We start from the raw sequence: 61,840 nt of genomic DNA on the forward strand, positions 1-61,840 counted from the left end.
TGTATGAATCTGACAAGCGGATAAGTACAGAAATAATTCTGTGAAGTTCGATATCCGACTCAAGTATCAGATTGAGAGAGCAAGCTAGAGAACTCCCGTGTGCAGATTATCTTTGAAGCGAACTAATACTGTTTTTTCCTGTATTGCGATTGTATTGTATCCAGTAACAGTCAGAATCAATATTATTGACTATTCAACTGCATATATACACAGTTAATTACTGCAGTAATCACCAGTTTTTACACACGTCCCGGCGTGTGTAGGAGAGACATTTATATACTCATCTATCTCGCAAATGGAGCGCGATTCTAAACGCGTGTAGTCACCGGTGATCAAGTGGCCATCCGATCGAATGATACTAAGCATACGCTTAACGAAAACCTGGGTAATTTACACTCCTGCAGTGTCTCATAAATTGATTATTTTTTAGATAGGTTTATTTATTCGCACTTTCATGTTCTACTTATTACTCTGACAGCGCAAGAGATCTCCGTAAAATGTACCTTCATATTTAGATAGTTCTGTCGTAATAAGCGGCATAAGATTTTTCGTTAGCAGTGTACTCTAAATTAAACTGCCGAACTGACAGCAAGTGACATAAAGACATCGAGAAGTATGGTTTCATACGATTACCCGCATCTGCCACGTATACACATTTAGTTTGCTTCATGAAAGTTTGGAATAACAGACAACTTACGGCAGAAGTTATACACCGTGAACCCACTTACAATATGATGGACTGAGCTGTTCAATGTCATCCGTACGTAATTGACTTAGCTTCAGATTCATAAAGCCCGAAGAACTTACTTTAGAAGAACCTATCCTCTTCAATTGCGACAAAATCATTTAATGAAGAAGTAGGTTGTACATCGAAATGCCCTTAAGTTCTCGCTGAGCAGAAATGTCTCTGTTAGGAGGTACACTAGCCGATTCCGTCTTCTCAGATTCTATTGCACAACACGTCTGGCGTCTAATATAGGTAGCTTTCTGAAGCGATTTGAAAACCTTTTTAGAAGTCTTAAAGGAGGTGGAGACGGTTTGAATGAGAAATATCGAATTTGTGATATGGGAGTCCCGCAGAAAGCTTTTCCCATAAAAGATATGAACGCGTCTTAACAGTCTAGCCAGGAAATCCCAATATGACTAACATCAGACAAGTTTTGTCTAATGATTCCATCGAAGCTTTTTGTTTTGGTATGCGAACATCTGTTTACCAATGTACCAAATTAGCTATCCCGTGTAAGGGCATGGTGCTCCCTAACACGAACACTATTTGAAATTGACTGTGCCCTGGAGAAGTAGTATAATTGTTATAGCTTTCGTTGAACGCCAAGAGTTGGTTCAGCAGAAAAACTAAGAACAATTAGATTTTTCTGCCTATCATCACCATGTAAGGAATTGGTAAGCAAACTGAAAGCCACGAGCAAATTTACTTAGAACGGAAATATGCAAAACGAATCCGCCCGTAGTATGTAAATTTGCTAGGAGTCATATTTTCATATTTTTAAGGACATTTTTCCAATGAAGGATGATTTATATAAAAAAAAAATTGTATCACTAAAGGACGCCGTTCGTTAAAAGAAAGCCTTAAAAAGAACAACGTTCGATTCTTTCTTATGAATGGGCAAATGTATTCTACAACATTAATGTTTATGTAACGAAGTAAAATATTTGAAGTAGAATTAGGTGAGATAAATGCATTGACTTAATCAATTAGCAAAAATATTCATTGTGTAAAACGGCAATAGGCAACGGGATTTTCACTACGAATTCGATTCGCGATTTCATTGATATGATTTTTTCAGACAACTTAACTTAGATATGCAAGCATAACTTAGATATGCAAGCATATCTAAATCCATTAGCTTTTCCAGGTACGAAAGAAGTTGCACTTACTACTTTTTTAAAAAAAAGGTATATATATATATATATATAGCAAGTGAACCGATTAACGTTTACGAAGTTCTTTCTTTTTATTATATAATGCTTAATAAACGTAACGATTAGATATAATCAGGCTAATAATAACCCTTGTGTTTTATTCGTGCTTGACTATACAATTGTACATTACTGGAACAGAACGCTATGTAAAATCAACGGGTTTTTCTTGTGGAAACTACATAGATAACAGCATAAACGGCCAGTGCAAAGACATAGTCCTACAAAGGAACTAAATATAATAACAGTGATAACAGAGATGATAGTAATAATTGTTACAAAATGACTCCTCTGCGTCTGCGAACAAACATGCGTCTGATTTTGGAATCATCGTCTTGAAATGATCTGCGTGGTGAATACATTAAAAATTTGAGATATTAATATATATCCTTTGTTCCTTTATCATAAAGGCCGGTTGTACCATATGTTAAAGGGATCTCTTGATACCGTAGTTTCAACAGAAAATACATAGCGTACCTTGCCCGTATATACGTGTAAAAGAAGAAAAATGGGTCGTTATTGAAATGGGGTTTTTTTTCCCATCGATTCTCTTCGTATCCGAACGTGTGTGATGTTGGCAGGACGGTCGAACTGCTCATCATACTTCCGGTGTTCAGTAAATAGTGTGACTTAGTGTCAGTGTGTCGTTCTTCGGCCTACCATTTTCCTATATATGCGAAAATCTATAAACTTATACGGCTAAATCATTTGGTGGATTACTATAGCAAAATAGAAATATTCTACTCAGCTATTACATAGTTCATAACTCTGGATGCAGTGACGTGCGCCTATAATTCGGGCGTCCAGTAGTCGTCTGCAAACAGACAAACTAGAGCCAGGCACAGCAAGACCAATAAAATTCCTACTCGCAGCTACGCTATCATACCATGTCAGCGCACGTAACAACAGTTTGTACTGTGAAAAGGAAGCTTGACATGGAAACTATAGAGCAGGGTGATGGGACTATTCCGCTTAGGACTGGTAGACATTTAGAAGAAGCGTACACAAATATTAGACGATAGCAGCAGAGGATGAATAGTCAGGCCATCGCGCGATAAAAAAAATTAACAGAAATTTAGCATTCCTCTTTTTCGAAAAGGTACAGTTCATATAGGTCGTACGGAGCAACTGCCACTGCATCGCCTGCCGGGTCTAGGAAGGCTACACCAAATAGTTGAGCATCCTCAAGGAAGTAATTCCATGCTGGAGAAATCGTCATTGGTGAGGACGGTGAAGGATAAAGCTGCCATACTCGGATGAAAGCATCCTCTGACACTGGAAAAAGAGGCACAAAAGCAAATTTTGACTATATGGAACATCAAGGGAACGTGTGGCAAACAAAAAATGGCTTTAAGATTTAGGATATTTAGAAATTGATTATTTTCATAGGCGCATAACTCTGTGCAAACTCGGGAATATGTGCGTTTAAGTTTGTAATACATTGTATCCGTTTGTAATATCTGTAATCGACTTGATTCATTGTTATAGCAAGTTGCACAGATCAAAAAGCTTGAAACCCCTTTGGTGAGGTTTTCTCACTGCCGGTCTGACCTGATTTGCCTTATTTTATAGCGCGTTCATAGACTCCGTCAGTTGGCCATGACGATTCAGTTTTTTACAGTCACTAGCAAAATTAAGAATTGAAGAATGTTGTCTCAGACATCTGCGAGCTTAGTTAATTCCGGGTAATCAGAAGTACGCTGTCATTTCTCTTGTAATGATTAATCTCTGTCATCTATGTATTGTACATGAAATGACTCAACGTTGAAGGTCTAGTCCACAAAATAATTTTGACTAAATCACGCAAAGACGCTGACCAAAATAGGAACTATGTAACTACAGGGACTCTGCTCAAATGAAACCTTTCTCTCCATTGTACGGTGTATACCAAGCAGGTTTGAAAAACTTTGGAAAAATAGATAAGTTACTAAAGTAATGTCACTGACGGCATAACAGAAATCTTTTATGTTCGTTGCAGCTAAGATGGATATAATGAAGGCTAAGAGTGTAAAAATGTACCTAGCAGTTGCTCTTTAACGTTTATCACAGCTACGGCAGATTGTGTGACGACCACGTTATTAATAAGGTACGCGGACATATTGTAGTTAATGATAAATAAATACATATATATATATATATATATATATATATATATGTATGTATATATAGAAACTGTCGTTAACGAATTTAAGCCAAAATATTTGTGCATTTGAATAATCATGGCATTGTTCTCAATAATAAGGTGGATACACGTAGAGTGGAAATTTAGTTCCAACGTTGTCTGATTATTTCTCACTTGATGCATGTTACTTGTTAGATGGGTTTAAACGTGTATTAGTGGATAAAAGCACATTTATAGCTGTGCAGGTTGACCTAATAGTTTCTGACGTAGATGTTCTTGCCTGATACGAGTAATCCACTTTGCGCAGCAATATCTAATGCTGTAATCCATCGTGCATGGGCGGTCACCTCGCACTTCAGGGCCATCGAGTCAGCGTGATAAATCCGAATAAATCCAGTAGCCATCGCTACGCAAACGAGGCCTGCCCAAACACGAACGGAAGTACACGGTTCAGCTCTGCCCCGGCTTGCGTCCAGCGAGCCCAGTTTGCTCAGAGCTGCCCAATACCCAATGAAGCGGTTTTGAAGAATACACAGAGTAAGTTAAGAGAATTAAAATAAAAAGCGACAGCAAATTCTCATCCACATAGCAATATAATCCAGCTCTGTTGAATAGACGAATAGAGTGGTCGACGAAAAGGGTCATTTTGAGCAAATACTTAATAATCTTCAACAAAATTTTAACATTGTGCCATAAACATATATAATCGGTTATTAAGGAATAAATTGACATACCTGTCTGTCCCGCCCAGAGAACGACGGTGCCTAATTCGTCGCAGCTTGCTGTTAGTTCGGCAGTACCATGAATGTCTGATATAGCACATTGGTGTTCAGTGATGGTTTCTGCAAGGCTGATATTCCAGTTGCCCGTTTCTTCTTCCTCGGATTTTTCAAGGATCGCTCGAAACACGAGTAAAGCTCCGCTTGATAAACCAACGCATACCAGCTGGTCCCCACACACGCCAATACCTTTAACAGCAAATGTTGTTATGCATATTGCTCTAACGGAACGGCGCGCGCTTGCTTTCTTACTTAATATGCCATACTTATCACTTATCGGTATTATATCTTCTCTCAGAATAATATAATATTGTAATATGATCTCCGATAGTTCCCTATTTGCATTTTGAATTCTAGTGAAGAGGTGGAACGCGTCAGAGAGAGAGAGAGAGAGAGAGAGAGAGAGAGAGAGAGGGGGGGAAGGTAAGTCATTTGCAGGTTTTCTCGTTTCACATTTATGTAAGGATCTGGCTTCTTACAACTAGGAATAGCAAACTGCTCTAACCTCTGGCAAATACCCGCTTGCTCTCTTCAGGCTGGGCTATCTGGTGGTAATGCAGGAAAACAGAACCATCCCATTCGAAGAACTGGACACCACCAGGGGAGAGTGCCACGAGCAGGACACCTCTTTGACCCATTTGGACCCATTTTGAGTCGGTCAGGTCTCCTTGTAGGACAGCGCTACTCACAGTTTCAGTCTCATCAAAACCAGTCGTGCCGTAGAACTATTAGCAAAAAACAAATAAACCATCTACATTTCGGGTCCGATGACTTTTTTAGACATTTTCATCCGTGTCGAGTCTGCTCGTATTGTGTATACACGGAGAGGAACACTGAAACATAGCCTTTCTTATCTACTTTTAGTGGCTAAGCCTGATATTGTTGATAATGAGTAATTTAATATTTTTTCATAGGAAGCGAAATAATTATCATGTAATGCATAACATAACATAATGCTAGCTTGATCACTGTCACAGTATCACACGCTTGTGAGAAAGACACGAAATTGAAAACTAATAGGTTGCCAGTAAAAGTCTGTATTGATTTTGATCGATGATTTTAAGTCGACATAAGATAGGACCGGCTATGAGTGAATAGGTCACCGCGTTTATTGCCTCGTTTGTAAAATTTTGCATCCTTATCATATAGAATTAGGACGACTGAGCTGTTGAACATGCTCGTATTTATTCGACTCTGCAGAAACGCAATCTGTCCGTCTCGTTAAGCGGATGTTACGCAAATTGTATGCCATGCAATGCGTACTCTATCGCAGTAATCGTATTGCTTAAAGATTAGGTCATTTTTTATCTAATATAGCCAAATTTATATATACCATATATAATACCCAAATTTAATACATTAAACAGCTAACTGTCCCTTAGCTTTTCAGTAGGGTTGAATAATAGTAACCTACCACATCCTTGCTTTTAACCATCAAGTGATGAAGCATAGCGTTTTCATCTTTGGAGACAATGCAAACAGAATCGCGGTGCCGATAGCTCATGTGGGCTTGTCCGTCCAGATAAATTGTGGAAAGGTTATTCCAGCCCGGGCTAACAGACCTACAAAAACAAAAGCCATACAAAGTTATGGGTGTTGGTCCCGTATTCAGTCGACAGTTAATTCGATTTATATACATACAGTTATACATTAGCTAACGCTGGATCATTACGAGATGATTAGTCAGAAACGAATATGCGTAAATAGAAACAAGGCGCCAGGACTTCTAAACAAATGCACTCACGATTCCAGCCAGCAATAGTAGCGATGCTTTGACTATGCCATCGTCAGTATTCGCAATATAAAGCACAGACAGGCCCGTTTACTTATATAACAAACATAGTTTTTCTGTCTTTATTAGTCATGTGTGCGTATTACTACACTTTAGTTCGCTTCCTATTCGCTAGAAGCAGGACCGATTATAAATGCCCTTTTATTGATTTCTTACCCACAGCATACAAGTAATAACTCTTCCCATTCAAATTTAATGTTGCAAAAGTTGTCCTGTTTCCGATAACTAACTTTATCGGAGTGGACTGTCCTAGAATTGTTACATTTCACTATTTATATGAAAAAGGTACATGTGCTTGCTTTCGTGTATTTTATGCGAGAAGAGCACACGCTGTGTCACCAATGATTCTAGCTGATATCGTATCAGCTAGAACATCGGCCTTATGCTAGTCAAGTTTGTACCATTAGGCTCACATCTAAGATTTCGGCCGTTATTTAGAATATTGCAAAAATGTATTATTGCTGTTGGGAGCTGAGAGTGGTAGCCTTAGGCTATAATTTGCACTATATACTAGACTGTGCCGGCTTCGACTAGTAGGGCAGGGCCTAGGCTTGTCACTAGTCAAAATTAAACGGAACTGTTGTTATTCCAGCTACACATGGGCTAAACGCAAGTCTAATTTCGGTTCACTTTAAGCCAACCGTCTCGCTTTTAAAATATTTTGACCGCAGTAAAGTAATACGGTCTTCCGCACCTCACGTTCGGTGTAAGATCCAGCGGAGTAACAACGCAGGCAAGTGACAATTGGTTGTAAATCGATCATATTCGTCCGTCTAAATATTTTGATAGGTACTACAAACTAGTGTGTGGAAATCTTCATCACCTAGGTATGTAAAAGTGATGTTGTCGTAACCTTGCTTACCCCTTACCGTTTCAGTAGAATACTGCTCTCGCGCTTATAGGTGTTACACACCTCGGATATTGCCATCTTGACCGAGCCGAGAACGATCATCGTCGAGCAGTGTTGCTGCTTCGCTTGTTTAGGAAATGATTGTTTATTGCTTTTCTCTAGAGTTCACTTGACGTGTACATCCAAACAAAGCTCGTTTTATTCAAGCACGTATATTTAAGACCATGTGTAGTCATCTTGGGCAAACGAGCCAACCGCTTCGCCTGTTTCGAACCCGAGTTGGTTTCGAATCACACCTTGAAGTCAGCCTCAGTATATAAGATTCCTACAAAGATACGTTTAGCATATGTGCTAATTAGTGGGGCTATGGCGAGCTCAAAAATAAATCAATCTGCAATTTTAAAAAGTCCGCAGTATGTCACAGTCGTGTCAGGGTGACATCTATCACTTACATAGCGGTTAGTCAACTCGACGAGATGATCAATAGGACTAGTACGAAAAGTAGGACGTCTTCGCGGCGAACAAATCTTTCTTTCGAACGCAGTTAAACCTCCAGAAGTGGCAGTCACCTGTCAAACGTAGTAGAAGACTTTAAGACAGGCATCTCCTTGTGTCACTTTTGTATCAAGCAAGGCCATATTTATCGGTCGACGATGAGTCGCACGTGACGTTAGTCCATCATGTATGTACACAAACACACATGAAAGTCGGCGTGAATAACTGTGGCTTACCTTCCTAGCGCTCACATGCTGACTGACAAGATTCCATTGGATCCTATCTCTCTAATGGGAGGTCAGGATGGTGGCAATGTGGGCCGGTTCAATAGTATCGCGTATGTGTTAATAAAGTTCCTGGCCACAAGTCTTGCTCCCGGTATAGACCCAGTTCACATGCAGAGTATAAAGGGCCACTGATATAAGCTAGTTATTCTTTTCTCAGATAGTCTTGTCCCTTACTGCTCAATGGACCACAAAGCCCTGTTGGTTGTGACCTTTTTGTGGCCGTTGGGGAAAGCTATGCTGGAAATGATTTACGTGCTAACTCCTGTAATCGTGCAACAGATCTTCACTTGGGACTAACTTCAACTTGACTGGCGAAACGCGATATCCGAACTGTTGTCTTCCCTAAAAGATTTTGTTAGGTGACAGTATACGACGGGACTGAATGGGCACCAATACAGTGCAATGGACGCCCATTTTAAAGATAGATGCACATCCGATTCTTTCAATAGAACTTAGAAGTATTAAGGTTATCGAAAAGTTCTGCACTCCGATAACAGAAGGCCTCAGTATCTAGTACACAGTACGTGAAAACGTTGACAGGAAGAGCTTTGTTTGTGGCCATGGGTGAGCGCCGTGGGCGAGTACTATTCTTGGACTTAACAGATCCAGTGGGTTACTATAGGAACAGAACCCTACTTTAGAGCGCGCACGGAAAGCCCGAGCCTTCTCCCCCAGCATAATGCATGCCGTTTAGAGTATGACTAGTTCCGTTTAACGACATCTCACAAAAGTTTAGTCTGTAAGAGAAATTTTAATAAGGGCAACAACACTAGATGGCTCTAACTCATTCTTTTTCATAGCTAAACATCCAGCTGTAACGCTTTGATCGGCCAACCCTAACAGAATTGTATCTATGAGTTTGAAGGAGTGCCCGCCGATTGGTGTGCTATGTGTCTGCTGACGACTTTCGCTGCTTCATCGCTATAGCAACGGGAGAATTTAGGTTTATCGTCGAGACATAGTACATTCGCTAGAGTATCATTGCAGCCTGTGACGAAGCCGCCAATACATCACAGCGTCACTTATCCAATAGTAGTGAAACAGAGAAAACTTTTGCGTGTGGTTTACAGTCACTAAAAGAGAAGTGAATCAACTGTGTAGTTAGCTCGACTAGCTTCTAGGGTATAAGGAATCGCTAGACGATAGTTTATGATAGCCCTATCATGTCGAATACGCTGCGGGCTAACTGTGTTGTCATCGGTATATTTCAGTTTGATATATAAGAAAACCTAGTTAACCAATATCGACTGGTACGACTTAAACAATAGTGTCCCGTCTGTATAAATCATTTGAAGATAACATCTGAAGTAGGAATTGTCAGGAATTTAATGGAAAAAGCATTATATTAAACTGCACTCACATCTAATTACCTCTTCGTTAATCAAACGCGAAACTTAGACAATGGGATAACTTTGGTAATTAATGTACTCTCGAACAGAGTGAATGATAAACTTAGTGTAATACACGTATATATATATATATATATATATAAGTTGATGATAATCAAGTGTTTTCACTGAGACTAAAGACTAGACATCACAAACGATACTTTTTGGATTTTCTTTGCGTGAACGCGTGATCTCGCTCTTTTAACGTCAGTCCATAAGCTTTGCCATGTTGCGTGTTAACATAAGATTATCGATTTTTTCATTATCCGTAGGTGACTCGTACGTTGGCAAGACATCTTTAGTCAGCAATGGACCTTTTCCCAAAAACTACGAGATGGTATAAAATTGCCTCTTGAATTTGTGACGGGCACGAGCCCTCTCGGTTTTCTCGATAGGCCAAAGTCTGCTTCGACAATAACAGATACACAGCTTGAAAATCTAGTTTCCATTAGAGCGTCGAATGCATATATACTCCTCTATCCACTGGAACGTTATAGCTTTCCTCTTCACTCTTCCGTGCACCTTCTGATTAACCTAGAAATTCTATTAATGGTTCTTTTTCTTGCGTGCTTCTTGCTAGAGATTATAAATTCCGTAAATTGTATAAGCTCCACGAACTTTCGCAGCTAATGAAGAAAAAACGCCTAGATTCCCGGTCGTCTATTTTTCAGTTTTGTTCGGGAACTGTCGCTTGTCAATCTGCATCGCTCACTATTTGAATCGCTAAGTGTGTGATAGATCCAGCTATCTAGATCGATCATTTGAAACATGGCATTACAATGTACGCTGTTTCTATTGACGATCCGCTGGTAAAAAAAGATGATAAATTCATTGGACATGTTAATGACATCAATTCATTCATCTGTATTTTTCAATTCTCTCACGACTGGTTATTTTGCAGAACATGCAGCAGTTGAATGTAAGAACTGAAAAGCAACTAAAATACAATGCTTGGGATGACTTCGATAAATTCCACCTCGCCTCGAATATGTGGAAGATAAAATCAAAACAAATTTTTTTTCCGGAAACTACAAAAGTAATAAGACAACCATATACTCCGATGGAGAAGCAAGAGCAAATTTACAGGCTTAGAAAAAGTAGGTTTACAATTTGCAAAAGTAAGCGTCTAGTCCTTCGTAGAAAATTTTGCAAATATCAACCATTAGAACACACGCATTATTTTCAATGGTGACGTGACAACAGTGACAATGAACGAAGGTTTGCAGTTAGTGTTACCGTTAACCTACAGACGTAGTTTGACTATGTATACATCGAACAGCATGTCTGAGTTTTACGTGTAGTAACATATGTTAAGATTTCCAGCCATGAAAAAGTACAAGTGACCAATCTGACCTTTATTGCTGATAAATAAATAATAAATAAGTAAATGATTGATCAGTTAGTTTCGCCTTTTATATACATAAGCCATCTAGTTACACTAAGAACAAAGTAGTTCGCAAGGGCACGTGTAAAATCGTTACGATCGTCAGATGAAACGTGTCAAAATAAATCTGCAAATTCGTTCGTATAAGAAATACGTATAATCACGTTGCAGACGCTATTTAGGTTGTAGGAGAAAAGGACAAGGCCATTATGTTTTTCGGAAATTGGCACGCAACGGAACCACTTGGAGAGACGATGGGAATTTTCTATGTGCTTCTGGAGAACGGAATATAGCTACTATCCAATAATAATAAAACATTCAAGAGAAAATTCCGTCAAATAACTATTTAGAAAAAAGAACTCGGCATTACTTACAAACATTTGCGAGCATTTATGCGACTCCGGGTAACTTGTATTGTGACTCCATCATTGCGTACTATATAGCAGATTTCAATACCTGTGATTTGCTTATTTTTTGCACTGAGTAACTGATAAGTTGTTTTTGCTAGTTTCGCGTCCACTATAGATTTAATTATCCACACGGCAAGTCTATGGTTGCTCCCTTCCCTTCCCTTAACTACAATGCACTCACACGCTTACGTTGAAACTAACTTTAATTATTATCCCATAAATAAGCGATTTTTCTTCAACAAGTTATAATATTTAAAGCAGCGGAGCTTGTACTATATTTACTATGTATATATACAACTACTAATACTCATAATATTCAAGCATTAACACCGGCCTGAAGAATAACCTTAGGGTAAAAAATCTTCGGATATACTTGCATACGAGCATGAAACAACGAGGACTAAATATATGTAAAATCTGTTTATGCTGGACAGCTTTTGATGAGCTCAATATAAACGCTCGCATCGAATCATTCGTTAATAACCTTAGTAGAAACATGTTTCTAATAAGGGTTCAAAAAGTTACTGGTCACATCTTAATGATCGCTGAATTGATTTCAGACACTGGGACTGAATATATCGGTGAAAACGGTGAGAATCCCGGATACAAAATACAAAGTCGTGAGTTTCCTTTGAGTATACGCACATATACAAATATATATGCACGTACATGTTTAGGTCTACCCGTAAATAAATAAACGGAAAACCACACATTTGGGTTAACAATAATCAACTTGAGAGCTTTAGGTTCTGTCGCTTCAACAGCTTTCGCTGTCGGAATTTAGGTTGTATTCACAAAATAACGTTATAGTAATACGTAGTAATACCCAGTAGGAAAACCGATTGCGGCCTGCTTTTGACATCTGTCCCAGAGGGCAGCATCTTTTCGTTGCGATAGAGGTCAGTACACGCAAGTGTCAGAATTAATATTCGCGCTGACTTCTATGTAGCCTGACGGTCATTAGGCGAGCAATAGGACAACAATTAAAAATGTGGTGATGCAACCTGCTTGTAAATAATGTCATTGAAGGAAAGATAGAACATTTTCGCAGCAGTTCTCGTTATGCCATCACTAGACAAAGGATGCTTGATTATGTGAGCAGAAACATACGCAAGACTTTTAACTTGCCGTTGTGTGCTGAACTATCGCGGATCTGAAGCATGGGGGTTGTTCAGAAGGGGGCTTTCTATAATATGTTGCCGGAACCCACGAAAAGCGTGCTTGCATTGCGGAGTATCAGCCCCGATGCGAAGTGCTGCATGTTATTTGACTATAGAATTTGTTGAAATGGTTACGGCTACCCCTACTACAATGCAAGCATTGTGTAGAAGTTGGTATTTTTTTGTAGACGGGTGGGGTCGGTGCGGTCTGCCCATAAGTGCGGATTGAACGTACGTGGCAGCGTGAACGCAGCGCATTATACGCTAAGCTGTCCCGCTAGATAGTGTATGCAGAATCAGGATCACACTTCTACCAAATCGAATATATGTTATTTTTATATGAATTTGAGTACCTGTATGGATATAGGTAGGGCTACACAGTAACGCTTTTCTAAAATAAGCTGTCAATTCACATACTTCAGCGTTTTTTTTTTTAACCACCATATCTAATTTCTAAACGAAATATATTGTCTAGGACTCTTAATGTACAACATGCTAGTAATTTAACTCGGTTCTAAATTGCAGGATATATTTGTGCACGATTGTTCGGGGAAAAAAGTCTACGCGGATCTTCTAGAAAGAATGGTCAGAGCATTCAGATTTGTTACAGCGTTATTGTTATTATCTCTTTCTAATTATAACTGAGACTCGAGGGTTGATACGGTGAAAAGCACTCGTTCCTGATATAGTAATTAAGAAAATTATTTTTTCACTAATATATTTCAGTGGACAGACGCGACACTTGTGGTTGTTGCTTACGACGTCACGTCAGATAGAAGTTTTCGGGCATCAAAGGACTGGTATACAAGATGTATTAAAGCGATTCAGGAGCATCCCATACTTGGTGGGTACAAACAAATATTCACGATCCTTGAATCTAATACAATGGATGTTTGGGATTCTGCCTATACCTACATAGAGGATAGAAGGCTCTGTATTACGTTCGAAGATTTTTATTTTGAGGAGCTTATTCCCAGTTGTACGTTGATTTGTCTCGTCACAAATAGATACGTGCAAGACAAGAGTGATTCGGTGAGCTTATTCATGCTTAAGACTTAAATATATTTAGAAGAATAGATCTGACAACGAGCCTACTTAGCACGTAAGCATTACTCTGCGTAGGCGGGCAGGCCCGAAACTGCGCTCTCATTTCCGATCGGTAAAATGTTTACTTCAATGTTCCTTGAATAAAGTTTTGACATTTTTCGATACGGGTCCTACCTTCATTCTGTACTTAGGTGCCGCGCATGCAAAAACAAACTCCCACAGCATTATCATTGAGAGCATCAACGATGACTGTCAAATGTTGTTTTCAATGTAGCTGTTCTAACCTGACCTCATTATTGACATGTTTGTGTGGCTTCGAACGTATAAATCACAGGAGCGCTCGTAGCATGTAAAACGGACTTGGCAGATCGGCGGACAGTGACCCCAGCCCAAGGAGAGTCAATGGCCCGTGAGCTTGGCCTAAGATATTTTGAGTGTTCGACCAAAGAAGGCGCAAACGTCGATGCGGCGTTTTTCTATCTCGCCCACGAATGGTACAAGCAGTATATTGATAAGGTCGATTTGTTTGCTACAGCTCATCTCTAAACTTCAGCATTAAGCGTCAAAAACTTTCTGTACAGTAATAAATTTAAAAAAAATATGTTAAAAACCTAAAGAAAATCAGATAGATAAAGATATAATTGTGTTCGTTGTTTAGGTCTGCTGTAAATAGTTTTCTTGTTTTTTCAGTTTTGGTCGAGTATCGGAGTAAATTTTTCGATATGGCACCGTCGTTAGGCATTAGTCTCCATTAGGAACTTTCACTAGGAAAAGAAGTACGCCTACAACTCGATTCGAATCTAGACCACCATTATGTGTGCACCTTAAGCACTTACTCTATTTACTATTAACTAGAAAACAACATTGTAAAATAAATGTATATGTCACCAATACAGGGTACAGTCTTCGTGAGGAAACGTTTAAGATATAGAAAATGAAAATGCTCTGGAACAATTAAAATTGCACTCTAAGAACATTTTGGTGCCAAAATAAATGTGTCTAATGATACAATTAGTTGCTATAAAGAGGGTCATTTTAGGCTAGAAATCGGCATATATTCTCAGATTTTAGAATCCGTTTTAGATAATGTATAGCATTTATGTCGTGTCAGCGAGTATTGTAAAGAAAAATGAAGATAATTCCATCCTTACTATAAAAATAACCTTAATTTTTTAGGATTGTTTATCTTCACGTGGTTCATTGAAAATATAAGACCAGAAAGAGAGCGTTATTTGATGACCTCATGTTCTTACTTCAGTTGGCCAAGAACTTCCATTTAATTGTGGTATGTGTACAGGTTTGTTAAACACCGATGTTAAAGTTTTTGAAGCCCGCTGATCGTACGGCGACGATCGATCGATTGATAGGTGAGTAAAAACGCAGTACACATGTGAGCTCTGCAGCACGCAGGTCGATCGATACATACTCAATGTGTCTTCCGTGTATACTCCATCGTACATCCTAGCTAGATAGTGTAAAGAATTAGGCTATTGACAACATGGGTAGCGTATTTAGCGTAGTGTAACATAGCGTACCTAGCAGCAACGGAATTAGCTTTATGATATAGTATGTTTTCTCGGTCATAACTTGTAGCCATCGTTGCCAGCTAGTCGTCCACGCACCATTCGTATGTCGTCAGTACCGTACCCTTTACGACTTAATGTGATGACGGTCTTGCGTTTTCGCTGAGACGTCTTCGAATTGACCACAGCCCTTACGACTGTGCGTCGGTAACGGGCCGCTCACACAGTCGTTCATCGTCCTAGTACGTCCCCAGTTCTTTTCCTTTCGAATTGAATTTAGCGACCTTGTATGGTATATGACGGCTTACTCCCCGTACAGCGGGGGTGTAGCCTCCCCTATCCGTAAGGATTCTTTACGTCCGAAGATCTTTCTGCCTTCAATAGTCTTTGGCGACCAAGACCTCCTTCGTGCCCCCATTCCAGCGCCGGCGACCACACAAGCTGCAACCTGGTGCCATTATCGATGCTAACAACTCCAACGGTGATGCTATACTTCTTGCGGTCTCTTTGATGGCGTTCCCCGCCCTCTACAATCGAGCAGGAATTGGCTAGACGTACTGGTGGTCGATCCGCAGGTCCAGCGGTGTTTTCGGTTCCACGGGCTTGGTTTGGCATAGGCTTCGTGCCTGTCATTAAATTGTGGTAGGTCATGCTGTTTATTGGAAACTGCCAACGTACTGTTCAGTGGTTAAAGCTCCTATACCCTATTTGTATACATTCCAGCAGTCATTTGTTATCCATATCTGTGGCCATAAAAAAATTCTAGACATGGAAAGAGAAAAGCTCTCAGAGGTGGCCGACTCGACGGATGCAAATCTTACTAATGTAACGCGGATGATGTACACTCTTGGAGGATTTCTGTACCTTTGGCAAATAGCAGAGTTGTAAGTCTTGTTTGTCTATTCACCTATTTTTATGACTTGGGTCTTACGTGTTTAACAACGTCGTTTGCAACTCAAATAAAATTTACCATATCGAAAGATAACTTACAAGGGTGAGGGCGCAGCGACGATGATCGTCACAAATGAATTCTATAAAAAAGGAGTTGCTATTGACCGCATATCAACTAACATTAGAGTATAAAGTGGAGTAAATGAGAAGCCCGAAGTCAACGCAATCAGGGGTACGCTGTGAGAAGCGAACGTGCCATTATCATTGCCACTTGATGCTTTTTACGGAAAAGCTTTTGAATAACAACCCACGTATTGCAGGTCTCCCAAGAACATTAACTGGCCTAAAGTCGTTGCCGTAACAATGCTTCATTCAGAACAAATGGCCGCAAACGGAAAAAGCAGCCGATTAACTTCATGCATAACAATAGTTGTACCATGTGCGATATTAAACATGTTAGGCATACCGGTTAGAACATTTAGACTGTTTCTACCGATTTGTTTATGCCCAGCTGTGTTATAATCCGTTCGGATAGATTGCATTTGAAGCCAACGGAATTACAACAATTGTATTACGACAGTCGTTGCAACGCAAGATATTTCCAAAAGATGCAGTATAATTATGTATAAGTATGAAAACTTTCAGATTTTATCAGAGCTTATCCCCAGCTTGAAATATTAGTACGTATGGGAAGGCAAACCTAGTGAAAGCTCGCAGCTACCGATACATCTAAAACTCAGTAAATACCTTAGGTCGGCACGATGTCTTAGGGTCTCTATGATTTCAGAAAGTTATTTTGCATTTAAGAGAGAGGCTTTGAAAGGCACAGAAGGAACAACGAACAGACTGAGCGGCCGGTTCAATAACCCCTTTTAATAATGTCTCAGGAGGAACTCACAGTTTTTGTAACAATGTCCAAAAGAAAGAGGCCTTATTATAAGAGACGCACTGAAGTGATTTTAACGCGGTTTCGCTGTGCTTATTCTTCAGAGGTTCCAAAAAAAAACCTTAACCAGGTTGGAATCGCCAGGTTTAGTGGGTATTAGCGCAGTGAACTCAAGCTTTCACTAAACGAGTTTTAACGTATTTACTTGCGTCCTTTAAAAAAGGCACCTGCAGAGTAAAAAAAAATTGCAGAGTTAGTACAGTACAGGAAACTGGAGCGCTAATGTGAAGTGCGTTGCCCAATTCTGGTTTTTTTTTCACACGTTTCTTATTTATTTGCCTACATCCATACACACGGGTATCTCTTAAAGTTAAAACTAGATGAGGCAACATACGAAACATGCTTCATGCACTCGACTGAGTCTATTAGGCCTTTTTTCATATATATATATATATATTATAATTAGAAAGCCAAAAATAGTATCATAAAATCAAAATAACACTTATACAGATATCTAGTTTGACTGTCGATTCCAGTGGTGCATACTTGTAAATCTATATAAATGTTTCAAGGTACGCTCTGTGCTGCTGTTAGAGTTTTTTCAGACGGCTGGCTTTCAACATAAAATGAAGCTTGTTTGCCAGCTTTCGAAGCTAGGCTATATCCCTAAGTTTAGTAGGCAAATATTTTACCGTTGAGCCCTTACACGAAAACATACACATAGATTCGGTGAGTTTTATCGCCTGTAGTACATTTGAGTAGATGAATGAATGCAATGTTGTAAAACACCAAATAGTAACTCAAAAATGAAGAGAAATAGCAGGGGGCTTGAAATATGAAAATATTGAATGTAAGTTGTTTTTTTTTTTAGCAAGTGAAAACTTGCTTGGAAAAATCTTGGTCTCTCTCTACTATTATGAATCTTTTTCCAAAGTTGGAAAACTTCTTTCACTGAAATCCTTTAAATACGGCAGCCTCTCATTAATAGGAACATATACAGATGCATTTATTAATGATAATAAAACTCACACTATATATTGAGCAAGCGTAATTAAATTAAGAAACATTTATAAACAGTCACTTTATCCTTCCTCCTAGCAAACAAAGCATAAATTTATGTTGATCTAAGTCGAAATTACATATATATATATATATATATATATATATATATATATATATAAAAAAATAACAAGCAGATACTGTGTAGGTTTCCAGTAGTACTTTATTATCACCCATGTTGCCACGATTGCCAATAATCGCATTTGCCCATAAACAACCACAGATATTGTATTTCCGCTACCTCACAAGACAGCCAGGATCACAAACAACATATGCCATTTGTTTTCTAACGCAATACAGAGTGCTCTCGCCTGTCAACTGCCGTTCTTATCGGACGGTGAAAATCCTACTGTTTGACGATCGGAAGTTAATGAATTTCCGTATTTACGTTACATGTGGCTTACTAATTGACTGTTTTTATTGTTAGATATGGGGCCGGCTTCCAGCTGGAAATGAAGTCTGTCTACGCTCGGACTTGGGCCTAGACCACAACGTGTCTCTATGATTAGCGGGCAAATACGTAACCCGCTATGCTGTTACGGGGACTGTTTTTCTGGACATTTAGGATTGGCTGTCAGCCTTTAAGATAACGATGAACACAAAGCGTTATTTGTGAGAACTTTCATCGAAATTTCTAGATTGAAATGGGAATTACAAGGTCAATCAGTTTATAAACTTCAAGATTTAGTACCCAACAGCCGACGCGCAGCAGCACTGATATAACTCTAGTACGCCCTTGCACTATGTCTCACGGAGAACAATACCGACCGACTTTTCGTTTTGATCGACCGACGAACTTCGGCATAATTAGCTGCTTTGTTTTTGAGTTGATACGTTTCTCGAGACGCAGTAACTGCAAAATTCGTGAACTGAATCAGAACTGTGCACTTTTCCAAAATACTAACTAACTTGCACGAGTTATAGGGGCTTTTAGGGCTTCCGCCAACTATTCTGAAGGTTTTTAAGTACCAAAAAAGGGTCGCCTTACGACGAAATTACAATGTTACTACCTCTGCTACGAGTTAACGCAATAAGTCGATATTGTAACGTAAACTGGCAGCGTAACGTAAGTTTATCTCTACTCAATACTTTCTCAATCGATATATAATAATGTAATGCCTGTCACGATAGCTTGGTGTTCGGAAGTTCTCTTATATGATAGAAACAAATGCCTTTTAGTTAAGTCTCATACATAGTCAATATGCTACTCTTCGTAAATACTGTTTGGCAGAAGATACGCACACAGAATACTAAATACCTAAATATATCAATTAGAGGTGTACGACCACACTGTTGTATTTTTAATATCATCGAAGATTTGTAGACGTGCACACATAGGTCGGCGTCTTTTAGACAGAAAAAGACCTCTTTACTATATGCGTGGCATGAATGTTTCTTACTTACTTCGTTTGGCTGTGCCTTAAAATCTCCCAAAGTTGAGGCTGTTAACCGTTAATTGTTGTACTTCGATAAGTTTCAAGAAATTGAGATGTTTGTGATACAATCATGTCAATAGTCTCGTTTGATTGTAAAATATCACTAACTGTTGAAATTATCATTCGTTCATATAACATGTTGAAGGATCGAACGCACTTGTATAGATGCGCCGTAGCTCAGCAGTGTTGGCATATATATATATATATATATGTTGAAGATATATGCAAACATTGGGCTCAATTTAACGACAGTATTGCTTCTGTTTCGAGTTCGTGGTTGCATGTTCGAATCTGGACATTCGCGTGAGGTTTTTTCATTTAGGAAAGCATCTATTTACGTAGAGAAGATGATGACCCTGGTTGGAGGTATCAGATCGTGAAAGGACCTAGCTCGAAAAGGAAGGATCTCTTCCGTGAGAGAAGAAATGCTATTATATACCAGCAATGTGGAAAAGATATGTGTAGAGCGTACGTGGCTACGAGGCCTAGCGGCTCTATGCAACGGTCTCCATAATAGCGAAGTTCAACGAACTCCAGAACAGAAAGCTATGAGACACTCTAGTTAAAGGCTCGGTCAATCGTCAGAAGCCATATACGTTATAGGTAGCCTAGGCAGATGCGTTATCAGTTGTATGCTTTATCCTGAGTTTGTGCTACTGCCAGTAGCACCACTGCGACTACGTATAGACTTCTTAGCACCTTTCGACGTCACTCTGCTTCATCTTATCCATAATAGAGGCTTCTTTAAATGCGTCCATTGGGTGTTATCTACGCATGTAAGGATATATATATATATATATATATATATATCAGCAAGCGTCACAGTTCCCAGGATTAATGATGTATCATATTCGTTGTAAGTACAATCTGGCAGAAGCAGCGATATGGCAACGCGGCATGCGATCAGTCATAAATTTATAGGAGCTTTGCCACACCATATCCGTACAAGCCCTGAGACGTATGCTATCGTACTGCTATGGAAATCGCGTATACGCTGGCTATACGACATTTCAGTGTACCCTAGTCATTCTAACGACATCATGATTTACTGGCGAGTGCCGTTGCCAATATGTCTGTGACTGTCTTTTAATGTTCTACTTGGTATGCGACTCTGCACATTTCGATGCACATTTTCCTTGTTAAAAATTAAAAAACGTTCATATTGAGTAACGAGAGCTTCGACTAGCCTGACAGCTGCGATCATTAACATTGGTTATGCCGGAACACTGTGCACATGCGTCAGGCACATGATATATTGGCTTTTTAAAAAATATCCGCTGTACAGTACCTGGCATCCGTAATCGTCCTTTTGGTTAGACAGTTGATTTATTAGTAACTAGAATTTTCTATGTGAAGAAATTGTGAAAATGCGAATTTGTGCGATTAATCAAATGACTAGTAGTTATAAAAAAACAGTGCACTACGCTACAGTTATTACAGATGTTACGAAATGTAATGAATAACTAAAATAGTTTTTAAATCATATAAACACATCGTTATTAAATTACACAAAACGAATTTTACTTTACTTTTTCGAATAGTATTTTTTTTTTGTCTTTCAACAGCGCCTCCTCTGCTGCCGATTGTAATTTGCGCTACCGTTAATATTACCTCCTTCGACGAGTTACCGTTGGGTTGAGATACCGAACCTTACCGCTTGGGCTGTTCTCAGTGGGTTTAAACGGCTTTGGTACTCTACCATCCATTCGGGCGTCTAACCAACCGCTTTATGTCATTGTCTGCATAGGCTATTGCCACCTTTCAGACTACCCAAAGCGAACGTCGGTCGCCAAGCCTCATTGCTTATAACGGTGGTGAAATTGGCACCACACGATTCTAGATTTCTTTTTTAGAATCAATTGAATGAATTTCGCTGTATGAATGAAAATTATATCAGGGTTATTTTAAAAAATGAAAATCCTTGGCTTATTGAGATATGAAACGCTCGTACTTTGTTAACATTGTACGTAACACCGCGTATACGAATAAGATTCTGTAAACGCTTTTACCGTAATCTATAAAGGCCGCCAATTATCCCAAGTAGAAATAATAAGATGAAAGACTAAGAAAAACTTCATAATGCCTGGCGCATTGTGCTCGTAAAAGGTGGCACCAAAGTATACAAATCTAAACTATTAACAGGCAGTAAAATTGTATACATGGGTAAAAAGTAAATAATGTAAGAACTCCTATCCCTGATCGTTTAGAAAAAAATAAGCCGTATTGGTATCATAAATATACATTTAGCAGACGAGATATCCATAATTTAGTTTCCGTGTGAATTTCCTGTGGGTACAATTGACTGTAATCGATGCAACGTGAGACGATTTCCGAAGGCTCTCTGCCGTACCCAGTTTCTGGGTCTCGCACTCATAGCGCTTGCATGCCTCCAGAGTTCCGCATACTCCTAGGGTACATAGCAAACTAACATATGATGAGGCAAAAACGTTCTTTGAAAGAACGTGTAGTATCAAGAAAGGAGCAATTCTGATATCATGGCAAGCGCGTTTTCTGTAGAATCGATGTTGGTTTCTCATCTCTGATGGTGACATTTATACACCCTTGAACATGCGTTATTTCCCTCTTTTATTTTCATCGTCGCCAAACCCGTCTTCAATAAAATTATTTGCAAAACTTACGAATCAAGCGTAGCTTACATAAGCTGTAACTTATAGTTGTCAGCTAAGCTTCGAATTCAAACCGATCATATCAATTGAGCATCTGCAGTACAGTTACAAATGTGAACATTGTCTGTAATTTCAAGTGACACTATTGTTTTAGCATGCAGGCGCCTTGCACTTCTTTGGTCCCATTGCAGCTTCATCTTTTGGGCAAAAATAACATATTTACAGGACATATTCCTGTGTAAAATAGCTGAATATATGCAAAATTTCGATATGTGCCAGAATCGATATTAGGAATGGCTTCAATGCGACCGCTGATATTTTTTACCGCGAACTTTTAAATAAAAAGACAAAACATTACACTCCATCGTTGCAGGTTTTTTTTTACTTTCTAAGAAGCGATGATCAGTTTGTTTCGTTTACCTTTTCAATCACCAGGCCTAGGTTCGATACGATTTTTACGAAACAGTATTATTTCTCTCTTGATCTTTGAATTTTTCGTGGTTTGCTCAAAGAACTGCGCGACTCTTTGTGCGTGTACAGATGCTCAATTATTTGAGCTAGTTCACGAGGCTGAACCTCTATCGAAATGACTTGAAGGATTCCTAAAATCCAGCCTGATTTTGCTAACAACTTCAAGGCCGGCGACTTCAAGCAGCTTTCATGGCAGAACACGTAGATCGGGAGCTAAAACACTGCAGCATTTTATTGACCTCTATCAGTTTGTGCCACCTCGGCGAATATATATCGGTGATATATATCGTAAACATCCCGTGATCGAAGGATGGTATAATGATCTATACTGATTATCAGTGTATGCTCTTGTATTTGGCTGATTGATTACTCTAACTAACAGCTTTTCTTAGACCGGTAAAGCGTTTTCCACAAATTTCAACTTCGCTATTATTTGGGCTCTTCTTGATATCAGTTGTTAAATACTGCTTTAGTCCACACGCAGTTGTTGCAAAACGATTGCCAATGAAGCACAACTATTTTCAGCGTCATGTTGAGCTAGTGGCAAATAAGCTATTTCGGTTCATGTTGGTACATGGTATGCAACGCTAAGGAAATGGATAGATATAGATAGATAGATAGATAGACATAGATATATAGACAGATAGATAGTTGACGTCACATACAGAATGCTCTCAGGAAAACAAGCCGTTTTCAGATGGCTCAACTAATTAGGGCATGGCAAAGGTAGAGATTCTTCGCCAGTAAGTGTTGTTTGTCAGACTCTGGAATGAGTCAAGAAGATGAAAACCCTAATAGACTATTTATTATCAGAAAATCGTGCACGAAAGTAAAAGTCCTGTACCTCAAAAAGAAATTCAGCGCGAAGCTAGTGGCTATCACGAAAAAAATTAAGTACGTTCTAGGAATAACGGCAATTCAAGGATACCCTCAGTTCTCGGACAAGACAGAAACTATAGCAGTTGCAACAAATCTTAAAGTACTTACCGAAAGTCGCAAAGATACGGCGGTCAGATCGGCTATACTGGAAAGCTGGGCCAAACTAAAGAACCTAACGATGAATCCTGTGCTCGTCCCGTGAAGATACAAATCCTTGTATCGATGAGGTACGGACTCAGCGGATCTCTGCTCCTATTTAGAAACCAACAGATCAGCATAGGCGCAGTAATTGCTGATTCACTAATCTCGATATTTAGTGACATCTACAAATATTTTTAGTCATATTAGGAATATTGCTCACTTTAGTATTTCGCCAGATACCCTGCATGTCTAAATATACTGAAACTAAGAATCAGATTTGCAAAAATGGGATGACTTTAACAATTTCATTGATGGAGATACTTAGGACAACGAAGTTGAGGCGCGATGGGTTCTATTATAAATCTGACAGTAGTAATATAGCATGGCCCTCTCGTAACTATTATTCAAGCAAGCAATTACGATTCCATAAAGATTTACTCTAAATAGTCAACAGTGGAATTTCCATTTTTCTCAAAAATTGCTCGCTCCTATAATATGTATTTGAGATACTATGAGGTATGCTGTGAGGAACGTGTGTATTTTATATGAGGGTCAATATGCCATTCAAACAGCCTAGATTAGAAAGTTAAGGAGTATAAAAAGAACCTTAAAAGAACTGGCATTTGGGGGCTGTGTGTGTACCGCTTGTGGGTTGGGCGTGCACCTTTTACCCTGCGTAGCAGAAAGATTTCGGAGCCGCTTATGGAGTAGTCCAACGCTGGAAGGCGCTTCAAGCTAAGGATCGACTAAGAAAATGTAAGAAAGGTTGCTAAGTGATAACGCTATGTCCTTTGGTGAATGTCCTGTAAGTACTGATAGCGCCTAATGGCCAACGAAGTTGGAACGACTTTTATTAATAAATATGTGGCGTTTTTTTGAGCATAAACCCAATATAAGTGGTATGTAATTAAGGACATGCATCTCGGTCCCTCTGCTTACGAGTAGAGCGTACCAATATGTGGCTTACTTACCAAAAAGACCCAGCACTGTCACCAGTGCACTTCAACGTACTTGTCGTCATAGACGAGGCAGTTTTACTGAGCGCCACCGCCTAACGAGGTCAAACGTATGCAGTGCATTTAGGTTACGTGCAGAATCATTTCACCCCCGCGAGTCCTAAAAATCATCCTTTAGGTTTACCATAAGTCGTCTATAGCCGCCCAAACGAGTGGCGGTCGCGTCGGTGGCAGCAAAACAATTGAGCCAGATTTAGTGGACAATAAGGCAAATTTTCGTACAAGCGAAAGCTTGAGAAAGCAGTTCGTTGGAAGATGGGAAAATTTAATCCTAGGGCTTCCATAATCTAACATGCCCTGCTGTGTGTTAATTCCGCCTAACTGGTCAATAGCAAAGTAGAGTGAACTATGATGGCCACGCATTGATGTTTGACATGTTCTGTGTTTAGATGCCCGCCCCTGGAAGCGACATCGACCGTTGCTAGATCTCGCCTGTACCCGTGACAACGGAGTGGATACCGTGTGTGCCTGTCAAACTTAAGGACTCGGGTTCGTCTCGGTTTGAGTCCGTGCGCAAATAGACGTCGTTTCGTACTACGAGTGAGCCATATGAAGTAATGGTTTGCAAATCAAGAACAAAACAAAAAAACAATTTTTAAGTTCTATATTTTCGAAAAAACCATTTGCAGCACCTCCTTGTTTTGTGGGGGCATGTGCGGTAATTAGAACTTCTAGCTGTAGCCATTTGTAGTGATGTATATGATTTAACGAGTACGTACAATGAAAGGTATCAGTACATTAGTTTCGGATATCAAACACATCTACCTTTGGGAGACAGAAATAATGCAACAAATTCTACCTATGACCAAACTGATGCAATTTAAATAGTTACTAAAAGGTAGATTTTAGTAATCTGTACAGGGCATAGCAACACTCGGGAGATGAAGCCGTATTAATTCGACGGCTCTACGCGAGCGAATAAACACACATGTCTGATGGCCAATATGCTTTTCTGTCATAGTCCAGCCTTGCGACTATTTGATGCTCATACGAGCTCGAAGTATTGAAAGCTCACTGGCAGACGAGAAGGAGTTCGGAGATGGTAACGAGTAGGCGTTGTTCCAATAATGTCCTGGCGTCAAGGAGTTGCAGCTCACAAGGTCAGGCCATCAAGAAGGGAGGTTTGTCCTGTGTAAAAAGAAAGGCATTACGCAATGATAACATGTGATAAAACGAGCACGAAAAGTATGCTTGATATGGGCATCGACACCCAAAAAAATGAACATTTTCACGGTAAAGCGTTCTGAGTTTTACGCACGCGCACACACAGCAGTCTGCTCGTTTGAACAATTCGACAGAGTCGACAGTGGTCGTTGGACACGAATTAATAATTTTGACAAATCCAAGACAACTGATTAATATCTAAATACACAGCGAAGCCTTTGGGACGGACTGTATAGCCTGACTGGATTGCATTGCACGGGCCTGGTCGTCGAAGGCACATAAAATTTGAGATCAGGGCCCATGACATATGGTTTAGAAACGTGTGGCTAATTATTAAATAAAATCATAAAATGTGCAACAATGACGATTTTTATCCAATAACCAAAAAAGCTGTCCACGCAGAACGGTAGAACGCGGACAAAGGTCAAACAGATATTGACGGTAGATGTAGTAAGCAATCAGTAATGACGAACTCACAAGCAGGCAACAACATGACGTACGTAGGAAAATATCGTTTGAGTAAAGGTCAACTCAGCTGACTACTATCGATAAACATGGCTCGACTCGTAGTGCAAACACGAATTAACCCGTGGGTATGGGCTTGAAGACACACAAACATAAGAAGACAAGAAGATTTCGTACTTGAGAAATTGTTGTTCCGATAAATGATTATGCTCGACGATGAGAGACCAATTCTGAGACGTTGCACTGTTGCTTTGTCTGGTCAACTATCACAGATGTTGAGTAAACTACGCGTTACGTGATCAGCTTGCTAGAGAAATCATACGATTAGAGAGCGATTTGACATTAGTATACCGGAACTAGAGAAGAACTTACAAATTTCATGTTACTATAGGAACAATCGAAGTTGTTTGACGGTCTAGCCAGGACCACGAGACGACATATGAAGTTCCATCACTAGGCGTGGCAGTTTTTATAAGATCAAACCTATCGATGGCACTAGTAAATCGGAATGGACACTGAGGCTATTTTCAAGCTGATCTTTGCCGAAGACCGAGAAGATCGACAGTAACAAAAGGCGTTCGTTTATTCATTCGACGAATAAGTGTTTAGCTCAGATAAACTGTTCCGTATTGCCCATAGGCTATACACAGTTGTCGCACTTCAGTTTCGATGACCGAACGAAACGTGGTTCCGTGTATGCACGATCGGCTAATTTTGTCCAGTTGGAACAGCATGCATTGTTTTGCTCACTGACAAAAACTGTCTCTATTGCCTTCTTGCAACTAAGAGACCATCTGTAGCCATTCCCCAGTCATTCGAACGTAGTTGTCCTTTCATCGTACCGTTTCTCACACAGCCTTAATATTAACACAGTTTAACGAAATAAGCAGAACTTGAACTTATCCTAGGAAAAGCATTTACGCAACAATCCACCTGAAGATCTCAATCGCACCTGTATGCTGCCAAACCTGTTGTGAGCCATTTTACCTTAGAGCTTCTCTACTTACTGTATGTATTGGCTCACACAGCAAATGACTTTGCACTGAGCGATTATTCCCTCCGTCAGGCCAAAGACTGCGAACACACTATATGAACGTTTGCAGTGGAAGTCTCGTGCCGCTTATCTAGACGATCCCAGGAACCCTCGACACAAGAAGATGTCGTCGTGCAAGCTTCAGGTTCCTTAGAACCTCTTAATATAGTGACATCGGAAATTCGCTTCCTGCAAAGTTGTCTTCGTCTGTATAATACTGAATGCATGCAGACCCCTTTGCTGCCTGCTTACAGGAAACGTCTTAATTTAAATAGCGAATTGTTCAAGATAAAATTATTTGACATGCTTCGTAGCGCGGAATCATAGATCTGAGTGGAGGCTGGCGTGGTTTAAAAATAAAAAGAAGCTAAATTTGCCGCTGATTGATTCAACGTAGGGCGGTAAATTTGAGTTTATTTACGGTGCTGCCATTTTAACATACATTGAAGAACGAACCCCATAATGATGCAGTGCACATGCTTAATCCGCATTATGTCTACATACGATTAGCAGTGCATTACGTCCTTGCACAATTAGACAAGGAAAATAAGCGAGCTTTTATACATATGTAGAATATTAAGTAAAAATGTACAATACAGAAAAAAGTAATTTGAACAAGCTTTTGAACACACTCTAAATATTCTGTGTAATTAAATTTTAGAATTTACGAATCTAGAAAAGGCACACTCTTTTTAGGCCGAACAAGGTGCTTGCGATAGGTAACCGGGTGCATCCAGTCGTTCGTTCCGCAACGTGACATCACGTCACGTCTGAGTGCTTCTTCTCATACGAAAAAAATTTACTTCGAATCATACAACTTTTATGCCGTACCTTTGATCTAAGGATAAGCAAAAACACACTGAAGTTCTACGTCGTACTCCTCTCGTCGTGTTCTCCTATTCATAATAGACGTAACGGTAGTTTCGAGCATGTTGAAAATAAGTGAGGGGTTGCTTCAAGGCTTTTTGTTTAGAAAATGGTTAAGAACCTTGAAATTTTCCATTTCAGCTATTGGGCTCAACGTTATACTAGCACACTAAACACAGCAAACGATCTCTAGATTCACAAAAAATATATAATAAATTGAACAAAAAATAAATAGTAACGAAAACGTCTCAAGACATTCACAAAAAATGTCGCCATTAAAAATTCCTTCGGTTGACTTTGGGCACGAATCGATGTGTGTACGGTCACGCTTGAGCCGAGATAACGATCCCACGACGGACATTTCGTAGTGAATAAATCGCTGAAGATTATTGATGTTATTTACTAAATCATTTTAATTCGCTTCTGCTAGGTGGTCGCCTTTTTCCCCAATAAACATATAAAAATGATTATAGAAAATTTCATATATTTATTGCTATCTATCTGGTCATTTTGGTCAATCTATCTGGTCAATGCATGGTAATTCCACGTAATTCTCAGTGCTAGAAATACAAAACAGGGTTTCCTGACAAGGTAGCGCAAGTGGCATGTTCGTTACTTGTTGTATCCGAAAATAGTATCTGTAAGCCTTGAAATGGATATAAGGTTTCGGGATGGGTTCGTCACGGGTCGTATATAGTACGAGAAATGAGAAAGTCGGGACTTGTGCAACGCATTGGGCCTCTTCCAAAGTAACATGGCAGTATGTACACTGTCGATTATAATCGTCAGCTTGAATCTTTGCGTTAAAGTTTTTGTTTATTAGAGGGTCAGGAGGAATCCCCTTTCTCTTAAGTGTTGTCCCAATAACGCGGTTCGTCACCTAGCTGTGCTGCAGGCTGTTTGGGCAAGGCTAGTGCTTTGTGGGCTCTCCGTCTGTTTTCCGGGCTTATCGTAATAGCTGCGGTAATTGTAAACTAGCAGCCGTCGGACGCAAACTGTTTGGGCATAACGGGAGTTCGGTCCAGTTAACAATTGCATGAATACGCGTAAGGGTTATATTGGTCTTTCGATAGTATTCTCTAGTGTGTACATCTGAAATTGCGGTTTTCGTCTATAGTGAACAAACCTACTATCAAGTTTCCCAAAATGTTGATATCACGACCCGGTACATCGTTTGCGATGACTTTGTACTTTGGGCCACCCAAATACCTGGGCTAAAATCGTAACAGCATGTTTTGATGGAAATGGGTGTACATATATATATATATATATATATATATATATATATATATATATAGCGAGAGAGAGGATAATTTCGCAAGCGTTTGAATCTACTCTGTTAGAGAATATATTATACACACTAGATTTTTGGAAAAGTTATGAGGTGAGTGAGTGAGTGAGTGACAGATTTACGGATTGCGCTTAAAAAAAGTTACTCGTTCTCCATTTGAAACTAACGGTTCTGCTAGTCCAGTGTCAACGTTCACCCCTGTAATTTCCTCATACACATAGCCCTATGCAGTATTAGTTATATCGCGGGAAAATAAACTGATCGTATGAAATTTTGGTTGAAGCTTTTAGTGGTTTTGTTGGCTTCTTTCGGAGATGTGGGGTGGCGAGCTTTGTGTCTTCAAATCACCTGCCGTGAAAGATCTTCTTCTGTCAGTCTTCTTGTAGAAGCGTCGTTTTTCACCGCCGCAAACGTCTCAATGCTGGATCTGTTTGTATCTTCGAATTATTTTACGGCTGTTGTTAGCATTCTTATGGCTTGCAAATCATTGTATTTGCTCCGGAATGTTAACGGCTGTTTATTGAATGCACCTTCGACAATAGAGTCTCCCCGAGGCGTGTGTGTCAACCGAGTTCTCAATGGAGAAATACGCCAAATCTTCGTCTAAGAAATCCTCGGCCTAGTTAACTCAAGTGGATTACATAAATCGAATGTTTAAGCTTGAATTATCAATATCGCATCTAATAGAAAACATTGCGTTTAATGAATTGAAACAAAATGGGCATGCACGACCTTAGTTGTCACGTTAACGTTCTTTAATGTGACAATTAAAGTCTTCGAATTGCTAATCTGAACTTGGTGGACATCTTTCTTCTCCTGACAATATATATACATCCAGCTGTAAAACGAAAATTGTATTTGAAGCCTAGAAATGCTGCTAAGTATATCCGAGCGGTTATATAGAGCGGCTATATTCAAGTAAGAGCCCGCTCAAAACGGCGGAAGATCAAGCGATACTGAACACGTATTAATCAAAATTGTCATTAACGATCGAACTTACGTAGCTTATTCTGTACAACTTCTAAGTGCGGATATTTCAATATTTATTTAGTTACGTAATTTTATTAAAAGTTCCTTGGCGCCTTCATCTTCTAAATAGCTGATACGCTTAAGAGACCTATCAACAACGGCACGCGCAGGTTGATCGAGGCACATCAATGCGTTGTGTAAGATGTTTTGGAAAATAGGCCCTCAGGTAAAAGCTGCGAACTACGGCCTAACAGTAAAAGCGAACATATACGCGGTTAAGAGCAATAATTGCGCGTGGGTCTGTCTGGATCTGATACATAGATTCTGTTTTTGACAGTTCGTGTTCATCCTTGTTCTTAAGCCTAACACACATTAGAACGTTTCTGACAAACGACATTGCGCTATGATGAAACAGAAAAAATAAGACTAATAACCGATTGATTTTAATACTGCACGAACAGTTAAGCCGTGTCAAAGGAGACAAGCCAAACTCCATTTACCAAATATCCTCGTTGTTAATGATTTTTTCACCCGGCTCACCTTTATGGAAGACGATCCGATCAAGCTTTTGTTGTATGCGGAAGATATTGCCGTTACTAGCCAATACAACGAATAAGGATAGGGCTAAGCATAAGAGCTGATATAGAGAAACGCTTTAAAGCTAGCTTCCATGAAGGAGCATTAGCAAAACCAAAAACTAATGTATACGTTTGAAAGGAAAATTTCCGCTACGTCCTTGCTTTATTAACACACATATTGTCTATGTGTTTGTCTTTTAGCGCCACGTAGTTCTGTTGGAATGACAAATTGACTACAAAATTACTTTTTTTTTTTGGAAATACACCGTGCTGAATCTGTTCATCAGACTGCTTCTTCCAGGACAACTGGACAAGAACTTAATCGTTCTCTTTTAACATCTCTCTATATTTCAAATTTTACGTACGCTGGTTCCCAGCACAAAACCAGCCGCACATCTACGCCCGAATTCAAAACAAGGCCATGACGTGTCCCTAAGACTGTCACGCAAATACGTTACCTACTAAGCTATCACGGAGAACGGGTATGTATCTAAACCGAACTAGAATTCGCCTTAATCTATATAAAAGAAAGGCGGAGCTATATGGGACAAAGACTATATAGAACGCTCTATTTTTCCTAGACAAAGAGGTTGCTAGATTTTTTACTATAAGCAAAGAGCACTGCTATTTTTGGCGCTAAGTAGGCTTTTCAATGGCGTAAACTTTTTCCACTTTTGCGTTATTCTACATCGATCGATTAATCGTGGCCATTCGGTCCAGCTTCGTTTAACGTCTCTGACACACTTGAGAAATCTGTTTTGCTGCAAATACCCATTTATTAGCGTAACTGATCAACCCAAAACGACACGTAAGACTTATAATTGTGGTTGAACATGCCTTCTTTTTTTTATAATTACTAAAATTAAAAAAATGTGCTTACAGTTCAGTTTGAATGCCCCTCTATGCAGTCTTACTTGAGTGCCCCACGCCACTGATTATGACAGCATTTAAATGACTCAGCAAAAGATATTACGGTTGATCTGATAGACCAAACTACCACTGGTCTAAGGCGCGTACAATGGCCTACCTAGTTTTTACTACGGTTAGCATATTAGAACTCAGAAACCATACGCTTGTTTCCTCAAAATAGTACGCACAAATGGAGCGTACCCATTGGACCAAGCAGAGACCGGAATAATACGCGAGACGCTGAACGAGATAAGCAGCAACGTGCCGCACGTCTTCTATGCCTAACTTACTGTCGATAGGCTAGAGCTATTCCGGTCATTTCGAACTCCCCCCCACCCAGTAGCAACGTATTGCGTTTCCTGAAGACGCAGGCAACTTAGCTTTCTCCGTCACTAACAGGTCACAATCAGAATGTATTGTCGCTAACTTTAGTGATTGCCAAACAATTTTTACCCACTTAGTCTATGTTACCAAATGAAGATTCGTGTCTAGCAAGTATTCAAATTAATAATAATGAAAACATTATAACAGCCATTCTGCTTGTATTTAACGTGGAAACGCGTACGTTATATAGCTCGCAACTGTTTGTCTAACTCTTAAATTTTGTCAGTCGCTATAAGGTATTGCTGTGATCAGCTGGGCAAAAGTTTTCGCTTTTCAAGGCGGTACACTATCTTTTACCGTCCAGCGTAGTAGGTTAAAAGTTTTTTTAACTTCCAATTGACAAACGGATTGCTTACCTATTTATGCATTTGTTCGTCGCAAGCCACAACTAAAGATCGACGCCCTTCTAGAATCGTTTGGAAAAACATAACAATGAAAGCAAAATAGCTGAACGATAAGTAGGGTCACATAATTACTTCACTATGGCTTAAAGTGGCTCACTCAACGGCTGAATAAAATAGACCTCCTCGGTAAGCAGCAACTTCCATTCCCAACGACCTATTCTTCAATCATCTTAGCAAGCAGTCCCAAGCTCAATTCTTGCTTCGTAGTTTTTTTCACAGTAGACTAGAAATCCGGCTTCACCAATGAATCGACCTTTGCAAGACTAACCATCAAATAGGCCTGGTTAGTTGGGTCACAGGGACGCACACGAGCATCCTAGATGGGTCACTGAAATCGAGTTGAATACCTCCGGTCAAAATGCTTCTATGCTGTAATCTGTTCTGTAGAATGAAATGCTTTTCGTGTGTAGTGTTCAAAAGTTTCAACGTGATTTTATCTACGCTAACAATCATAAGCGATTTAGTAGTCGCTGGTAGCGAGGCTCGACGACACCTTCGAGTTAATCTATATAAACGCACTATCAATCAAGGATACAACGAGACGATGATAGACAAAAAACCAAGTCGATGGGCAAATTTTCCGCCGGAAGTTTTCATGCAGCTTTTCTAGAAGAACTTACTTCTAGCTAGCATGCATAGGTATATTATAACTATCAGTATCCTGTCGTGACACTTCTGTTTGCCTAACTCTCTCGGCTTGCTTTGAGGGGCACCGCGTCGGCGAAAATGTTTATCTTCTTGATTCAAACGTCCAATGTGTTTAGCTGACATTTGCTTCGTCTGGTCTGTCTTGCAAAATAAGCAGTTAAGGTTTCGGTTTCCTGTCCGATTCTACGACAGGGAAGGGCGATCGAGGTGAGACAAAGATGAATGAAAGCATAGGCGATATCATTGCTTGTATGGAACTCAACGATGACGTATTCTTGTCGCAGCAAGATTTCGGTAAGTGTCACGCGAGTTCTTCAAAATTCACGCAGAACCTACAGAGTTATAGGACATTATTAAATGACCTATGTGCTTTTGTCCCATGTGGGTTAAACAATGGGACTATCATGCACAAATGCGTAAATGGTAATCATTGATAGCGAAAACACGAACGGTAAATTGGATTTTTTCCACTATTGAAAAAGTTTGCTTCTATAACATTTTGGTGATTCCTGATGTGTCCCGTTTAGTCCTTAATCTAGAAGATAAGCGAACAGTTATTGCTTGAATCAGCGTTCCATAGCACGACATTTGTACGTTCTGCGAAACTCCACCGAACATCTTGCTTCCGTAAAACATTTTTATAAATTGTGATATTTTCAGAATTTTGACAAATTATATATTTCTGTTGACTGTTTAAATTTAACTAGCGATAAATTATCTTAACCAAATGTAACGCTGTACGTAGCTCTCCTGCCACGTGTAGATCAACTGCTCTTGTATCTACTATAGAAAGATATTTCTACAACGAGTTGGACGTGCGTACGATGATCGTTCAGAGTTGCGTAAACGTACCACATGATACCAAACAGGAGAACGCTTGCACACAGAATTTACTACTAACAATAGTAATAAATATCATCTAATGAAAAATTCTTCTTGGCATCCTATCACATGATGGGTAAACGACGTTCATATATCCGTCGAGCGTCGACCACATACGTCAAAAACGGTTGTGTCTTTCCCTGGAACACTACTGCCATAAGTAAAGATCTAGAAAAATCAATTTTAAGTTTAAAAATCTGGAATTTTTTAATATTACGTACCGGAATATCACTAAAGTGCATGTTACTACTTAGCAAAAAATTGCTTAAACATCTTGGACATCTAAGCAAGCCGATTTCGTCTTCTATTATTCATTGTCTAGATTTCTCTTTACTGATCAATAAGTGTCGTATGCCTTTAGAAAACTTTGCATTTGTTTCTTTGTTCGACAAAGCTGTTATTATTAGAATCGTATAGTTTTGACTCGTAACGCTTTGTCTTGACTACGAGTTCCAATATTGGTTGAGTTCAATATGCCAGACAGCGAAAGCTGATTATTCAACTATTCAGGCCTGAAAGGCGGCAAAAAACAGTCACAGATAGAAATTATTGGACAAGAACCACATAGTTGAATGTACGGCTCAAGTGGTTTATCATGTTCCAGAGTAGTGTCTTTACTAAGATAGTACACTTGATCGCCTTGGGTCACCTTTGAAATGTGACGAATGATTGCCACATAGGCCATACATTTTTACTAGTAAAGTCTAAAAACAAACCTTCTAGGTGCTCGGAGAAAATTTAACGTTGTAGACGGGATATTCTTTGTCGGATATATCCAACTTTACAGCTCAAATTCCAGATAGAATTTTGTGTCGCTGATCCGCTATCCGAACAACAATAATGCTCAGAATTTTCCAACGGTACACAATGCGTGACCAATAAGAAATGGATACAATAAACAAGAACAACAATCTGCTCATAAATGTGATAACTTTTCTTTTATTGCTAACGGTTTCGACAACTGCGTCAAAGGTTTTTGACTACTTCCAGTAAACAGACTTACCTTGACGAAAATCTTGATGTTCCATCTGCAGAAAGGCTAATTTTCATATCTAAAAACTTGAGAGACCTTCTCAAAGACTTGAACTACACGCGCTGGCAAGAAACACTGCTGGGTTGAATATATTTGTTAAATATATAAAAAAAATGCCACAATCTTAACCTAGCGGACGTTACGTATCGGGAAAAGTCGTGTCTATGAGCTGTTACTTAAAGAAAGTGCAAGTATTTGTATGTATTGTCTGGTAAAGCACAACATGATCATAAATTTGCATAGTCGAGAATGGCGAGGAGCTTCGGACAAATCTAGTTCCAGTCTTGTCGTAAGGATCGCAAGGAGGGTGACGTTTCTATCGATAGTCGAAGATTGAATCCCGAGATGCTGATTTTGAAGAACAACACAAAGCATATTTATATTGAGTGACGACAGTAACTCGCTCCCCAATCGAAACAAAGCATTGTAATAATCAGTATAGAAAGCCTAGAAAGGAACTGCGGAAAAAACGTTTCTAAGATTTGGAACGAAATCTCGTAGAGTCAACCAACAGACGAAGATCGACCCGAACAAATCTGTCCTTACTGGATCTTTGTGTAAGAGTGAAAGCGAGAATCACGTCAATGATGGTGAACGCGTGTAGGAAAAAACACAGATTGGCCCGGGTCCTCCAATTCCGAAGAACTTTTCTTTCTAAAGTCCACCTTTTCAGTTACCAAGGAAACAATGAGTGGGGAAAAAACTGTTATTACCTACCATAGCCATTTGCCCTTAGCACTAAATACGCAGTGATTCATAAAAGGAACAAAGCGTGTTATTGTAAAATTCGACTGCCTAATAAAGTAGAAAGACATTGACGAACACAAGCAGTATAATTCAGCTGGTGAGAATATTTACTTAACAGAGATGATGAAGCTAAACATTTTGAAAGCGGTAGGAAATGGTCGTTGAAGATGACTCTTTGGAGATTTACTTGGCACGATACGATGACTCCATTCGCTATGGTACATGCACAGAGATATTACGCAAGCCTATTGAATAGCTCGTTCTTGCATTTGCACGGGTACGTGGTAATGGGACGTATCTTTTAAAAAGTTCGCTTTGCGATTGTATTTAAGATGGCCGACGGTACGATCATGCGATTAGTCGTCAGTAATCTCCGACGGCGAAACCCCTGACAGCAAACTCCTTTACACATGAGAGACTTTCTTAGCTCGTTTCCAAAAGATTTCGTTGGCTTAATTTGCAGGGTGAAAAAAAACAAAGAAATAACCATTTGTAATAACGTTTGGTGTAATAAACCGCTCTCAACATGCGGTCACAGTATCAGCTTTGACGTTTTCCAGTGTGTTTGTTTTTATTGTCACGATCTGGCTTACTTACCAACGCAAATGTGGCAGCTAGTTGGCCTACATGTTCGGGCGGCATCTCTGCCTATACATGATAGTAAATTGGGTCACTGAATCATGTCAACCAAAGACTGCAGTTAACACCTAGGTTGATCTTTCTCCATTTTTCCATGTTGCCTTCTATTTGAGATGTTGATTAAGGCTCTACGAAGTCCTTATATCGGGAAAACTTACGTCTAATCATTTGAGCAGCTTGCCTCTGGTCCTGCTACGCGCGCGCCAGTAAACAACAACGTTAAAATAAGCTAATTTGGCCTATTTTGAAACGACCGCAGTGTTACAAACGTAAGGCTTAGTAATAATCAATTTTGAACAGCTATACTGATAGGTTTTTCCTATTAAGTGCAAATATGATCATAAATTAAGAATTAGAGTACGATGTTATACTAAGGATGTGTTTGCGAGAAAAAAACAGGAAGTGCGAACGAGCTTACTCGGTGCTGTCGCGAAGGCAGCTAGCTGGTCTCTCAAAACACGCAGCGGCCCTCGTACTTATACTAAAACAATGCACGAATTTATCTTTTCCTATTCGTAAACACGTGTGGCCATCAGTTACAATTTCGTATTTCTAGACACGCACTACGTCGTGATAACTGGACGACTCCCACACAGTACACCCACTGGAACCTGTCTATATCTACAGGCGTCTATAGCAAAAGTAAAGCACTCCATCGCCGAATAAATTGACCATAACTCACCGTTCCATTGTCATAACTCGGTCAGCAAACCCCTATCTGCATGAACTTTCTACCGTTCTCTCTCTCCCCTTACACGGAACTCTACCTCAATGCATCTAGCATAAATGGTTGAATTAGGCGGTATAAATTGCGGGTCGGCAAAACGAAACTATTACACTTGAAGAAAACATAATGCGCTCTTGCATTTACCCAGACACGTACACAAAAGCAATTAAACCTAGTTCAGCATGTTTGTTAGTTTGCCTTGTTACTACAAGACGGAAGATCGCTCATATGCCGCTATCAACAGCACGAAAACCAACCATCATGCCAATGAGCGGCCTGCAGCAATAGAAAACGACAGATAGCCGATCGCTGCCCAACAAAGCCAAACGCGACCGACGCACTCCGGATGAGGAGAGCATTGTCATAGCATTGACTCATTTGTCTAGGACGTAGACACAGCCACAGTATTGCACAACACATCTAGCTAGATAAGATAGGCGTTGCGATGATTCTATCTAGAATTCCTCCGTTTTTGCCTTATTTCGTTCGACGAACATGGATTTGTGTACTGTACGCATTTTGTTTCTGACCGACGGCGGGTCTGCCTTCATACGAACTATTTTGTACTCCTGCGATAGTGTGCGGCGGCTAGATAACGGCTTATGCTCATATTGCTTTGCTCTGCGCCCGCCACGTAATTCAAAACGGCCGCCATATTGTTCGGCAGGAGCAGCTTCAGCAGCGCTAGTCGCCAGCACAGTTGAGCGCCACAGCATGCTGCTGTTGATGCTGCTGCTGTGGCCTTTCTGTAAGATGATAGCATTGGGAACCCAGTCAGCTAATAGCAGCAGCACAGCAGGCAGGCGCCAGTGAACGTGCCATAAGGGTCTGTGTGCCAGCGGAAGAATAACTTCGCCGTCAGTTGAAGCAAGGATGGTGCTGTGGCGCCCGCTGCCGTCTCTATTGATATCGCCGTCGGTGACCGCGCTGTCGCGTCTCTCGGTTCGCCTCCAGCCGATGGCGGTTGAGCTTACGGCGCAGCCGTAACTCCCGTCGTCGTTGCTGTTGCTGCTGCTGCTGCTGCTGCTGCTGCTGCTACTGAACACCACAGCCGCAAGCATCACGGATAATAAGTCGTGTGATCGGAGGAACAACGCAACGGAACGCTGCAAACTAAACACATACGGAACAACAATGGCCAGGCGAACAGTCGGATGAATGCCTACCAAACAGGCGGGTGACAATAGATGACTTGTGCAGGGCTACTACGAAATGCTGTTTAACTAAACTGAACGGATGGCAGTAATGCAATATAGCTTCACTGGTTATCACGACTACTTCTGTAACTGTTAAAACAAATCTGGCCGTTTGGCTATTGCGGTGCGTGTCTCCACTGTTCAACTCAGCTTATTTTTCTCATTTGTATTAGGTCATACTGGCTGATATCCATCCATTTCGTGGACTACGGCGTCGCCCACGACAACGCAGCGATTTTCACATGCATGGTTCGGCGCTCGTTAGCGAACTTCAGCGACACCGACGATACCAACAGCAGGGTAAGGAGGGCGGCAACGCTGCGGTGTCCGTGCTGTCGTGACCATTGTTGGTGGTAAGCAGAGTTCTACTTTACGTAGCTCAACGCGACGGAACTGCTAGACTGCCCGCAGTACCGTGAAGTGGAGTACAGTCGCTGCAAGTGCCAACAGCCAATGTTACCATTTTTTGTTCGCCGAGGATGAAGCCGCCGATGCTCGATTATCAGCTTCTACGACGGGTGTCGGTGCCGGGTGCCGTTGACTCTTCGCTCGCTCGTTCCGTTCTTGCAAGCTCGTGGCCTCCGTGTGCACGCGGTCATTTGCCCGTTATGGACGCTGCTGCTGCTGCTGCTGCTGCTGCAGTTGTTGTGTTAGTTTCGATAGCGACATCTTCTATTAAGTACCACCGTAATTACGACTGTGAGAGCCAGCGGCTACGGTGTCCGTTGTCGTGCTAAAGGCCCCTATCGGGATGCCCTTTAACATGTTAGGGAGAAGACGATTAAATGAAGGGGACGAAAGGATTGCGCTGCTGATTTAGATCGCTTTCAATAGTAGCAGGAGAAGGAACCGAGAACGAGGGCATCGTGCATCTTAAAAAGTTGTTTAGGGTAAGTGTTGATGGTGATAAAGCAGAAAAAAGCACGGTGCCCAGCAAGGACAGGCCGCTAAGATCAAAGACGGTGCTTATATTGATGTTAACGATTGTGACAGCATATAGTGTGGCCGGCGAGGTGATTTTGAAATTGATGGAACGAATGCGCCTTTTTAGGTGGAAGAACACAAGATACCATCTGTTAGTAGCAGAATCAACTCTTACTCTGGGACTTGTTGTATTAAATGCTTAAGTGGCCATGATCTTTTTCTCATTAATATACAATTGGGATGAAGCTAGTTGGGGGTTAAGGCAAGAACGTTGAATTCAGTGAAGTGGCTTTAACTAGCTATCGACCAAGAACAAGGAACAGAAGACACAGCTAAAGGACGCGACGTGATGAAGATAATGTTGGTCGATATATACGATGTGGATTTGTCCGTATTTTGTCAGTGTATTCTTTGTTCTCTGTTAGGCCCACAGTTAGTTTTGGCCATAGTCGAGCCCAAAGATCATAGTTCTCGTTCTGAGATTAACTAAAAGGAACAGCTTTACATTACCATAGTTCTATCGGTTAGGTACGCATCGATTGCGGGACGGTGGACGTGAGCACAAAATGCATTGTTATTAAAATGTCTGCAGTTTGTCTGGTATCGGGCGCGATAATAATCATGACAATGATGAAAATTGTGCTATAGAAAACAAACAAACTTTCTGATTAACAGATCAACTGATTGGCAGGAAGGACGACAACGGCTATACTTTTGTTCTTTGCATATACGTACGCATTCAGATTTTACCAACAGATGGATAGATAAGTAGGTTGAATCGCTCGATCAGACGGGCTCTGACCAAAGGCGGTACAGCCATATTATTCAGTAGCGATGCATTTTGATACGATACCGCAGTTCTTAAAGGTAAAAGTAGTAAAGTGGTATATCAGATGAGGCCGCTTCCACCGCTCCTGGAATTCTGGTAAATGCATCCGTCGCAAAACTGCCGCGTTAGACGATTTGTTCTAACTTAACTTTCCGTTACTGAATGGGCCTGCTACTGCTTCTACGGGTGCTGATGTTGTGACACAGGGATAACCAAGTACCATGCGAACAGGTCGTAACAGTCAGTTGTCGTATATTCCTGCGTTATGGCATTTGTGCTTAGTGTATATATGTATGTATCTGGTCCTTCTGATTTCAGAATAATAGCCAGCCGACAACCGTAACAGCTAGACTCGTGATAACCACTGAGCACAATCCACTGACCAGCATCAAGATGGTGGACAAAAACGTTTTCAAGATGGACGTAAACCTCATGCAAAGGTTTCGCAGCCTGAAAACGCCGAGTGAAAGCATCGAGCGGCTATTACCAAAGACATTTGCATCCGGCGCGAACTTCAATGTCAACCCCCCTGTCCTGCCGAAACAATCGGCAATCGAACTGGGTCCAATCGATTCGATTTCGGCGAGGCATCTGCATTCAGCGAAGCCGACGACCCCGGTTAATAGGCCTAACGATACGTCGGCAAAGCTGACGTCATCGTCATTATCGACAAAGCAAATATCGAACGCGCCAAAATCGGCAGCGTCCGTCTCGAAGCACCCCGTAACGAAAGCGTCATTACAGGCGTTGGTCGCGGCAGCAGCGAAGGCTGAACCTTCTTCCAAATCATCGTCATTGCCGCCAGCACAATCAACATCGGGAGGTTCACCGATAAAAGCAGAAGGTTTGTCTCAAACACCAAAATCGCAGACAACCTCAATGACTGAAAAACCTACGTCACCGAACACGTCTGTAAAAACTGCAGGCGAGCCTAAAGATGTTATGGTTCAGAAAGAGGACTTGTACTGCCTTAAATTTAATGGTCTCTCAGTAGATATTGCGTCCGATGAGTCCATGAATGACCTGACGTGTCCTATGCTCTCAGAAACAAATATTGAGAACGCCATAAAGGCGATCGCGTCAGCAGCACGCTTGCAAGCAATGGAATTTTCTGAGGAAAATGTACCTGCTAAGAATGGTAACAACAAAAGGGCTTGCGTAAATAGACAATTTGGTGGAAAACAACAAACACCACGAAAAATTTCGGGTGATCTGATTCAGGTAGATTCCACGACTTCTTTAGCAAACAGTCGTACTGAGGACACGTTGGCATCAGCTGGCACAGTAAAGAGGCCTTTACCGCAAATAGAACATAAATCATTAACATCATCCTATTCAAATCCACCTGATGACGGAAATGGTATTAGTTCGCAAGAGAGCCAAACGCCAGCAAACCCCTTGTCGTTAAACGGATATCTTGATCCATCAAACCGTCCAGCTTGCTTTGGAATTAAAAAAGCCAGAATAAAGATTACTAAACGCCGAAATCCAAATCGTGAACGAGAATTTAACCAACCGTTCGTGACTCAAGGAGCCAATACAGAATGTCAGATAGAGCATCCAGAGAAGTGCGCTGCGGATCAATCTGAGGTAGAAAAGTTGGACACAACCCTCAAATCTAGACCGATTCCAACGTCGCCCGATCTGAGCGTCAAAGAAGAACCTGTAGATTTCGTTGATTTACTGTCGCTTCCCGATGAACCGGAAGAAGCTTCGAAAGAGAATGAAGCTCAAACGGCGCCCCATTCACCTCCAACCAAATTAGATCCGGCTAGTGGGCAATCATCTTCCAATGATCTTTGTCGAATGGGGGCACAGGAAGGCACCCCTGCTTTTTGTGAGTCATTGAATGCTAGGCTAAGCATCTTTGAACCCAATAATAACCTACAAAAGCAGTCAGTAAGACAAATTGCATGCGCCCCAATAAACCACCAGTTTCGACGAAGGCTTCAGCAGATGCTGGACATTAGCTCCTGGAAAAAAAGCTTACTTTCTCATACATTTTTTAAAGAGGAGCCAGCACGTCGAGTCGGAGTCGCTGAAAGTAGGACAGAAAAGATTTCACAGCTAGCAGGTACTACGTTGACACCTTTAAGCGAAAGTTCTTTGACGAACCCAGAACGCAACCTAAAAGGTACATCAAACCTTGAAGTATCACCCTTTAGGCTAGATCCTATACTAAATTCCGTCGTATCAACTGTTAAAGAAACAGCATCACATTCAAGTGAAGTAATTATTCTGGAGGACGACACGCCGACTCCGCCATCAAAGCTAAATCGGACGCGTACAGCATTTGTGAAGCGGTCTTTGCTCGCAACATCTCCCAGTGCTACAATCCAACCAGAAACTAACAACAATAGATTATCAGCATCTGTAACACCTCTGAATACTCAGCCACGTAGCGCTGTTATCCCGGTTCAGCGTGTGGCGCCCGTTTGTGTGGATACATCTGTGCAGCATATTGATAATATTCCAGTGCATACCCAGGCTGTTGAAAGTGGTCATGCAATTGGACTAGCCTCAGACCAGGAACAACATATCCAGAACCTCTTGCCAAGGGGGCCGCCTTTTGTTGCGACACCTACTGTGATAAAAGCAACGTGCATACCAACCATACAGACTACCAATCATTGTCAGTTCAAGAGAACGCCGGCGATCGAAAACATGGCCACTTTTGACCCGAATCCACCTGTTCTAGCTGTATCACCGCCGCGAACTGTTCATGGGCCGACAGCTGAGATCCAAGAAGGGTCACCGGTCGCGAAATTTGTCACAACTCATCTAGGTCTTACATCGGCACTATTACCGTCACCCCCAAAGCTTGTGCAGAAGGCTATCCATCATTCACCATTGCCCAATACTGTACAGAACATGGCAAACCCATCGAACTCGGTCAACAACAACAACGGTGTCATCGGGATGTCGCAGAAGCGAGCCCTGCATCGTCTGATACCATCACAGCCGAACAGTTATCTCGGAACGGCGTTTCAGCAGGCTGCTCATCAGTCTGGACAAAAATCCCAGACACAACATCGCACACCTAATAATTGTTCTGTTCAAGTCCACGTGCAAGGTCCGGTCGTACCTGCATTACAACATCAGATTGGCCACCCACGTCACACGCTGCGACTGCAGCCTTCACAGCAACAGCAGCAGCGAATCCGAGAGGAACAGCAATTGGTATTACCACCTTCCTTGCCCCCTCAAGAAAAATTGTACCAGTGCGGGTATTGTGGTCTGACGGGGTCGGATATGGCGGTCGTAGCCATGCATATCGCCACCTGTGGATCATAAGGGACGTCCGTTATGTCATCATATTAAAGAACAAATTGGTTCTTCGGATCTCTTAAGATAACCGTTTCCTATTTTCTGACGTTTGCAGGTATTTCCAGTTCTAGAATGATTACCCTCTTCCTCCTTCTCCCCCAAACAAAAATCTGTATACTAACGACTTGTAACGGTGTTTGCTCTTCAAGAGATAATAAACCCTGTTCAATTCATTGCAGTCTTCCGGGAGCGCACTTTAACACAAGAGAAGAACGAAGCGATAAAGAATACGTGAACTAAGCCCGGTGTGTGACACCTATTGGCGCCCCGCTCCGCGCCAGTTAAACAACTATCGCCAATATGTCTGAAAGACGTTTTGTATATAATTAACATTGTGTAATATACAGGTGAAGAACAAATCGTAGAAAACGGCGCGAAATGACTAAGTCTACGCGTGTTAATTAAGTATGTAGACACAGATAGGCCGCTGCACAATGAACAGTGAATATAGACGTACGTATACGTTAATTTCTATATAGATGTCTATATACTTGCAGGTTACATTGTGCAGCTCTCGTTAAGGTGCAACAGCGGCTCACGAAAATTGTACTAATGATTCGAATGAAAACGCTGAGGAATTGTGGGGTGGTGCTGAGGCCGACATTGGGAAGATGACACTATACACTTAAACTGACTGGTGCATATAGAAATTCATCTAATAGTAAGAAAAAACTTTGTATCCACACTAAAACATTTCTACTAACAGGTATAATGGTTTTTGATCGATGACCTTAAAACATACCTTCGATACAAAGGTCTATTTGGCTTACGGTATTTTACATGGATATCGATCGCCGTCGCGAAACAATATATACAAAGTTACTAACATATATATATACACATATATTCCACATATAATGGAGGTCCAATGTAAAAAATAAATCATTGCATATGACACTGCGAGCCGGAGACAGTTTTCCTGTAATAGCGTTTGCTAAGATTCACCTAATAATGATGACTTGCCTGGTCAAGGCGATTCAACGTTATTTTAGCGGGCGCAACAAAAGGATGAGGCGTCAATAATTCGGCCGCATCGCCACGTCAAGGGGGCACCAATTGCACAGACGTGATTACCTTGTCATCTGCCAAATAGGGAAATACCGAAACAGTTTATCGGGTTCGCGGTGTGTTTGTCACTACAGATAGACAGATCTAACGTGTAGCGTATAGGATAATGGATTAATAGTTCTGTACTTTTGTAATATTTGGATTTTGCCAAAAGGAATAAAAACAATTTTGTGTATCATAATTTCGGTGAAGTATATACCTACAATACGTATGAATTATCCTTTGTGGCCGGTTTTTCTATATCCACATCAGTCTGTATCACTCCCCGTATTTGTAGCAAACATGATGGGATCCCATGTTGCGTATATGAGAATTGATCACGTAGATTTTTAGTTTTTTTTTTTCATACCTGGTACGGGGCTTTCAATGCATGATATGCATATTCCTCGAACCTAGCTTTTCATCTAAGGTGTAGATAATGTGTAAAAAACAAAGGGTGCCGATAAGGCAGTGTTCGGTTACTTAAGCTTTAAAACGAAGGAAAACACTTGAACAATTTAATGAAATAGCCATTGTGAATTCTTGCTGTTAGTTGTGAAAGCTAAATGGGTCCGTTGTGGATGGCTGTAAATAAGCAAACGTTAACTTTTGTTAACGTTTGAAGTTTTGTACAAGTTCATGCCTTACATTAGTAAAATACGAGAGGAAGGAAATAAAGATTAACTCGTAAAAAATACGTGCAGCCTTATTTCATTGCTGTATACGCGTTACATAACTGCTATATTTTAACTTTCCTTGGTAACCTATTGAAGCGCGATCCAGACAGGTAAAAAGGTCGCGTTGCAACGAAGTGACTGATCTTTGAGGCATACTAGCTGACATAACTTTGAGCTTGAGGCATATATAGCCGCCATTTGGAAGTGAGCTACTGAAACTGCCAAATGGACGGAGCAAAGAGCTACGAACCGTGCTCCAAGGAAATGAGGTCAGTTGACGTCATTATCACTATAGCAGCCTTGGCTTCCTGTCTTAGCAGCTGTTTTAGCTTTAATTTACTAAACATAAAGCGTATCCTCTAGGGTAAGCAGCCTTCATGAATTGGTTCTTGGCGTTCTGCTGGATTCTTAGGTGAAAACTCTACGTCAACGCCACTTCTGATAACAAAAAACATTTCGGAAGTTTTTTACAACTTATCGTAGTAGTGGTGAATTCTAGATGACCTTAAAGCTAGGTTTTGATGCGATTAATATATTCCCTGCAAGTATTGCACAAAATCTGCGATACTATTGGTTTTCCGCCTGTAGGTCGTCGTCTCAACCAATGCAAAATACATCATTGAAGTGAAACAACGTGTAGAAAACTTAGAATAAGCCATGGGTTAGGGAAAACACCGAATGCGATGTTGAAATCACTACTACACACACAGGATTATTGGTGCAGCATACTCCCGTACATAAGCCGTCCTAGAGAAATTATGCTGAGTCCAAATGTGTACATGTAATCTATTGCTAATCAATAGTATCAAAGTAACAAATCTCATAATAGTCGACTTGAAAGCAAAAAGGTAGCCGAGGCCGGTGGCAGGGTTCGAGTGCAAGTTTACAAAGCTATAGTCAAATCCAAAGCAAAAAGAGTACAATATGCTTGTCTCTGAAACAAACAAATCAACGCCATCAACGTATATACGCATCAGTTGTGTCAGCAAATGATCTTTCTATTCATTTATACAACCCATAAGTTCATGGACATTCAGCAATAGATGTCCGGGCTGACGAATTACGTACATACGGGCGCTCTTCAGTGTGACGCATGGTCATGCCCAAATCATTCTAGCTGGACTTGTGATATCGCAGACGAACAGGACCGGTGAACTGATAGGAGTTAGCTGAGAACGTGCGTCGTATTATTAAAACACCTAATTTTTGAGCGAAGTGGTCACGACCAAAAAGTAACTGTACAATTGATACTGAAAGCATGTGTAAAAATGTGTAGTAGTTGTGACTTGCTGTTTTGCCATCCCGTATGAACGCAACTCGAAATTTCAATACATAATCAAGTTTGTAAAGTAGGCCGACACATAATCGATCGACTATGTGCGCCTTTGTGAAATTGCTGACGTCCGTCGAATATTTCCGGTAAGGTCCATAATGCCATTCAGAAAACAACGCAAACAACAAAGGAGACTGTTTGCCAATTCGAACGATTAGATCAAATTGGCAAACCCTTCGTCTACTTTGGATAAGCTCTTAAGCCAATTTGCTACCATAAACACGCCAGAACCTGCAACTATATTTGTATGAAAGTTGTATTTCGTTAATTGAACTTATCATCTACAAACTTAGCTCGATTCGAGTATGTTAACTTGAGTATAGCACGCGTTTGTAGCAACAGTTGATCATTATCATCCTAAAACAAATATCATCTATCATCGATATAAAACGTCTTGTAAAAAGTTGGCGCAATCGTTTTTCAGGTAACCGTCCCGTTCAGCGTATTCGCAACCTTGTTGATTTGGACCTCTTGCCCGACAATAATAGGCATACGTTAACAATGCCATGATACTAATGGCGTCCAATTGACAACGTATTGTAAGGAAATGTTGAGTGTGTGAAATTACTTATAAGACGATGTCAATTTCTCGTAAAATTTTCAAAGGCAAGTACGATGCTAATTGAAGCCTAGCGTCCCCTAGGGTCGTGACTGTTGGATTATTTTTCTCCTTTCTTTTTCCTGTAAACCCCGCTGTCAGAGTACGTTTGCAGAATGATAAATAGAACTCATTCACGTAAAAGATTAGTTTTGGAGACATCAAACTGTTGTTTATATATAATTATGTACTTTTTGTGTAATTATGAGCGTAGATGAAACGCGAGAGCGATTAGTCGATTTTCAGGACGACGAGGTGGGATTTAGAGTCTGGAAGAGACGCTAGAACCGCTTGTGTTTTGCCAATCTCTCGCTAGCTAGCTCGTTAAAGCATTTTTAGTCAACAAATGGATATATGCCCACTTGAACTAGTTCAAACATATTTTCTTAATTAACGGAACCGGAGGGCTAATGTAGTTGATACGAACTTTGAAGTTAAACGGGGAGGGGGGCTTAGTCAGCTATTTTTTGTATCAGCGTCCAGAACTAAGGTATATAAATCGGGTAGAGCAAGCTATGGACTCCACTGTGTCCTTATCGGAAGGCTACTGGGAAACATCGATGCATTTTGTTGACTATGCGCTCTAATGTCCCGCGGTACCAATCAGTGCGTTTATCACAGCGACGCTCGCGGTTTCCCGGCATTGACGGGACAATTTCTCTTGTAAAGATGTCGAGTGGGGTCTAGAGTCTGTTATTGCATGAGGCAACAAAAAAATTCACAAAGCTAAAATTACACTAAAAGCCGCCATTTCCTGAGAAGCATCGAAAACATGCATCGTGAACAGGAATACCTACTAGTGGGAGCGAGACCAACGGTTGCGGCCTGCGAAAGCCACTAGCCATATTGTCGCACAAGGAAAAGCATCCCCGTTGCGACCGTTATTATCGGTAGGCCCGTTAGATCGTGGTCTAGCTGGTCGCCGATGCTAATGTAAGCGACTAAAAGGAAGGCTAGGTCGCCAAGGGTTAGTGCCGATAGAGGGGACTTGACGAATGGGCATATTCTGTGCGTGGAGTAAGCATCTATATACTGCACGAAATTGCCGAATTCGTACTTCGGGAGGGGAAGGCGCCGGAAGCGTAGTACGATAATAAACGACGGCATGAGGGCGCAGGTCAGTTGGAGAATTCGGCGATGGCCTACGGTTGTAAGAGCGATTGCCAGTCGAAGGACAATTGAATGTTGGACGCAGCGTGGCTGGCAGCCAAAAGAATACATTCTATAATAAATTGTTGTTAGTTCGGACGCGGTTAAGGTATAAAAGCCCAGTCTCTAAATTATTGGCGTAATTCTTTCCAACTTGCGCCCATCTAGCGTTCTTGTGAGCGATGCTTAATGACCGACTATCCCTTCGTGGCTGTGCGTCGTCAACACGGTCCTTTGGAAGTCCTGGTGGCCTCCCATTTCCGTCTATCGTTGCAGTGCATTTCTAGAAAACCTTTGCGCTTTTTTCGTTGCTACCTGTTGTTAGGTAGAGCCTGGCCAGGTACTAGAATTTCTTACTCTAACTACGCTTATATTGACAGCTATTTATTTTTCTTTGACAACATGGAAATTGAAAATGCGATAAAAATCTATGGTAAAGCGTATGGACTTGTTGCTGATTGGCGAAGAGGTCTAGTTGCGCATCGATATGTACACGCTCTGTACTTCTGCCGCGCAGTTGGTTTTCGCGATGTAGGTGAAAACGTATATTTACTTTGGTTCTCATGTTTATTTCAGTCGAATTTATGAGCCGAAGAAGCAAAATTCAATCGACAAATAAGGCAGTCAAAGGGATATGGAACCTTTTTGCTTCTTTTCCTCTTGTTTAATCCCAAAGTCGATTGCAGAATAACTATAATTTTATTCATACAGATATTACATAATTTCGATTTATAAGAAATGCTGACAAAAAGCTATTTTTGCTCTATATACTTTTATTTTGAGTCATCTTATTTTAAACTTGATGCACACTTTTTTCACTACCCTATCGCCCGGTCGGCCTTGACTTGCCCTATCCAATGAATGCTGACGAAAATATTAGCAAACAGGCCATAAAAACAACTTTATAGCATGACAACATATAGAACTGGCCAACAAGCAGGTGCTTTTTCCGATTATTGTTTAGATGCCTATGACAGCAATCAGGCTTCAGGAGACTGCGCTAAGCTGCAGCACTGACCGTAAATACAATTCCCATTAGTATCTGATTCTGTGTAGTTGATTCGAAACATTCATAGATCTGAGTAAGCAGGTGATCATAAATATCGGAACTTGTTTTTCGGTAGTACCGTGCTGTGGTAGGAGCGTTCATTGATCGGAATCAATGTCAGTCATGAAAGTTATCGTGTCCATAAGAATCACAGGTCCTTTAGATTGCGGTAAATTATAAAATGAAATTCTATTAGTGCGGGTGGCGTTATCCACGGGAGGCGGGGGGTGAGGGGGTAACGTGGGTCGCAGTTACGTATAATACCTAAATTTTCGTACACGCTACCATGGTATCATCATGAGGAAATATTAAATCAAAGCTGTGGTGTGCCATGTTACCTTACAAACACATGCTTTTTGGTCCGTCTTATTTATGTAGTTTCTGATCGATATTTCATCCAACTGTAGTTCGCTTGAAGAGCCCCTGTTATGCGAAATTGACGATATGTGTGTTTGACATGGGATAACATGCATTGATGTTCTTACAGCAGGTGTCTATATATAATTTAACATCGAATTCCCCTGGCCTGTTCGGGCTTTCAAAGTAAAAAGAAAATAATCATTTTCGTAGGAGTGATTAACTTATTGAAAAATCTTAAATTACTAATCTGATTTGACTACAATATTGAATTAGTTACATGTGCAGGTAGTTCCCGTACGGCAAGTTAGATGAAAATTGGAAGTCTAAACGCGGTCTGTGTAAACTACCCTAAATAACAGGGCAGCAAAATCCGGCACAGTAAAAAGTACAAATGAAATTGTTGTTCAGGTCAGCCAGCTTGTGCTAAGGGTCGACCTTAAATGAAATGTACTTCAGTTGGACCTCGAATCAAGCCTGGCAGGACATCTGCTTAGTCGCTCACTAGGTAAAAAACCAAGACTGACAATTCCATGCAGAAAGTAAATTTAACAGAGATTAAATATACGTAACCCATAAAAGTGTGTCGGCTGATTTGTAGGGGAAAATTGTCAAGTTAGGAGTGATACTGACGCAAAATAAACTAATGCGCGTCTTATTATAGAAATTGTTTGGCTGGTGTTTCTGCAGGTTGTTAAAAACATCATTGTTCCTTAACTGAAGGATATTCTACAGCTAGGTTTATATATTTTTATTCAAACACATATCTACAACGCGGCTCAAGAAATGTATGATAAACATAATGATTTCAGCTTCATATATGGTGTTTATTTACGTATAATCAATATTGAAATAACAAAAGCCTCTACATTTACTTACTGCAAATATTAAAGATTATCTGGTCAATATGCTGTTGATTGAACAGCGGGTCGTTGGTTCAACTACCGCTTTTAGATCTCTTAATTTTTCAGTTTTCCCGTTTGGACCAACAAGCAAAATTTATTGACGCCAGATATAAAGAATAAACAACGCATTCTATGGGATCTCTTTATCCAATACGTTTCATTAGAAAAATCTCATCAATATCTACTCTATTTGTCACGGTAATAAAATGCAGGTTCTCGGTTCTGTTGCGTAGAAGGTTCGCGCCTTTCACTGAAGTCCTGGCGCTCGCGTACTAAAAGATTCTCACGATAAATTCAAGTAATTAACACCAATTACTGCACTGTAAAAAGTGATCCATTTAAATCATAGTGTATATGTATTTCGGAACATCCTGTATACACACATATATAGTTATAAATAATTGTGTGTCTGCTGCTTAATAGGTTCATGAAGGAACAGTTGTCCGTTCTATTCAAGATGACTTGTCAATGCAGTGGCCTGTTTGACCGAATCCGGAAAAGGATTTTTTCTTTATGTGCAAATGCTCTGATCTAACGATCTGTCGAGCGGCAAGCAAAAGAAGAAACACAAGAGCAAAATCTAGCAGACGATTCGCCTCTATGTACCTTATCGGTTCTTAGCTCTCAGTATAACTTCTCCGGCGTACGACCTTTATCATATTTTTTTTTTTTTTTTCTAAATAGACTAGGCGCTCTTTGCGTCAGTTTCTAAATCAAGCACATCATGAGGGTGTTATTGGCACATCAAGCATCGCACCGCTTCCTGGACTGACCAGTGATGTAACAGGTATTGCATTGTCGTGTTACGTTAATAAAAATCGATTTTTTACAAAACGTTACCTATGCATGAGATAGCGAATTGGTATACATAACTCTTCAATACTCGAATTTTATGATTACCGCCAGCGAAGCAGACGGCAAGATACTGACGACTGCACCCTAACAAAGCGTCTGCGGAAATTTTTATTTAGCAACATCATAGCAGCTTTTAAGTCAAGACTGTTGGCGCATTTAGTGTATTATACAATCAAGCTTCTCTCATGTAACAATCTACTTTTGTTTTTGTTAGTTCGCTTGAAAATGAATACAAAGTAATGTTATGTCCACAACTATTGTTACCAATTAACAGCCTTAGGTGGATTGGGTTCTATCCGGCTGTATCTTAATCTCTCTTCGTGAGCCATCGATCCACGCTTGCTCTGGCGCTTGTATTTCTCACAATCTTTTAAAACATCAACCACGTCCTCCTGTATATTACACTGGAGAAAGCGTTTTGCCATAAGGTGTTGCATGTTGAAGCTTTTACATATTTTAGTCCATATGCTGTGACTACCACCTGTCTCTGACTAGCTAAAAATATAGAATTTCTTGAACACCTGAAGTTTTCCGTGTGTCCATTTTTTTTTTTTTTGATTTTTCAGATGCATTAACATTTAATTTCTCTTTTAATAAGCTTGACCGTGTCTATTTTCAAAGTTCGTGACGAGCTTTGCAAGACAGGTCTATTCCATTTTCTCTTGTTCTATGTTTTTTTTTATTGATGTGTCCCGAAATGGCAACATGTGGTAGAGTCTACTGCGATATTATTGGGCGCTAAATATGGCTCAGGCAGCCGACCATCACTTGAATGACCCCAGTTTTCCGTCGTGGGGTTTACATCACGTTCCGCAAGCACATAAAACTTCTATTAAATCATATAAGATGCAGATCTTGATGTCGATCGGGTGCCGAACTTTGTAAGAGAACTGCTTTCTATGTAGTTGCAAATTTTACCGAAATCAAGTTCTTGCAGTGATCAATTTTTACAGTTACTTCGAGGCTGTCACAGAGACGAAATACCCTTTTTCCCCTCGATGATATGCTATTATTCAAACGTCAGTAGAGCATGGCGGATTTTTGTCAAGTCGTTTAGGCTGTGGCATAACCATGCTTCACAACAGACGAGAGAGGCAATAATATCCCCTCGGGGAACCCTCTGCTGCCAGTTACCAGGTCAAAGTTTACTGCATCGCATTCAATAGCTAACTTACATCGAGAGAGGTACGAATTTAGACATCTAAAAGAGGTGTCTGTTCCGGTTGCATCTAAAGATATATGTACGGTTTGTTAGTGCAATCTTTTATCAGCCGCTGCAGGTTTAAAAATCCTCGTCACTATATATGTCCTTAGCTTAGTAAGGTTCATCATAGCACAGCCTCAGCGAACCATAACGTGAAGGTAGTAAATATTCACAATGGAGTCTCGGTGAAATAATTGTGGTACGAGATCTCAACGTATAGCAACATATATCTTGTCCATGCATCAAAGGCACCGAGATAATCAATAGCTTCTAATCTTACGTGCGGTTTCATTGTGTATGAAAAAAGAACTGTAGAAAGGAGACTTTGTGCTGTACTTAGGGTCTGTAGGTACCGTGCAAACTTTGTCTTTCGTGTCTCCATTTTATATCTCTATCTATTTTTAGCTGTTTTTGAAAGCGTTATTCCAACTAATAAACCCCGCCGAAGCATTCCCTGCTCCGCTATTCTGCTTTCATTTAACCCTATATGCTGGGTTGATCGATTGAGGTTTTCTATGCTCGGTTTAAATTGAGGATGACCAGTGGCTGTTACCGTGTCCTATTGTAGGTAACGCAATGATGATGATGTCTCATGATGTCTAATCAGCTATTTCACAGAGCAACATGCTATCATTGCTGGAAGTTATTATTGGAAGAAAAACTAGATCTTTATTTTTTAATTGCCGATTCCGATATCTGTGGCGTTTATAAGAAAGGTAAAGTTCTGAGATAAATAATAGGCTTAAAATAAATACTTTTCAGGAGACTATACGTATTGGAAATATCACCTCCTCAAGAAAAAAAACATCATTACTCGAGCACAGCTTCTACAACGTTCTTGAGTTTCTCGTCCGAATGGAGTACCCCTGCTCCATTGTAGCAGCTTGACATATCGTCCTGGTCCTAGCAAAGGCAAAAACCTGTCCCATGGCAAATAATGTGAGTTCAGAGATGTCATCAAAGAAACAAAACCTTAACAGTTTTCGAGATTGCAAAAAATTAATGTTTACAAATGTTTTTTTTAGATATGTTCATAGCTTTTAAACGAAATCAATTGCGATATATTGAAAAAAGGTTCATTTCGAAACCGGCTGCGTATGCAACAGCTCACGCCGGAATGCTGTGAAAATAAAGGGGACAGAACTACGTGACACAAGTTGCCGTATTGTTTCTATTAAATCTGCATCTATCTTGATGCGCCAGGGTTTAGGCTAAAAGACGGTAGGAAAAGGTTTTCTTCAATGTTATTAATTATGGACCGCCGTTCTGTCAGTCACATACAAAGAAAGAAGCACCATAATGAAGGTGAGTATTGAGATGGTTCTCAGCGACAGCGAATTTTTCTTGACCTATTTGCAGCCCGATGTCCTTTGCTTTATTCTTAAGACTTCCGGCAATCTGTCTAAGTCCTTCAGGCCACAACAAGGAAGTTCTCAAGGAGTTCTCCTAACAGAATGTCGAGTCTTAAAACGTGCCACGTAGCTGTGCGGGTCGACGGTGGCATCAGTAGATATTTTCAAAGAAACTGGTGCGTTGACGGTCATGAAAATTCGATCATTAAGGCCATCTCTCTGCCAAAGTTTTTTTGTGTATCAAATCTATGTAAAACATAAAAGCACTGCAGGACAAACAAACAGGGCCCGTCATACAGAATTTACACATAACTTATTACGTGAATCGAAGTGTTTTAAAGCACTACACAGTGACGCTAAGCGGCCCAGTCCGACCAGACATTTCATATTTGTATTTCAACATTATTTGTATAAGATTTTTGTTAAACAATAGTAACATATTGTTTCCATGAATATTCACGCCTGAGGGTCTCTACCTAACCGAGGATGGATTTCACAGGTATATGTTTTTGTGATGTATGAACTGCGTAAACCAAGCGCTCTTATAGGTAATTATATTGTAGTAATTCTAGGATTCGATGTAGTCACTATCGTCTGGCTATCTAATCTGTCTAAAATAAAAATTAGTACTAAACATATTTTTCGTACTGTAATTTTTATTATTTACAAAATATTTGAATCATGTCGTTGATTTATTTGATTGATCCATCGTTTGCTTCTGCCCATTTGATCTATATAATTTTGTAAGTTTAACGGTTTGATATTGCGATGGGTTGGGCGGGCTCGTATAATAGATTAGATTAATTATCACATATACACAAGTCTATGTAACTGGTAAGTTTTAGAATTTTTAATTGTGCAGGAACAAGAAATGTACGTTTTGTCGAAGCTAGTTTATGAATATACGTTTTCTACAGCTTTACCAGTGCTAAAGACTCAGTTAAGGCTATTTGCTCAGTGAAATGAGCTGGTTTGGAGGCACCTTTAATTTAACGGTTCATTGAGCAGCATTAGCAAGGTATTAAGTACGAAGGCGAAGATGAAATAAAAGTAATGCTTATTTAGTCTACAACTGTCCTATTTTAAATTCGTTACCAGGAACTGCATTGTCAGCGTGGCGCGAAAATTAAAAAGACGCCCAGTCATCTTCTTACAATATTGTTTCATGATGGCGCTGTTGATATCGATTTGTTCGTACACAAGTTATCTAGGTGTGTGTAGCGTCGCACAAACGGGTAACCCTAGCGTCCAGGTTGTAACCCATAAGCATACACATTATTGCAAAGCGTAAAACAACACCGTCGGAACGTCGTTCAAAAGCTCGGCTCAAAATGACCTTCTGTATAATTAATTACTGTATTTAGTTACTAATAACAAGAGCACAATATATAGTACAATGTCCTAGTAGCCGTCAGATACATGAAATTTGGCACTTAATAATAAGTCTAAAATCAATAATGGCATGTTAAAATTTACCAGCTATTTCAGTGAGGCTACCTAGTTAATAGAGCCTTATCTGTCAATGTGTATGTGCACGTGTCCCACAAAGCGCTGTCTACTAAATTGCTAGATACGCATAGCCGTGCCATATAACGTCGATTTCTATCCCTGCAAGAGGTCTAGGACGAGAAGCCCACGCTCTTCACAACGATCGGCAGCAATGTCGATCAAATAGGAAATAGAAATATTATTTTCATTTAAATTCCGCTCGCCCCGAACTCTTGATTATTGCCCCCCCGCCCCCCCATCTCCTTACAGAAGTGTCATTGTACTAATTTGGCCATAGTGAAAAACCATTTTTTTAAAAAAAGCCTGCTAAATTCTACCCCACAGCCTTCCCACCTATAAGAACTTCGAGAAGTAAAAGGGCACATTTTTAAATCGCCAGATCTAATTTTTATGTTTATTCCCTATCCGTTCGTGCCTAGTCTACGCAACTGATTCGTTTATATACCTATGATTGTTAAGTTTTTTGTATAATACACCGTATATGGAATCAATAGTAGGTTCAATTCGAAATCTATTGTTTTCATTCAGCCGGTCTAGAACCACTTTACCTCAATTATATAAGAACCTAATGTTAAGTGAGTAAGCTCATGTGAGAAGTTCCTCACAACTTAATTGAGTGCAGTCGTACAGGAATTTGCTTTTCGCAGAGTTTCCTAGAACGACCTATTTGCTGAGCCTTGAAAATACACCCTATAGAGAAAAGAAGCATATTCCAATCAGTAATGTTCTGAAAGAGGCTCCAGTAGAAAAGCGCCTTATACTATTTACGCCTAGGCAGTTGTGCTCTAAATTTGGGGTTTCTGCAATATATTTGATTTATTTCCACTGAGAACATAAAAAGGGGCCAGGCGCATCTTGTTTCGATTACATTCAACATCCGTGAAAGCCCGAATCAAGGAAGACACGGTTTTTCGTTTATGAATATGGCCAAAGTGGCCATGAGTCGACGGTAAAGTAGGTTGAATGAGCCTAGACTGTACGGACTAGAACGTGTTCGGTAGCGGATGCATCACCGTTTAGAATATGCATTCGAAGCTTCTCGGATGAATGGCTTTCCTTCGAGAATTTTGTATACCTCTAAAAAAAATTCTTCGGGAGTAGAATGTAGTATTACACCAGACATAAAGATCCATGGCCATTTCAGAACCACTTTAGGAGCTGCTACGCTGAGCGAAAGCAAGGGAAGCAATCTTTTATAAAAACGCTTCTGCTTTCCAGTGACCTAAACTTCATCCATAAGCATGATAGTTTTGTATCTGACCCAACGCTCAAATGATGAATAACACAATCTTAAGTGATGCGGTTCTTTTGGCTGAAAACACTGAGCAGCTCTCAAAGGGACGCAGAGGGACTCTTGAGGATGTTTCTCCATGCGTGTATAAATTGCTCGTTTTTTCCCTTTATGTGCACCATTCTAGCTAGACCTACGTCCGTTTAAGTTGGGCGACATCCCGAATGCGCTTAAACCCTGATATCACATATCCGGTTAACATTCAGCGCTGCGAGTTTGACATGGCAAATAAAAGGCCATCGTCCATACCTTCTGTACCATCTAACCATACGGAATATTTCATTAGCCCATGCATCTATACAAATGCGGAACAGATTCGGGAAACAATTACGCGTTCAATTTCTCGACCATTGCTAAAGCGATTAGGTTTTATACATCTTTATGCACTATTGTTACTTTAAATCAGTGTTCGATCGTTAGGTTATGTAATGGACTAGAAACACCCTTGCAACAAGCGTATCTACAATAGTTGAGTGCAATACTTGTAAGTCTTGTTTTTACAATAACATAATTATGATTCTTTTAGGTCAAGGGAATTTTTACTTCTACATGGAGCGCTTCATAAGCGATTTCCGTCGTGCAATAAACCTACAGTCACATGCATTGCACGGCAAAAAAATAGCAACACTACCAACTATCGAATACATATCATGTGCAAATCCATGGTGGCGCCGTATTGCATGCTGTTTTGATTTAATGTACAAATAGCAGGGTTTCGCCATCAAGATCGATTACTTCAAAGAACAACTTCAGCGCCAAGTGCATATACCGTTGTTGTGGTGGATAGGAAATCTACATGAAGCCCGTTCCTCAACGAAACTCCTTGTTGTGGGTTCACCTCTTCATACGGTACGTCTTCTATGAGGTCATTTGCATTTTAACGGCGACACCGTATAGATAACCTTTTTTTTAAAAAATGTCCTCGAGACCGGCATGTAGCCTAAACACAAGCGTACTAAATAAGCGTATGCAGAAAAGTAAAAATACAGAAGTTCGCGAGCTGCCCGGACATGTCTTCCCGATGCTGCAATAATACATGTTGGAGTGCTAGTGAAAGAGAAATATGGGTTGTCCAGGTTTGGGTCTAGACGCTGGTATACTTAACGGTAATCAAGTAAAACTCCAAGCAGTTAGAAATTAGGTCAGTATAGTCATGCCCATCTTTACTGCTGTAAATGTTCTACTCTGACAGAAGCTTTACCAAACAGCGATCTTGAAATCTGTTGAAGAAAGATGTCAGGATATGCAGTTGCCGGCTCACACTTCCTTGACCGCTCAAAAGCCGCAGAGGAAATTTATGGGCTGAAGTGTTATTCTGTTCTCCTTTCTTTCTCCAAAATGCTATTCCCTTTATGTACTGCATCAATATCCTAAAGCTGAAAATACTAGGTTGATGTTATGATAGATATTGACACATACGTTGATATTAACATTTTTATACAACATGTGCTCACTATGTATATGGAGTATGTGGTTTTTCAAAATTTTCTTCTAAAACTTTTACCATCTGGATGAGAAATAATTGTAGCATAGTTGGAATAATCAAACTAAAGTTTCGTTAACGAAAAAATTGCAACACTTTGACCGATTTGACTAGGTCCAATATAGCTTTTTTGGAGGTCCTATGGCGTGTACCTGTCGGTCATAATAACGATAAGGAGTATTAATTATACCAAATACTACACAAGTATTAACTTTGAACAAAGATGAACATTTTCGGCCAGAAAAACGAATCTGTCAAAAACATTTCGGGATATCGGAAATGGTAACAGCTATGGGGATGTTAAATAACATTCACTTTAGCTCTCCGAATATTTATGAATTTTATTTACATAAACTTCACCGTTCACAAAATAAATTTTATATTGCGATAGATTTTACGAGTTTACACTGCACTGCAAGGCGGACGCTTCATCATTGCAAACGTACGTCCATCCACCTTCTTAAGTACTGAACGAAGGCTTATTATAAACACTTACGTATCATGGTCCAGGCTGAAAATTTGTTTTTAGAAGATTAGCTTTTCATCAATCCATTAATCTTAAAGAAAGTTGCTTGCTTTTGTAAAATTGAATTGGGAACTAAGTACCGGCTTATACAAGATAGATAAGTACGTTCAAATATAGGATAGTGGTTCGAACCATTATGAGGACCCCACAACTGAACGAACGCATGCAAAGGTGCATCACTGATAATTACGTTGTTCGATAGGAACTTTCGAAGTTAAATTTAATATCGCTAGGCTGATTATCGCTCGAATTGTTTGGGAACACTTCAGATACAAACTTTACCATTATTAAAGTCTATCTGAAGCCGCCTTGCTGATATTTACTTGTACCAGTCGAATTTAATTGGTAAAACCTAGCAAACTGGCTGCCAGCCAAAAGATTAAGGGGTTGGCAGAAGGCCGACCTTCAAAAATGAGGAGACACGTTGTGTCGGTCACGTGTTCAGCCCTCAATATATATTTTAACGGACGATACAAACGGCAGCATTTTTCAATCGTAGCTTTAGCTTACACTATAGAACCACTATATATATATATAGGGCTTTTGGCCTGGATCACCAGATATGGAGGTTTTTCGACAAAAAGGCCTTTTCTCGTATTCTGTGATTAATGCTGAAAAGTTCGACCTTTAAGCAAGCCAATTCAGATTCTCTGCTTAAAGGGCTTCTTATACTTTGAGTCATATGTTTCCGCTTGGAAGCCCCTATAGGCATAAAGACAAACGAGCGCTCTAACTTTGGTACAGTTGCAGCTAGTTGTAAGGGGCTGGGTACAAGTATGAGCTATATTGACGGGAGTTTGATCGTTAAGACTAGCTATGCGAGATATCACTCCCGTAACTGTAGGGTTATCATGTTCGCCTTGGCTGTTCTAGAATCTATCAGTTGAGGTAAGTCAGCTACGCAAGTTTCCAGGTGGCATAAAACTGAATGGCGGGTTGCTATCGTTTTATTAACCGCAAATCGCCCAGGAACGTCAATTACCCACTCTTTAGAAGTGGCACTATTTTTGCGAGTATTTGCGGAACCTTTGTGCTACGATAGGTGCTATACGTACGTTGCACATTTGGTAGAACTCGGAAGTTTAGGCCGTTCTTAGATGATTCTTTAAAGAACTTCAAGATTGGGTGACGGTGGCCTTCCTATTCAAACAACTACCGTTTTCAAGGCTTCGTATGGCACTATAATTCTGCTGTATAAGACAGAAACGTTTGGTTCTATAGATGCATTTTGTTGACTACTGCGTATGTTTAAGACGGAGATGACGTGTCAGTGTTCGGTAAAAACTATCTAACCAATGTAAGGTTGTATTTTTAAAGCCACTTGTGAGCTTACGAGGCTGGCTAGTCTTATGCGAATGGTGAAATGAGTGTCGTAACTTGCCCATTGGCAGAAAGCTTGCAGGGGGGTTCTCCCCGCAGAGTTTGCTTTCTCGCGCGTGCCTATTTCCATGCCAAATCACGGACCACACTTTAAAAGTATGCTTAGTAAAGTAAAAATAGACGTAGCATTATCAATGAGAGGGCAGTATTCATACGTTGTATGTCCGACCGTACGGCCATAGCGCTCCGCTACACTGGAAACATTACAAATATAGCTGTTTATGCTTGTAATTGTGACACTGCGGTTGAACTCCGCTTATTAATAACTCACTTAAACTTGTTGTCCTTGTAATTGTTGTTGCTACTGCTCCTAGTGTGCATAAGCACGATATAAGTTTTGTTATTTAAATGGTTATGTGAGCCTGGGAACATCATGAGTCTGTTATGAAATAAATCAATGCAAGTGAAAAGCATTGGTTCAAAAGGACGCAGTAGTGAAGTACTGGTATTCCTAGCTTCAGGATGATTGTATACATACCAGCCCTCACGATCGATTGGATGAGTGTTAACCGCGAGATGAAGGAGTGCTGTTTTTCGCCCGTCATACTGCGTAACTTTCAATGCGACGGCTAAACAGGCAAGGAAAAATAAAAGCTCTCTCGGACAACGATATGATGGGTGGTGCAGTATCATATCACGACTTTCTAGTACTGCTCGCGATCTGTACCGTTTTTTTGTCACCTCAAACCAGTTCTTGATTTCATCTAGAGGATTTCTCCTGGCTTTGTGTCTTAATTTGCCCCTGAGCTTTAAAAGTCATAATAGTCGCTAAGAGTTGTTCGACGATGTAACGACTGCCAGTAAACACTGCTATTATTTACAGGCTACAGCACTATTAAGCAATAGCTCCTGAATAGCCGGCAACTTTAAATAGGGTGTATCTACGACCTAATTACTACTATTGCTGGTATCGATAAATGCTTTGGGTAGATAACGCTTGTTTCTGAAAGTTCGTTGAATTCAATGAAAACATTTTGCATGGCTCAGCGATGCGAAACCTAATAATGACTACGGCTCAGAATTTGTCAGAAGTAGTTAGTAAGTTGATTTGTACAATCAATGCATGCTCGACTTCGCTAAAACGATGACTTGAACATAATCAGTCAATGAACAATTGCATTTGCTCGACCTTGTAACATGGTCCAGTTGAACATAGGTATGAATTCCCGCTGGCACTGGACGTTGCAGTTCGGTGTTTGGTACCGGCCCAGAGCGTACCTCTCGATTGCAGTGGTGTGTCTCAGCCTAAAAATAAGGCTTCTTTGACCAATCAGTCAAGTAACGTCGATTGGTCTGCCAATTGATGTTTCGAAACTTGCCTTCGAACTTCATTCATTCATTCATTCATTGAGGGTTTACTGCGATCAGAAGGTGTTTGAATTATTAAGAGCAACCTCCGAATTGGTATAGTAGTCACGTACGACAATCATAGGGAATACATCAAGAACCGCAGTTGCTTCACATCCGAATACTGAAGTTCATTTATTTTGGTATAATATTGTCGAACGGACAGTGCTGTATGATAAACA

The 61,840-nt window shown here is 40.4% G+C and overlaps 3 protein-coding genes and 1 long non-coding RNA gene across 28 annotated transcripts; 3 read left to right on the plus strand and 1 right to left on the minus strand.

Moving 5' to 3' along the window:
• Positions 1 to 1,948: 1,948 nt before the first annotated feature.
• LOC111265682 (WD repeat-containing protein 54) lies at positions 1,949 to 32,684 on the minus strand. 8 transcript variants are annotated; one of them, XM_022842551.1, is made up of 11 exons: positions 32,598 to 32,675; positions 25,510 to 25,709; positions 24,537 to 25,115; positions 23,533 to 23,676; positions 7,934 to 8,050; positions 7,501 to 7,806; positions 6,254 to 6,401; positions 5,345 to 5,564; positions 4,795 to 5,028; positions 4,341 to 4,556; positions 1,949 to 3,213 (listed from the first exon to the last, which is right to left on the minus strand). In XM_022842551.1, exons 6-11 carry the CDS (start codon positions 7,581 to 7,583, stop codon positions 3,014 to 3,016), a joined length of 1,101 nt encoding a protein of 366 aa, XP_022698286.1. In that variant the 5' UTR covers positions 7,584 to 7,806; positions 7,934 to 8,050; positions 23,533 to 23,676; positions 24,537 to 25,115; positions 25,510 to 25,709; positions 32,598 to 32,675; the 3' UTR covers positions 1,949 to 3,013. The 8 variants fall into 8 exon arrangements, with proteins under 8 accessions (XP_022698286.1, XP_086826706.1, XP_086826705.1 ...); XM_086970580.1 differs by lacking the exon at positions 32,598 to 32,675 and adding an exon at positions 26,583 to 26,693 and having other exon boundaries at positions 24,537 to 24,681; positions 25,597 to 25,709; XM_086970579.1 differs by lacking the exon at positions 32,598 to 32,675 and adding an exon at positions 26,583 to 26,693 and having other exon boundaries at positions 25,597 to 25,709.
• On the plus strand, positions 3,210 to 5,457 carry LOC147752775 (uncharacterized). Of its 2 annotated transcripts, XR_015313128.1 has the most exons (4): positions 3,210 to 4,024; positions 4,420 to 4,597; positions 5,197 to 5,262; positions 5,375 to 5,457. It is a non-coding gene; the product is annotated as an uncharacterized LOC147752775 (long non-coding RNA). The 2 variants fall into 2 exon arrangements; XR_015313129.1 differs by lacking the exons at positions 5,197 to 5,262; positions 5,375 to 5,457 and having other exon boundaries at positions 4,420 to 4,815.
• LOC111265684 (intraflagellar transport protein 27 homolog) lies at positions 7,268 to 14,913 on the plus strand. Of its 7 annotated transcripts, none has more exons than XR_015313126.1 (7): positions 9,213 to 9,463; positions 9,924 to 9,988; positions 10,553 to 10,748; positions 12,006 to 12,065; positions 13,131 to 13,190; positions 13,332 to 13,449; positions 13,987 to 14,114. XR_015313126.1 is itself a non-coding variant. In XM_086970582.1 (7 exons), the coding sequence occupies exons 1-7, from the start codon at positions 9,427 to 9,429 to the stop codon at positions 14,362 to 14,364; spliced, it is 522 nt and encodes a 173-aa protein (XP_086826708.1). In that variant the 5' UTR covers positions 9,213 to 9,426; the 3' UTR covers positions 14,365 to 14,913. The 7 variants fall into 7 exon arrangements, 5 of the variants coding, with proteins under 5 accessions (XP_086826710.1, XP_086826711.1, XP_086826708.1 ...); XR_015313127.1 differs by having other exon boundaries at positions 12,006 to 12,035; XM_086970582.1 differs by lacking the exon at positions 10,553 to 10,748 and adding an exon at positions 14,343 to 14,913 and having other exon boundaries at positions 13,987 to 14,146.
• Positions 32,685 to 33,480: 796 nt separating the features above from the next.
• Positions 33,481 to 54,760, plus strand: LOC111265683 (uncharacterized). Of its 11 annotated transcripts, none has more exons than XR_015313122.1 (4): positions 33,481 to 33,587; positions 47,079 to 47,260; positions 53,533 to 53,709; positions 54,130 to 54,760. XR_015313122.1 is itself a non-coding variant. In XM_022842567.2 (3 exons), exons 1-3 carry the CDS (start codon positions 33,558 to 33,560, stop codon positions 43,830 to 43,832), a joined length of 612 nt encoding a protein of 203 aa, XP_022698302.1. In that variant the 5' UTR covers positions 33,496 to 33,557; the 3' UTR covers positions 43,833 to 45,341. The 11 variants fall into 11 exon arrangements, 3 of the variants coding, with proteins under 3 accessions (XP_022698302.1, XP_022698303.1, XP_022698304.1); XR_015313123.1 differs by lacking the exon at positions 54,130 to 54,760 and adding an exon at positions 51,396 to 51,498 and having other exon boundaries at positions 33,500 to 33,587; positions 53,533 to 53,926; XR_002683575.2 differs by lacking the exon at positions 54,130 to 54,760 and having other exon boundaries at positions 53,533 to 53,926.
• The last annotated feature ends 7,080 nt before the right edge of the window (positions 54,761 to 61,840 follow it).

This window comes from Varroa jacobsoni, unplaced genomic scaffold, assembly GCF_002532875.2.
Source record: "Varroa jacobsoni isolate VJ856 unplaced genomic scaffold, vjacob_1.0 scaffold_998, whole genome shotgun sequence".
NCBI classification, from domain to species: domain Eukaryota; kingdom Metazoa; phylum Arthropoda; class Arachnida; order Mesostigmata; family Varroidae; genus Varroa; species Varroa jacobsoni.

Coding starts and splice junctions, on each gene's coding strand:
- LOC111265682 (XM_022842558.1), bottom strand. CDS start 7,583: ATGATCGTTCTCGGCTCGGTCAAGATGGCAATATCCGAGGTGTGTAAC. Junction 4,557..4,794: donor TCTCTGGGCGGGACAGACAG/GTATGTCAATTT, acceptor GGTATTGGGCAG/CTCTGAGCAAACTGGGCTCG. Junction 3,214..4,340: donor AAGTGGATTACTCGTATCAG/GCAAGAACATCT, acceptor CTCTTTTTCCAG/TGTCAGAGGATGCTTTCATC.
- LOC111265683 (XM_022842567.2), top strand. CDS start 33,558: ATGACGTATTCTTGTCGCAGCAAGATTTCG. Junction 33,588..40,588: donor CTTGTCGCAGCAAGATTTCG/GTAAGTGTCACG, acceptor TTCTGATTTCAG/AATAATAGCCAGCCGACAAC. Junction 41,115..43,776: donor TTCACCGATAAAAGCAGAAG/GTTTGTCTCAAA, acceptor AATTCATTGCAG/TCTTCCGGGAGCGCACTTTA.
- LOC111265684 (XM_022842570.2), top strand. CDS start 9,427: ATGTCGAATACGCTGCGGGCTAACTGTGTTGTCATCG. Junction 9,989..12,005: donor TTCCCAAAAACTACGAGATG/GTATAAAATTGC, acceptor AATTGATTTCAG/ACACTGGGACTGAATATATC. Junction 13,191..13,331: donor CGGATCTTCTAGAAAGAATG/GTCAGAGCATTC, acceptor AATATATTTCAG/TGGACAGACGCGACACTTGT.